The sequence below is a fragment of the Terrapene carolina genome, unplaced genomic scaffold (genome assembly GCF_002925995.2).
Source record: "Terrapene carolina triunguis isolate 2854851 unplaced genomic scaffold, T_m_triunguis-2.0 Scaffold62, whole genome shotgun sequence".
Lineage (NCBI taxonomy): Eukaryota > Metazoa > Chordata > Testudines > Emydidae > Terrapene > Terrapene triunguis.
In genome coordinates, this window is record NW_020664413.1 from 24,498,762 (window position 1) to 24,566,044 (window position 67,283).

The window sequence follows — 67,283 nt, forward strand, 5'->3', positions numbered from 1 at the left end:
TTTCTTGAATGGTAATGGGAATGTAAAGTTTTGATTTTTATAGCAGGTTAATCTGGACAGAAACCCGCAGTTCAGAGGAGGTCAGACTTGTACCGCTTCTTTGATTCATGCCTTTTATTACCTGAAGAAAATAAAGGAAAGCTCAGATTGGTATACCAGTGGTGCATTGGGGTGTTACATCTTCCTCCGTTTAAGATGATGCATCCAAACCTTGGGCTAGATTCTGCACACTGGGACCTTTCCTGCCCTTTTAATATTCTGTCTAATTTCTCACACATCTGTTTTTATCCTGAGCAACCATTTGTAATTCTTATTCTCTTTTACTTGTTTTCACTTCTTTGAAGCAAAAGACATTAATGAGAATGTCTGGTAAATGCCTATTCTAGATGAACCAGTTTAGGTGCATGTTTTTTCCATCCTCTTTCTTGTAAACAGTGCAATAGGAGGAAAAGCAGACATGTGATCGATCACTTAAACAGCTGCACTGAAACTTGCCCTCTAATTAATTCCTGATATTTTTAACACTGTTGCTTAACTTCGTGAGGAGTTCAAAGAGATAAGATTCCTCTCACTTTCAAGCATTGTAACTACATAGTTTAACCTACCACATCTTTGCAGCTATATTTTTCTTTAGGTTAAATTGAAGGGAACTCCAGATACAGACACGTTGTGTGCACTCTGTGGATGAAATTACCCCTGTGTAGAGGGACTGAACAAGGCCCTATGCACTTCTTAAGCTGCACTTAAAGTGTGGTTCTTCTCTGAAAAGTGACTGTGTAAAAAGGCCACCTTTTTACTCAATACATCTTCTCCCTTGGATAGTTTGATTTTTGATTGATTATACTGATTTTTAGTGATTTCCATCCCCCTTCCTGTTAGCACTGCACAGCCAACACAACTTGACAGAATGAGTTAATTCTGTTCAGGCTAATGCATCGTCAACAGAGCAGAATCCTAAAACTAACTTTATAAATGTGACAGTGGAACTCTGATTTTTGTGGGCCGGTCATGCTCCCATTGAAATCAATAGCAAATCTCTCATTGACTTAAGTGAAAAACAGTGCCAGACCCTAGAGGTCTTTTATGGTACTTTCATGCTCTGTTTATCTTTTCTTCTCAATATAAGGCTGGTTTTTTCAGTCATTATTGTTGTATTTTAATTGATTGTGTATCTAGCAAACGTGGGACCCAAACCTACAAAGCGTATTCATGTGACTTACACACAAATAGTTCACTAGTAACTGGGAATACTTGTGTGAGTACAGCTCACCAGCATGAGTCAAGCTTGGGCTCTAGAACATGTAATTATCTTGATGACTGAAGGACATTTTAACTTCTTATGGAAGCCCAATGGGGGTTTTGCTCTTCAGTGGGAGCAGGTTTAAAGGTGAAATCCTGGTTCTATTGAACAGTCATTGGAAAAACTCCCATAGACTTCAGTGGGCGCAGAATTTCACCGTAGGTCTTTATCTAGTATAAAGGCTTGAAACGAGAGCATTTTTGACCGGAGGGTAATAAGCTGAAATTTTGAAGTGACTAAGGGCAAGATAGGGTCATAAGAATCAATTCAGGAATTGCATGTAAATTTAGAGGAGTCTAAAGACAAGCTAAGCTCCATAAATATGAATTTACATAAATATTGGAGTAAGAATTCGGTGTGCAAATCTGTTGGACGCTAGGTATTCTGAAACTCCATCATCCCTTGTAAGGAGAATCACATTGTGGTGCACTTCATTACTCAATCTCTGTAGGAAGAAAAACTGCATGCTCTGCAGTGAAGGAACACAATTAGGGCCTTTCGTGTACTTTATATGTAGCCTGTAAAGCACCAGAATGTAAGGTAGAACAGGAGGAGTGGAATCTTCAAGCAGCATCTTCTCATGGGTCATTCGGGAAGTTTTTTTGTGCTTTAGAGATAAACAAGATATTATAAACAAGATATGGGACCAAACCCTGCAAAGACTGCCTTTGTGAAATCATCTGCAAATGTTTTTCCTGTTCCTATTAATGAGCATTGATTAATGTTTCATGGCTGCTGTATTTTCTTTAGATGGCATACTTAATTTTGTTAACGCTGTGCATCAAATGCATATTCAAGAAGGCAGTATGTCAATTACTATCCATATTCAAGGGTTCTCTAGTCACGTGACAATGTATTTTTTTGCAAAGTGGTTCATGGACTCATAGGTTTGTAAAGCTAGAAGAGACCATATGTTCAGGTAGTCTGACCTCTCTGCATAGCACCAGAGACTCCTGCATCAAACCCATAACTTCTGTCTGGGCAAAAGCATATCTTTTAGAAAGACAGCCAATCTTGATGTAAAGACTAGGAGAATGGGAGCATGTACAAAGGTAGGTGTACGCCTACACCTTTTAAGTACATCTTGTTGGCCCTGGGTAATAAGTAGCACTGATGCTAGCTTTATTTGTGATTCAGTATTGTAAATTGAACCAACCAATGGAGAAAGGTGGGAATGCAAAGAATCAGAATTGTAGGACTGGCAGGGATCTCGAGAGGTCACCTAGTCCAGTCCCCTGCATTCATGGCAGGACTAAGTATTATTTAGACCCGCCCTGACAGGTGTTTATCTAACCTGCTCTGAAAAATCTCCAATGATGGAGATTCCATAACCTCCCTAGGCAATTTATTCCAGTGCTTAACCACCCTGACAATTAGGAAGTTTTTCCTAATGTCCAACCTAAACGGCCTTGCTGCAATTTAAGTCTAATGCTTCTTGTCCTATCCTCAGAGGTTAAGGAGAACAGTTTTTCTCCCTTCTCCTTGTAACAACCTTTTATGTATTTGAATACTGTTATCATGTCCCCTCTCCATCTTCTTTTCTCCAGACTGAACAAACCTAATTTTTTCAATCTTCCCTCGATAGATCATGTTTTCTAGACCTTTAATCATTTTTGTTGTTATTCTCTGGACTTTCTCCAATTTGTCCACATCTTTCCTGAAATGTGGCGCCCAGACCTAGACACAATACTGTAGTTGAGGTCTAATCAGTGCGGAGTAGAGCAGAAGAATTATTTCTTGTGTCTTGCTCACAACACTCCTACTAATTCATCCCAGAATGATGTTTGCTTTTTTTGCAACCGTCTTACACTGTTGACTCATATTTAGCCAGTGATCCACTGATACCCAGATCCCTTTCCGTAGTACTCCTTCCTAAGCAGTCCTTTCCCATTTTGTATGTGTGCAGTGCAACTGATTGTTCCTTCCTAAGTGGAGTTCCTTTCTAAGTGGAGTACTTTGCATTTGTCCTTATTGAATTTCATCCTGTTTACTTCAGACCATTTATCCAGTTTGTCCAGATAATTTTGAATTTTAAACCTATCCTCCAAAGCACTTGCAACCCCTCCATGCTTGGTATTGTCCACAAACTTTATAAGTATACTCTCTATGCCGTTATCTAAATCATTGATGAAGATATTGCACATAATCAGACCCAGAACTGATCACTGCGGGACCCCACTCGATATGCCCTTCCCGCTTGCCTGTGAACCATTGATAACTACTGTCTGTGAATGTTTTTCCACCCATTTATGCACCCACCTTATAGTAGCTCCATCTAAGTTGTATTTCCCTATTTTGTTTATGACAAGGTCATGCGAGACAGTATCAGAAGCCTTACTAAAGTCAAGATATACCACATCTACTACTTCCCCCCTATCCACAAGGCTTGTTACCCTGTCAAAGAAAGCTATTATGTTGGTTTGACATGATTTGTTCATGACAAATCCATTCTGACTGTTACTTATCACGTTATCATCTTCTGGGTGTTTGCAAATTGATTGCTTAATTGTTTTTTCCATTATCTTTCCGGTTACTGAAGTTCACATTGATGAGGTAGGATCCCTAAATAAAAAAAAATAAAAGAAAAATTACAATATTAAATAAGATAATATAACATTAAAAAGAAAAACCTCACAGATCATGTGGAAAACCTAGATAATAAAGGGAGAGTTTCTGCCCTCACACTAATTTAAATTTGGAGTAACTCCAGAGAAGACAATGGAATTGGAATTAAAGCAGCATAAGCAAGGGCAGATTCTATTCTCATGGTAATAAAAGGACCCCGACAATATTCTCAGTTAAGTTATACAAGAAAATCTATTTGAAAAGCCTGTTGGAATGCTCTTAGGAGAGCAATACATGTTCAAGCCAACTGAAAAAAATGACAATAACAAAACTTTCACTGTACTTTAACCAAGGTTTGTACTTGGGATCAGTGCTGATGTCTGCACTGCAGAGCGTGAACATCACTGAACAAACACAGCACTGGGATTCAAATACAGGACATAATTCTTTTACACTGCGCGCTGGGAATGGCTTCAGTACTCAACAGACTGGGATGTGGCACTGAGCCACATAGAGTGGAGTCACTTTCAGCCTATTTCAGAACATTGTGTCTTTCTGTAAATGGTAAATAATGATATAAAATTTATTTATTGCATTACGTTTCCCATGCCAATATTGTCCCTAACTAGTCTCTTCCATTCTTCTCTGTCATTTGCTGCTGCTTTCATCTGCTTTATGGTGGGACTGTTTTGCCCTCCGTGCTAAGGGTTATTCTTAAGGTTTCTCTTGGACTCCCCCTTTCCTCACACCAGTTATATAAATGATATATAAATGTATAAAATATTACTGGTCAAATCCTAGGAGATACTGAGCACTCAGGATTCTGACTGACTAATGGTAGTTGCAAGTGCATCCGCTTCTTATTTCCCCAATTATAACATAGAGTTAAATGTTCAGCAGTGTTTTATATTTGAATGCTCTTTTCAATGCATGTGGGAAATGATGCCTACTTTGGATCCAATGGTTAGACAAGAAGTATGCAGATGATTTCTCAAGGATCAAGCACAGAGCTCATTGGACTGTTGGCAACAAATAGATTTAATGCAAGGTTACTGCCCATTTTTGAGGGCGAGACCTAGTGATTTGAAAAAGTCTTGTGGTCTTTGCTGCTTCTACTAGTATGTGACAGGATGTACACACCCCACACTGGACAAGGAAGGGTTAATCCCACATTGTGGGCTGAGGAAGCCATATCCCCTTGCCCCTTCTGGGCACGCTCCAACCAGAGCACCAGTATAAAAGGGAGCAGCTCAGCTCAGTCATGGCTGACTGCCGAGGAGGGAGGACACATGTTCTTGGCTCCTGCCCGGGAGCTGCTGAAGCCCCCAATTGCAGAAGCCAGACCCACCGAGATGCAGGCTTATATCTGGCTACCTGAGGATGCCTGAGGGAGAGGGGAGCTGCAGAGAACTGCACAGGCCGAGGAACCAGGAGACCACAGAGATGGCTGCGCCTTCTCATTGGGAGACAGAGTAGGAAGTAGCCCAGGGGGATTATGCATTGTTCCGGTTGTAGAACCGAGCGATATGTCAGCATGTTTCAGTAGGATCTCCGCTGACTCAGTGACGCATACACTCGCTGCTGACAGGGCCCTCGGCTGGGACCTGATGGAGTAGGGAGGGCTCGGGTCCTCCTACCCCAGCCACCATCCCCTCCTGGGTGGTGGCCTATCGCCCCTACAGCCATTAAATCGCACCTATTTTGACTCTGGCCAGTAGGCTGCATGGCCCTGCAAGAGAGGACATCTATGTTAAGCCGTGCAGCCTGCAAGAAAGGGCAACCATACTGATTCTGGCCACTAGGCCACATAACCCTGTGAGGGAGGGCAGCCATATTGACTCAGACCACTAGGCCAGACTGCCCTGAGGCCAAGGGCAGGTGGACTTAGCCACAGGGCTGTGATGCCCTTGTCCCGCGCCAGGATGGGGTTGGGGTGTACTCAGACCGTGACACAATACTTAATTCTTTTCTTCTTCAAAGCACTTTGTAGGCATTAAATAGGGAATCATTATGATCCTCATTTTGCAGATGGGGAGCTAATGACTTGCGCAAAGGCACTTACGAATTAGGACTAGAATTCAGGAGTTCCTGGCTCTTAGTCAGTGCCCAGACTGCACCTCTCTCTGCATAACAATTAGCTGTGCTGTGCACTTGGTCTCTAGCCTAGCTAATAGTTTTATGCATGTCAGGGTCAGAACGGAGAGCCTGACTTACACCAGTGTAAAACTGGAGTGTAACAGATAAATCAGACCCAAATTCTTCAGTTGGGCCTCAGCAGAGCACCCTGAACTCTTGATAAACATTTGGCAGAGATCCTAAACTACCTGCACAGGAAATGTCATTTCATTTTATTGGCTTACTTAATTCTACATAATAAAGTGCATTATATCAAGATTGAATTATCTCTGCCAGTCTTAGCACAGGGTTGCTGTACAGTTGCTGACTCAAAGCTGTATGGTTATTTCTCAGTTATGGAAATCCCTGAACTCTGATTGAATGAAGGTGCCTGATTTGCATAATGGCATTATGATTATTTATCTAACTACAAATCATTCTGCTCTGATTGACTCCTGCCCTTACAACTCCCAAACTCCAAGACCTTCTGCAAACAATGAGTAACTTTAAAAAAAAAGATTGAAGTATGCATATATTTGAAGTTCCCCATCCTTCTCCTCCTGAATTTAGATTGCATGGAGGATAGTTGAGTTACAGCAGAGTGAATTAAGGGGAGAAAAAAACCATTAAACTGACTCGCTTCAAACTTCAGGACTGATTTGGATTCAGATCAATTCTTCACTCCCCAGATGGCAATGAGATCCAGGATCTCAGTACGGCTCTAACTGGCTGCTCGAGGCATGCTGTAGGGCTTCTGGAGCAATATCGCGGCAACGTCAATATATTTGAATCCAGGAGCAGTTTTTAAATGGGGGAGGGAACATCAGGTCAACCTGACCCCAGAGCAGTGTAAGGTTCTCAGGTAAACAAACAGGTCAGTAACAGACAACCACAAAGGAAGCTTTCCATTTCCAAGAGCTTATTCTGTAGTATATATTAGTAATGAATATATCAGCTATGAACATCACAGCAAAATGATCAGGTGATGACTATTGCAGAGAGGTTTTGTACAATGAGGGTAGTCTGGTTTTAGTAGGAAGATATGCACGTGTTGCTGTTCCGCTTTACTAGATAGTATGTGCTCAGATAGGTGCCATGTAAAATACTCACAGCAGTGATCTAGCTTAAAGGAATGTCAGCTGAAGCACATTCTCTTATGCTTCCAGCATAAACACTCCAGAAGGAAGAACAACTCAGTCAAATCTTGTTAAAGATGGCTAGTTGTGAGGAGGTTGTTTCATAGTTTTCCATTACAATGATTATAATTTTTTCCCCATGGCCCCAGGGCTCTATTAGTGAAAATGAATATTCTTTGGGCATGTTTATACTGCATCTGGGAGCGAGCATCCTACAGGTTTGTGCTGGCAGGGCTCATGCTAGTGCTGTAAAAATAGCTGTGTAGAAGTTGTGGCTCAGGGTGGAGCTTGAGTTCACAAGCCCACTCCCCCCATCCCAGGCTTTACAGCCTGAGCTGCAACATCCCCACATGTGTTCTTAGTGTGCTAGCACAAGTCTGTGGACCTGGGCTGGGAGGCTGACTCCCCCATGCAGTATAGACATATCCTTGACTTGCTCTTTCAGGAAAGGAAGGTGCCAAGACATCAGATAGGAAATTGAGCTTCGTGAGGAAACTGATCAGCAAAAATTGAAATTCTGGATAAGACAGGATTTTTTTTTCCAGAAAAGTTGTTGCAGTTGTAAGTACGCTAACTGGTGAAGTTTACTTGTTCCATTAACTGGACACCTGAAACACTACTGACTAGTGAGTTATCATTTGGGCTGTCTTAGATAATTTAAATATTAAGAATATAGTTTTTTTAATGTTTTGATATTTTAATTTAATAAAAGACTTTAAAATCTGATGGTGAGACAGCATTAGGACAATACATTCTGTACAAAGCTCTATTAGAAATGTATTTGGATTTGAACTTTCAAGGACATATAACAATATACTATATTAAATTAGATGAAGCCTCCACCCTTTGGAAGATAATATGATTAATTATGGAAAATATTAAAAACAGGTTTCTTCCCAGGGTCTGTTAATGCTTTGAAATGCAAAGAAAAGAGTGTTAATGATTAAGCATTTTAAGGGAAAGGCCTAAATTTACTTTTAGCTGTAAAGAATGGAGTTCTTATCCCACCTCTGAGGCTGATAGGTGAGTACCCTAATCACAGGGCTCTGGGCTGTTCAGATTGGGTTTCTCTCAGTCTCTCCTGTTGGAGCTGTTCCACTATGGATGAATAAGTAAATGTGCATTGGGCCAAAGAAAAGTGAGAATGATGCTATAGTCCAGGTGGGCAGGTGAGTGCCCTATGTTCAAATTCCTTCTCTGCATCAGGCAGGGGGGACCTGGACCAGCATCTCCCACATCCTGCGTGAGTGCCTTAACCAATGGGCTAAAGGTTATAATGGAATTCCTCCCCCCCCCCACTCCATCCATTTTGTATGGAGTTAAATGTTTGTTGGTGCCATTCTTGAAAGAAATGACTTAGTTGCCTGATTCTAGGAGACGGTTCCTGGTTTAGGCACTTAACTCTGCTTGGGATCTAAACCTCACAAGAGGGGTGGGGCTTAGGACACGCCCATGTCTTTGGCATCTACTATTAGCTAGCTTAGGCTACTCCTTGCCTAGCATGCAGGCTTTTGAGAGTCCCATTCTTTGGTGACAATCTCGCTCTACACGCCTAACTCAGAGTTGGGGACTCAACAGGTGGGCTAAGTGCCTAAAAGTTATGCGTTGCAGTTGTGAGTCTTGCAACACCTAAGTCCATTTGTGGATTTGGGCCTGACTCCTTATGTGGACATGGACAAGTCATGTGATCTCTCTTTTCCGAATTGTTCCTATCTGCAGAATGGGGATAAGTTACCTACTCCACAAGGTTGTTGTGGGGCTCAATATGTTGTTTGTAAATATTTATGGAAGTGCTTACATTTTTTACTGAAGTTAATAAATTATATTTGCACTTGTATGAATACATAGCTGCCTGCATCAACGTGTGTCAACCTGAATAACACCAGTATTTCGGTGTCTTTTTGGAAACTACCACATGCAAGTACATTTGATGTTCTGTCCCTAATACCGAATGTCCCTTAATTTAGCGTCTTGACTGTATTTGTGAAGTGGTGCATAACAGGAAATTTATTCATGAGTTGAAAAATATAAATTCACGTGAACTTGGAATGAACTAAAGTGAAACTGAGAATTTCCGTAGACTGATTTGTATGTTGCTCAAGAGTCAGGACAACAACGCCTGGTGTTTCATTAACTACTACATACATATGTTAAACCAGGGGTCAGCAACCTTTAAGAAGTGGTGTGCCGAGTCTTCATTTATTCACTCTAATTTAAGGTTTCACATGCCAGTAATACATTTTAACGTTTTTAGAAGATCTCTTTCTATAAGTCTATGATATATAACTAAACTATTGTTGTATGTAAAGTAAATAAGGTTATTAAAATGTTTAAGAAGCTTCATTTAAAATTAAATTAAAATGCAGAGCCCCCCGGACTGGTGGCCAGGACCCAGGCAGTGTGAGTGCCACTGAAAATCAGCTTGCGTGCCGCCTTCGGCACGCGTGCCATAGGTTGCCTACCCCTGTGTTAAACTGTTGTGGAAAAACACATGACTGTGTTGCATGTATTGGAAAAGCATGTGAATTCATTGGTATCTTTACTGGCACAAACAAGTATTGTGGTAATAGAATTAGGCCATTAAAAGTCAATGGCAAAGCACAGATTGCTTTCAGTTGGAGTAGGATCAAGCCTAAACTGAATTTATGTAACCAGCACCAACTGGAATCACAAGCCCATATTTTCAGGGGATTATATCTTAGCTTTTTCAAAAAGTTACTTTGGGCTGAATAGTATCCTGAAAGGTACTTTAATTACTCTTTATCTAGCATTTCAGGTGTACATGGTGCTGTACCAGTGGCACCTGCAGCCGTATGCATTTTACGCACAATGTGTACCATTGGCAGTTGTAAGGAGGACCACTTCTGCCTACCCCACTGCCTACTCAGGTCTAGTCCTGCCAGTCTTCCATCATGACAAGACATGGGGGCCAAAACTGAGTGAGTGGCATTGCGCCCTGGTGCACAGGGGTCACAGAGCCGAACCTGATGGGCTTCTAGTCTAAAGGCACAAACAGAACTATATAGACAGTATGAAGACAGACCGATGTATGGTCAGGATAGCCAGAACACTTTTTATTAAATAGCTTTGTTACACTCCTGGGCAGACACCCTTGGTTATCTTGTACGTAACGGATAACTCCAGTTGAAACCGTGGTCCTATTGAGGTCACACAATGTTTTTCACAAGTCAGTTTCATTACTGTTTGTCAGATTTTTTTGCGATTTCTTTTGTACTCCTGTAACACAAAAAATAACTTGCTTGTTTTATGGATTAGTGTCATGCAACATTTTAGTTTTCTTTTCAGCTCAAGTAGATATTGCATGAGCTATACAAGAAACACTTTTTATAGAACCTAGGTGTTTCCTGTAGGTCTCTATCTAAGAGCTGAATAATCAGTCTGACTCTTTGTAGGCCTGATTTTTTACTCTGATTTGTGAGAGCAGACTCCTGCACCCATGGGGTGCTCCAGTGACTTTAATGAGTCTGTGTGTGGGTTTAAGGATCTGCCCACATTGATCAGATTACAAAATTGTGGTCTGTTGGTTTGTGACAGAAAACAGAACCATAGTAAAAAGTGTTATGACTGTAGTAGCAAGGATACTATTAAATGTTCACTGACATTGAGCAACTCTAGTTTGTCTATTCATAGACCAGCTTTTCAAAGTTTGTACCTAAGAAGACTTACCTGTAGATTTTAATCTGCTTTGATCATTTATCTACCACCTATTTTTAAAAAGACTCCAAGGGCCCTACACAACCCATGATCCACATAAAGAATCCCCCTTCCCACCAAGGAGAGTTCTGCATGTGAAAGAGGAGCAGTTAAAATGGCCCCAAACAGACATATGCATGTATATAGGGGAGAACCCTGCCCTCACCTCTGCAACTGTAGAGGGCCCTAAATGCAATGGAGCTGATGTGATTTTTGCTTCCTCCCGGTAGTAAAAATCACAGGATTTCCAGCACCCATGCAGGGTTTTCCTGTCCTCTGTATCATGTGGAGCCTGACTGTCTGAGAGCTGGGTGTAGATTGAGGTCATGTCAACTGCAGTGGCATTTGGGGAGGGGCCAAAGGCGGAGTGGAAGACTGGACTGGTATAACCACTGCTACAAATAACAACGTAGAGTAAGGAATCTGGCTCCAGTTCCCCCAAACTCATCAACTTCCAGGTTTAGGTTGAACGCTGAGCTTATTCACTCTGTTGAGGTGTATTGTCAGTGTACGATGTCAATAAGCACCTAAGTAAATTCACATTAACTTGAGACATTTTTCTGTACTCCATTTCAATCCTAATATAACTAATAGCTAGAATATAAAAATAATACAGTGATGCATAGCCCAGTGACAAAAGTATGTGTATTTAAGTTTTCTTCTTCCATGTTTTTCTTAAGCAATACTAGCATTCAAGGAATCAAAGTTTGATTTTTTTTTTAATGTTGACAAAACACCTAGGGCCTAGGATAGATGCTTTTTTACAAATCATAAAAAAATAAAATAAAATTAGAGATTGTTGAAATCATTCTGAAGATATAAGAAACTCATGTTTTAGGGCTTGGGTTAAAAATATCCCTTATAATGCATCCTATTAAAATAATGATTACATAGTGCGAGAGAAGAGTTTATTGTACATTTTTTCAAAGATGTAGGCTTTTAGCTCAATGAACGGCTTTGTAATTAGCAGCAAGGAGACTAGATGGTCCACATTTAGGAGAGTAATTTGTACGCTAATTGTGTTTGACTGTTTAATTACACTTGCTTACTGTAATTGAGGCCGGATGGTGACCCCTTTACAATAGTTGCTATAGGGCCTGTTGATGACTAAGTGTGATAGTGTCATAAAACTTCACACAACTCTCAAGAGGCTAGAATATTTTTAACTATTCCCAAAGCTAAGAGAGGAGAAGAAATCTACAAGGAGAAAGGAGAAAGAAGGCTTGATTTGAGGGGAAAAGAAACGGAACAAATACAGCCAACTATTAAAGCCTTTACTGGCCAGTGCTAGGTTGGAGAGAGAGAAAAAAAAAACGGAGGATCAGCAGAAAAGATGACAAAAACAAAGAAAGAAGTAAAGAAAATCCAGGAGGACAGAGGCAGAAGGAAAGGAACGAAAATGTAGGACTTTCAAATGATTCAAAGGAGAGAATCCTACAAAGTAACAGGATAGAAAAGATATCTGCTAGCAGGTGGGGGACGAGAGACCATCGTAGCAGAAACACGAAGAGATAAAAACGAAAGGGCGGGAGGATGAGAGTAATAGAGATGTGCCCCAGTTTTTTTTAACATATGGCCACAGCAATTTATCAGCCAGCTGCACACAATTCTGGTGGAGTACCATGAAGCTGCACAACACTGTGTGAGGTTGTAAGGTATGTCAGTATAGTATGCACCTCTATGCTGTCTGGAGACACAACATGCCTGTTTGTACTGTGCATCTTTTTACTCCATTCATAATTAAAAAAAAAAAAACCTTTCCAAATACAACAGTGACAAGAAAAACCCACAAGTCAGCCCCTTGTGACAGCTGTTATGAGGCTTTAATGAGTTCTCACATCAAGTGGATTATGGTACAGTTTGTAATGAGGAATGGTTTCTGAAGGGTGGAAATATGTGAAGTATTCTCAGGGGCAGGGAGGAATCCTCAACATTACCTCAGTGACATAGACTGTAGTGAACAGACATGATCTGACTGCACTATTAGTAATTTGTATTACAGCAGCCTCTAGAAGCCTCATCTAAGATCAGGGCATCACTGCGCTAGGTGCTGTACAAATACAGAGACAGTCCCCTGCCCCAAAGAGTTTTAAATCTAACTAGTCAAGACAGACAAAGGGTGGGAAGAAAAAGAGAAGCAGAGAGAGAGGAAGGTCACACAGCAGGTCAGTGAGAGAGAACAGATAGAATCCAGGTTACCTGAGTCCCAAGCCAGGCCCAACTAAATTAGTCCAAACAAAAAGACCTGCTAATATAACTCAAGGACTGCGTTAACGTCGTGCCTGGTGTGAGACTGAAAATCAATGAATCAACATTGGTGTGTTGAAAATTAGACCTAATTGGTGGACAAAATAACAGGGGAATGGGCCAAGCCACCCTCACTCTCTTTTGGAGTTCTTAAAAAAAAAAGAGAAACATTGGGGGCAAATATGGAAGGCAGTTACTGATACGCTGGCTGATTGAAAGAAGAGGAAGGAGCAAGCTTCACCATCCTGGCTGTCACACCAACTGTCTCCTGGGCACCTGGACCTTCTTTGTCCTGATCCTGAGAGAGGTCCTGACACCAGACTGGGCCAGAGAGAGGGACCCAGATGACATCACCACCGCCACCAGCTGCAGCTAAATCCCAAACACCACCTGGGATGTCACACCTCTCCCCAAGTGTGTCCTTTTCCTTCTCCACCTTATTTCTTTTCTTTCCTATCCCTCTCCTTTTGCCTTCTGTCTAATAAGAGTCAGGCTCAGATGGCCAAGACTGTATGTTTTGCAACACTGCTGTAAACCTGTGACTGGAAAAACTTCTAAATCCAGTGCTCTGAACTGTTAATGCTGGTACAAGTTTGCCAGATTTCAAAGTGGCTAATAAGACTATGTGCTTGGCCTGGGTTTTCAGCAGTAAGTTTGCAAGCAAAAGTCAACATCGGAGACAAAAGCTGCATTTTCTGTCTTTGTTGTTCTTTTCTCAACCCCTTGTGTGTTTGGCTTGATTTGTCTTCTGGGAAGTGGGAACAACTACAACAACAACAACAACAGCACTTACAACAGCTCCAGCCAATGTCAACTAACTGTCCCTCCTGCCAGGAGCGGCGCCAGGGTTTTTGGCGCCCTAGGCGGGGGTCATTCCACGCTCCCGGTCGTCGTCGTCAATTCTGCGGCGGGGGGGTCCTTCCGTGCTCCTGGTCTTCGGGGCACTTCGGCGGCAGGTCGCCTAAATGGAAGCGCCGGCCGTGCCTCCTGCCAAAGAAAATAGTTATTACCATCTAAGAGACTATCATACTGGGCGTTTCTTTCTAAAATCTCCCTGCATCCTGAGGGGAAGGAAACAAAGGATGTTGTTAAAATAAAACCCTTACTTAATACTTTACATTTCAAGGGCTTTAACTATTTTCCTTTTTTTCTGTGCCTTTAATAAAAGGTTAAGAAGATTTTTAATGATGTTTGCCATGGTATTAAGCAGGCTGAGATCTCTGTATACCAAACTCGAACTTTGTTTAACACTGTTTGTTGTTGGTCAGTAACAGGGTCTTGTTAATACCTTTGACACTTTGGGCCCATTTATTCCATCTAAATTAATACAACACTCCGCAAGGTCATTGTTACTAGTGTTTGCATATATCTTCTCTAAATTCACTAATGTTGATTAATAGGTTCTCTCTGTTGTCAGACTGTTACGCTGGATGGAAAATCTTCATTTTATTGTCTTGAGGTAGTGCTAACAAGAAATTTAGATTTATTTTTTTTAGACACTGGAAGGATAAAAATTTGTGAGCATTTTGGTAGTTTTAGCAATGGGAAATTCCTACTGAGAATTTCTGTTTGGATTAGAAGAGCGCCTGGAGGAAATTGAAAGAATATATGGCGTAGGAAAACACACACCTGTTTAATTCTAATTTGTTCAAGCTATTGGAAAAACAATTAAAACTGTGACATAATCCATTTTCTATCATCAGTAATTCATTCATAATATGTACCACTATTTGAACAGTTTAATAATTTCCAGCAAAGGCCCGCTAGTGTATGTATGACTGAGAATTAGAGTCAGGGACAGGACTGACTGAATGGGGAGAGCCACTGCAATAATCCCCTTCCCCAAGAGGCTTGCAGTTTCTGAAAATTACATGTTTAATTATTGGCACTGGCTGTACATGAAAACATCTATAACACTATTTCTTTTAAGTACATCTACATTCTATTGTCTCCAGAGCTGGTGACAGTGAGGACAACATGTCACCATCTTAATCAGATCTGACAGAGCAGTTGGATTGCTGCTTGGTGAATTTCAATAGCTCTGTGTCAGGGCAAAAGGGGGGTGGGGAGGGGGGAATAATCCTGCTGTGTAACCCTAGTGAAGATGTGTTTCTGTATGGAAGGTGCTGTGTAAGGCTGGAAGGATTATGAGTTAGCTGGGATTTCTGTGTCAGTGTCCTAAGCCATTTTATAAACAGAACAGGCCATATGATCTAAATACCATAGAACTGTTTCCCCTAACTACTGACCTGAAGAAGAGCTTGGTGTAAGCCCGAAAGCTTGTCTTTCTCACCAACGGAAGTTAGTCCAATAAAAGATATTACCTCACCCCCTTGTCTCTCCTCTAGCTACAATCAGATATCAAAATCATGCTCGTCAGTGCCATTTTCTGTTACATCAGTTTAGATGCACAAATTTGATTACCCACAAGAGCCTACTGAAACTTGTCAAGGAAGGGAGTTAATTTAAAAGTAAAACTATAGTACTGTATTTCCAAAGAGTAAGACTGTTTTGTTATTAATAACCAATAGTGGCCTCTATGTTAACAATAGGAGGCGTTTGGAAAATGTTTCTCTTTTGCACGAAATTATGATTGTTGTTGACAGACTGTAAACCTGAAAAGTTTTTGGCCTAAAAACTGAAAATTTTGCCTGAAACTTTTTTTTTTGCGGGGGGGGGGGGGTGCAGCAGTGAAAAGTCAGTTTTCCCTGGAAAGCAGCAAATACTTTTTTCCCCTCAAAAATTGTTTAGTCAAAAACCCAATTTTCCATGAAAATAATTGGAGATGTGTAGGGGATGGTGGAGTGAGTTCAAGGAACCTAAATAAATGGCTAGCTGCTGTACTGGGGTGTGTACGTAAGTGCACTTGTAAAAAAAACGAACAAAACATGCATATTCCTCCTATGTAATATAGCTATTCTGGAATGATGGCAATCACTCCGGTTGCAACTGAGTTTCCATTATAATTTTGTTTGTACTTGGTATTTGTATGGCTTGCCTGCCTGGGCGTTGGCTTTGGGCTGTGTCGGGGAGTACACTAGCACAGCTCTGCCTTAGGATACTTTCACTCTGTTTCCTTTCCTCTCCCCTGCCATACCTTGCATGGTCAGGCTATGTGTCTTTTCTCACTCAGCTTGTATTTTTATGCAATTACAAGTTCTCTTTTCTTTGATTTCCTTTGTCTCAGATCAATACACCAAAGCCAGCAGGTAGTCAGTTAGGCCCTGATTCAGCATGATACATAAGCATGTGAGTAACTTTAAGCACGTGGATAGTCCCAAAGTTATGCATGTACTTAAGTACCTTACTGAATCAGGGCTTTAGTTTGCAGGGCGAGGAGCTGTGCTATTTCAGACCACACCACGTGTAACTATTTCTCTTATCTTTCATATAATCTCTTTTGGGGGGAGGGATCGCTCAGTGGTTTGAGCATTGGCTGCTAAACCCAGGGTTGTGAGTTCAATATTTGAGGGGGCCACTTAGCGATCTGGGGCAAAATCAGTACTTGGTCCTGCTAGTGAAGGCAGAGGGCTGGACTCAATGACCTTTCAGGGTCCCTTCTAGTTCTATGAGATAGGCATATCTCCATATATATATATATGTATATATATATATATATATATATGTAACTGGAGGAGCTCATTTTATTTCCTTTCTGCTTCGAATTGTGACTTTTTTTCTGGATTATACACATTTGTGGACTAAAATAAATGGAAATTGGCATTTCCTTCTTCTCAGGGTTACATCAACAAAGCTTAATGTACCACATAGGCCTGTTATCTGCTTTCCTCACTGTTGTTATGGATTTCATGCCATTTTAATAAAAAGGCTGTTTCCAAATCTGAGCAAATCAGAACGTCAGACCCTCTGATATTCATCTAAATGCCGATCCTGTGCACACCCCCGGTGACTATCACAGTGAGTTTGAGAGAAACAGAGCTAGAAATGAAAGTTAGCTTACACAGTCATCTCTGGAACATCCTAACTGCAAACAAGGATGTTTGATTAATATAAAATCATAATCTTTATCAAAATGTGTAAATTGCTTGGGGGAAATAACTGTATTCAGTATGAAGTGTTTAAGTGTACCTTTTTGAGCAATACATATTTTTAAAGGGTTTTCATATAGCAATTTGGATCAATTTTTCTTTCTCCTTTTAGAGAAAGCAGTCTGTGTGAACCATCTGAACAGTTTATTTAAATGGTAAGTTGGGGGTGCTTCCTGTTAATTAGTTTATTACAGTATCTGGGTAACTTGGGGACTGATGGCTGAGGACTTGTTAGCACAGAATATGGTTATAGATAAGTTAAAAGTGGTTATATTGCAATGTGCTACTCTTGGCCCTCTCACCCTAATCTCTGATTTGCCATTCTAGGCCTTGGACTGGTCCATCTGTATGCCCACAGCAAACATGGCTGCCTCAGTTTCTGCCCCCTCCTCACCCAACCAGTCCTATCTTCTTAATATTTCCCCTCCTCTGCTTTGCTTTTTGAGGAAGGTTCTCTTTCCTTCACTAAGGCCTGGTCTACACTAGGCTTTTATGTCGAATTTGGCGCCGTTACATCGAATTAACCCTGCACCCGTCCACACCACGAAGCTATTTAGTTCGACATAGAGCTCTCTTAAATTCGACTTCTGTACTCCTCCCCAAGGAGAGGAGTAGCGCTAAATTCGAAATGGCCATATCGAATTAGGCTAGGTGTGGATGGAAATCGACGCTAATAGCTCCGGGAGCTATCCCACAGTGCACCACTCTGACGCTCTGGACAGCGGTCAGAGCTCGGATGCTCTGACCAGCCACACAGGAAAAGCCCCGGGAAAATTTGAATTCCCTTTCCTGTCTGGGCAGTTTGAATCTCATTTCCTGTTTGGACATCGTGGCGAGCTCAGCAGCACTGGCAACGATGCAGAGCTCTCCAGCAGAGATGGCCGTACAATCGCAGACTAGAAAGAGGGCCCCAGCATGGAGTGATCGGGAAGTCTTGGATCTCATCGCTGTGTGGGGCGATGAGTCCGTGCTTTCAGAGCTGCGCTCCAAAAGAAGGAATGCAAAGATGTACGAGAAGATCTCGAAAGCCATGGCAGAGAGAGGATACAGCCGGGATGCAACGCAGTGCCGCGTGAAAATCAAGGAGCTGAGACAAGGCTACCAAAAAACCAAAGAGGCAAACGGACGCTCCGGATCCCAGCCCCACACATCCCGTTTCTACCAGGCACTGCATTCCATCCTAGGTGCGGCCGCCACCACTACCCCACCCGTGACCGTGGACTCTGAGGATGGGATATTGTCCGCGGCCGGTTCCTCGTCGGACATGTTAGCGGACGGGGAAGATGAGGAAGGAGATGAGGAGGACGAGGCAGTCGACAGCGCTTGCACCGCTGATTTCCCCGACAGCCAAGAGCTCTTCATCACCCTTACCGAGATCCCCTACCAACCGTCCCCATCCGTTACCCCGGACACAGAATCAGGGGAAGGATCAAGCAGTAAGTGCTTTAAACATCTAAACTTTTATTTTTAACAGAACTGGAATATTTAAAATATTAACAATGGGTTTTTCTTGAAGTGATTTAAACATCTAAACTTTTATTTTTAACAGAACTGGAATATTTAAAATATTAACAATGAGTTTTTCATGATTTCTTTGCCTTAGGCGATAAAATTTTTAGTCCCAACTATTTAAAAAAAATCTAACAATGTCCGGTTTTTCATGATTCTGCTGCCCAAGACGCTCCACTCTTTAGTCCCTGCCAGTGCAGCTACACCAAAATCCGGTCTATATGTCCGGGGATAGAGACGAAATCCTCATGGGAGATCTCAACATAGGTCTCCTGAAGGTAATGTTCAATCCTGGTCATCAGGTTCCTGGGGAGAGCGATTTTATTGGGTCCTCCATGGTACGAGACGTTTCCTCGCCAGGAGACAATCAAATACTCAGGGATCATTGCACGGCAAAGCATGGCGGCATACGGCCCTGGTTTTTGCATGCTTTCCCTAAGCATGCGTTCCTTCTCGCTGTCCAAGATCCTCATCAGGGTGATGTTGCTCATGATGCCCTGCTTTGAATTAGGGAGGGGAATGTTAGTATTGGGACTGCTTTACAGCGACGCGGTGGAGGCGGGAGAGGGGCAGCATACAGGGATCTTTCCCTGGGACAGCCGCGAGGGGGTGGGACAGGGGCAGAGTTCATGCTTGCCGGATTGCTGGCAGCAGAGACTGGCTTTGCTTTCAATGTGAAAGGGGGCCAGTGCCACTATTAAAGTTTTAAGCAGCCACAAGTCTACGGCTTACCATGTTTGCCTGCTACACAAGTTGAGGTGTCCTGCCCCGTTTCTCAGATCGCCACTGCAAGACCCCAGGCACTGAAGGCGAGGTCCGAAAATTCGACCTTGTCCTGAGTGCGCATGTGAGAGGTGCAGTGCATGGTCTTGTTCACAGAGAAAGACTATGTTCTTTTTTCACATCTTCATTTATCTGTCTCAGGAATTCACTCCCTTTTTCCCATTCCCACAGACACATCTGCGACTGTCTCCCAACCCAGCCTGGCATCACACTCCCAGAGGCTAGCACAGATTAGGCGGAGGAAGAAGAAGACGCGTGAGGACATGTTCTCAGAACTAATGTCCTGCTCCCGAGCCCAGGCAGCCCAGCAGACACAGTGGAGGGAGAACTTGTCCGAAATGCACCGAGCAATCATGGAACGGGAGGAGAGGTGGCGTCAGGAAGACCAGCAGGCGACTCAAACGCTGCTTGGACTAATGAGGGAGCAAACGGACACGCTCCGGCGCCTTGTGGATGTTCTGCAAGACCGGAGGCAGGAGGAGAGAGCCCCGCTGCGGTCTATCTCTAACCACCCTCCCCCGCCACCAAGTCCCACACCCCCCTCACCCAAAGTCCAAAGAAGGAGGGGCGGCAAGGGCCGTTAAAACTTTCAGTCAACCACTGCAGACTGCTCTAGCACTCTTGGGCTCTCATTCCCCAAAATTTGAAAAGTCCTTTCCTACCCACCTCACACAAGCCCCCGTCCAAGTTTCACCCCCCCCTCCCGTTTCATGTGTGGTTCATAATAAAATATTCGTTTCTGTTAATTACTGTTTCCATGATTTTCTTTTGGAGGAGAGTCTGTCTGAAGCGGGGGAAGGGGCTTGGTAATTGGACAGGACAGTCACCTTTAGCAGGGTACAGAGGCGGGGGCAGGTCCAGCATCAGGACACATACACAGTGCAGTCACTAGTTGCCCTGGTCAGTCTGGGAGGTGGTTTTCATGTTCTGTGGGGGGGGGGGTAGCTCTGTGACTTTGTGGCGGGGGAGGGCAGTTACAGATCTTATGCAGCGGTCCTTATCCTGGATCACAGAGCCACGCAGCAGGGGATCTGTAACCCTCCTCCCCCTGCCAGAAAGTCACATATCCGACACATACATGCTGTCCCGCCCAGGAGTGCTGGCAGGCTCCGTTGAAACAACCAGTCCACCACTGCGGAGCCTGTCATTCCGGGAGTTTAGAAGCATCATTTGCATCAGAACACTAAACCCGCCCCCCGCCACAGTCTGCGTCCCAGGTTTAAAACATTCCCGTGAAAACAGTAATAAAGACAACGGTGTTCATTAACAAAACAGAACAGATTTTATTTTTTGGGAAGGGGGTGAAGGGGGTATGTAGCTGGAGAGGATAGTCAACATAAACTGGGTAAAGAAACGGGGGCAGGTTCAGCTTCTCTTTAAACAAAGTTAATAGTCACAGGTTACCCTGCTCACTGAGGAACCTAGCTTTCAAAGCCTCCCGGATGCACAGCGCGTCCCGCTGGGCTCTTCTAATCGCCCGGCTGTCTGGCTGGGCGTAATCAGAAGCCAGGCTATTTGCCTCAATCTCCCACCCCGCCATAAAGGTCTCCCCCTTGCTCTCACAGAGATTGTGGAGCACACAGCAAGCTGATATAACAATGGGGATATTGGTTTCGCTGAGATCACAGCAAGTCAGTAAGCTTCTCCATCTCCCCTTGAGACGGCCAAAAGCACACTCCACCACCATTCTGCACTTGCTCAGCCGGTAGTTGAAGAGTTTTTTTTCAGTGTCCAGGGCGCCAGTATAGGGCTTCATTAGCCAGGGCATTAGCGGGTAGGCTGGGTCCCCGAGGATCACTGTAGGCATCTCCACATCCCCAAGAGTTATTTTGTGGTCCGGGAAGTAAATACCTTCCTGCAGCCGTCTAAACAGACCAGAGTTCCTGAACACGCGAGCGTCACGAACCTTGCCCGGCCATCCGACGTTGATGTTGGTAAAACGTCTCCTATGGTCCACCAGTGCTTGCAGCACCATTGAAAAGTAGCCCTTTCGGTTGATGTACTGGCTGGCCTGGTGGTCCGGTACCAGGATAGGGATGTGAGTCCCATCTATAGCCCCACCACAGTTTGGGAATCCCATCGCGGCGAAGCCATCTATGATGACCTCCACGTTTCCCAGGGTCACTACCTTTGAGAGCAGTAGCTCAACGATTGCGTTGGCTACTTGCATCACAACAACCCCCACGGTAGATTTGCCCACACCAAAGTGGTTCGCGACTGACCGGTAGCTGTCTGGCGTTGCAAGCTTCCAGAGGGCTATGGCCACTCGCTTCTGGACAGTCAGGGCTGCTCGCATCCGGGTGTCATTGCGCTTCAGGGCAGGGGACAGCAACTCACAAAGTTCAAGGAAAGTCCCCTTCCGCATGCGAAAGTTTCGCAGCCACTGGGATTCATCCCAGACCTGCAGCACTATGCGGTCCCACCAGTCCGTGCTTGTTTCCCGGGCCCAGAATCGCCGTTCCACAACATCCACATGACCCATTGCCACCGTGATGTCCTGGGCGCTGGGTCTCGTGGTTTCTGACAGCTCTGTGCTACTCTCCGACTTCAGGCCCTCACGGCGGTGCCGTAGCCTCCTCGCCCGATTTATCTGCATCTGCCTCAGGGAAAGGTGTATGATAAGCTGCGAGGCGTTGAGAACGGCCACAACTGCAGCGATGGTCGCAGCGGGATCCATGCTCGCAGTGCTGTGGCGTCCGCGCTGTCACTGATCAGAAAAATGCGCGAACTGATTTCCCGCCGGCGCTTTCAGGGAGGGAGGGAGGGCGGTAGTGACGGACGGATGACGACAGTTACCCAAAAGCACCCTCGACACATTTTTTTACCCAGAAGGCATTGGCGGCTTGACCCAGAATTCCAATGGGCAGCGGGGACTGCGGGAACTGTGGGATAGCTGCCCACAGTGCACCGCTTCCAATGTCGACGCTTGCCCCGTTAGTGTGGACTCACACAGTCGAATTACTGTCCTTAGTGTGGACACACACGTTCGACTTTGTAATATCGATTCCACATATTCGATTTAAGTGAAATCGAACTACCCTCGTAGTGTAGACATACCCTAAGAGAAATTACCACACAGTTATTGTACAACCCAGATTCCCACCCTTCCTCTTCAAGCCAATCAGATTGCAGAGAATTGTGAAACTAACCGTAAGCTCATGACTTTATTTAAGAGAGTCTCCTCTTCCTCCTTCACATTTTATTTTGAGTCTCTATGTAAGGGAAACATATCAAGCAAAGTGAAACTAAAACAGAGGGTTCCTTTGTCCCTTTGAATGTTAAAGTACAAGTTTTCCCTCTTCACTAGCATTAGGTTTATAATGAATGGTAATAAACACTATATAGCTAGAGATCTTGAATTTTTCTGGAGTGTAGGGTACTGAGCAAGGAGACAACTTACAGCAAAATGTTTGGCATATTTAAATCCATGCTTCAAATGTAGAGTACTACTGCATTTGGACAACCTTCTAAATAGCAGAAACAAGTGCTCATGGGGCTGCAGAAATTACTTTCCTTCCTTTAGGGACCCCCAAAAAGGGGAGCTAATCTGTATTGTGTGCTTTTAAATGTAATGTGCAATACAGATATACTTATTACTATAGAACAGAAGTAAGGCCTCAGAATGCCCCAGAGAAGAATATTAAATCAACTTTATAATATCTGAGCATCAGTAAACCCGTGGTAACCAAGTTTAGGAGTTGGAAGAAACTTGCATCTAATACTGCTTCAGTTCAGTCTGCTCCATGCATTCTCTAGTATGTGCACTACAGGAAAAATGAGGCAGTGGAGAAGGAATCTCAGTACTGAAATGAGTCTTTAGGGACCTTAGTTTAGACCAGCCATTGATCCTTATCACCTAGCTCTTAACACATGCACTGCATTTACTGATAATATGCCATTAGATCAAAATACCAAATTATTTCATTATGCTGTGAAGTGCACAGCAGTCTGAATAAACAAACAGCTTCACCCATCCTGTTTCCTCCATAAAAAGGTAGCTAGGGAGATAGGGCAATGGAAAACTCAGTCGAGTTAAAAGGTGAGACAAATCTCTTCCACTGTCCATTTTATGCAGAATTTTTGACATGAAAATAAACCTGGTGAACCTCTCACTCACCCTAGCATAAATCTGGAGTAAAACGGGGGTGTGACGAGAACCAGGCCTTGTTTGTACAGTGTTCTATCAGAGATACTGCTTATCACATGGCATAATGGTCAAAGACACTATTCAACTAAAACTGTTTTGTCATTCAAATGAAATGAAAGGCATTTGGGTTGTGTTTAGTAGAATGCCATGACAATTCACTCTAAACGTGGTGCGTATAACTTAGACCTAAAACCAAAATCCTGACACTTGTGGATGCATGTGAATAGATGATCCAAGGCTCTTTTCACTAGGGTGGTAGTGATAAAATCTGAGGTCCTAAAACAAAAAACCCTCAGTTGGTTAATATTCTGTCCACCTAAATTCCCTCTGTGTTGTGCCAGTATGCTATAATTGAGTGACCACAAGCCAGAGACTCTGAGTTCTAGTATTGCCTTTACCACTGACTTGCTTTGTGACAGTAAATCCAAACCCTGTCTTGCATTTGGCTTCAAATCCAAAGCCTGACCCTTAGCCCAAACTCAATCCAGATTCTATTTTGAATGCTGCCCTCGGCCTCTCTGATTAGCATTGCTGTAGTTTATGTTAGATACAGGCTTTGTGTTATACTGTTATGTAGTTACTCCTATGGGTTCCATACTCCCCTTCCTTCTGCATCGTGGAGGGGAGCAAAAGAGAAAAGGTCTGCCCAGATGAGAACTAAAGAGTGGAAGGGTACTGAGTGGTGACCCCACCATCTGCTCCCCCTTAGAAGCTCACAGAATACTTCCACATGGGCACCGCTCAGCTGGGATCTGTGGTGAAGCATGTAGGAGTGAGGGGGGAGGGGTACAGTTGGGGAGCAGCCAGTCTACATAGCATGTTCCCCTGACTACCCAGCATATTTAGATCAACAGTTCCTCCATAACTTCTTCCCACTCTAGGGGCATGGCTGAGGAAAGTGCAGGTCTGGGAGAGGGATCTAATGGTATCCTAGATTTTAACATAGCTGTACTGCCAGAGAGATCCAGAGAGCAATGTGGAGCATCCTGCTCTCCTAGCAGATGCCGTAAGATCCATGGGTTTAAGCCCTGCATTTCCTACAGCGCCAGTATATCTGTGAGATTTCCAGGCCAGGCCTTCTGCACCTCCCTGAGGCCTCAAACATCCCTCTCTTGAGGGGAGCATTCCTCAGAAATGGTGTATTCTGTCTTGCAGAATTCTCTGAATCACTGAGAAGCCACTTTTGTGACAAAGATGCTTAGTTCTTAACAGGATCTTAATAGGGAGAGAAGAAGCAATGACTTGTGTCTGTGTTTTTAGTGAGAGGGTAGGATTTGGGGAAGAGCTGTGTTGTACATGATGGTATATTACTGGTGACTACAGCAACTTAATGTCAGTCTCTTTACACTGAGCCTTAAAGCCTTTCTGGTTCCCAATAACAGGTGTATGAAGAGAAGCTGCTCCAATGTGCCTTAGACCACACACTGCTAACAAGACTCTTGTATTGAATTTCCTCACTGGATTTCTTATTGTCTGAGTCTGGCACTTTTCCAGTGGTCTCTAAGATAGAACTAGTTAGATCTCATTATAACTCAGATGTGATAAATCACACTGGGATTTTTCAGGGGACTGCTTCTAATGGGATGATAGTACCCCTCTTTAAAAAAATAAAGGTCACATGGAATTTTACTAAGCAATCTAAACTCACCTTGTTGTTGCGTTACAGAAGCCAGAGACTTTGACAGCTGTCCTGCTGCTCACTCAGGGGCAAAACTCTCTCCCATCTCTGCTTTGGAGCTTGCTGACCCCACTAGAATCTATGCAGTTGAAATTCTCAGATCCTGGTTCAAAACTTGGTGCAGTGCAAAAACGTTGTGTAGTCCACTGCAGTCAGGACTCAACTCCACAGCTGCTTCTAGCAGAGCACAGCTCTGAGGAGGTCCCTGTGCCTCAGCTGAGAGAAGGGCTTAGTGGGCTGGAATGGATGGAAGGACGGGGCAGAGGTGGTAGATCCACAACTACAGGGGAGGAGAGGGCTACTGCAGCTCTAGCCTTAGGGCGTAAGTAGAATTCTTTCCTGACCCCTGCACGACTCCCTAGTGCCAAGCTTGGTTACTTGGGCTGTGTGCTTAGATGAGGATTGGCCCTTGGATGGGCTATTGAGACAGTAGCTGTAATAGTCTCACTTTTCTTTCTTTTTCTTCTTTGTATTATAGGTGCATTTTTCTTCCAATTATAAAGAGGACTTGCTCCCAAGAAACCCGTATGAGTGAGGCCCCACTCTGCAATGGAATCCTGGCCTACCCTGGCCTGGGTTCTGCTACTTAGCCTGATCGCTGACTGTCTGAAAGCAGTTCAACCTAGAGACTTTACAGTGAAAGATATTATCTACCTTCATCCTTCAAGTAAGATTCATTTCACATGCTTAAAATAGGATGTCACTGTGCCAAGGCTTAGAGAAAAAACCCTGAATTCAGACAGCAGAAACATTGGGTAGTTTAAGGGATATGTAGCTTTTTCTAAAGTTAGCCTCTGCACTACAGAAAGTAAGTTATTAAAATAGAAAGGAAGTATGTTTTATATGTGCGTACACACAATATACTTTGTGTCAGAAGGATATTTCTTCGTCAGTTTACATGACGACAAACAATTAAAAGCCAAACTACCTGTGCTATTGAAATGATGTAATAAAGCTGATCAGACAGGTATCTTCAGGGATCTTCTAGGTCACCTAGCTCAATGTATTTTTAGGGCTTGATCCATCTGGGGTTCAGATGAAAGCTCTGCGACAGCAGCACTGAACAACTGGCAGGATGGATGAACCTGGTATTTTGTTACTGACAGTCTAATAAAGTGAAGTAAACTACCAGGATTGGCACTACAGACTAATGGGATTGCAAAAACACTTTGGCTAGTACATGTCATGAGGCACTGAGCAGTTGGCCTTGAGATACTGTTCTCCAGTAAACTTAGGACACATTTTTCTAGCAGCATCTGATCATCCTGGCTGTCTCTGCTCTCAGTTTCTCTAAGTGCAGCTCTTTCGCACACTCAAATAACTCACTACTCTTGGTAGTGAAAACAGCTGCTACACACATCATTGGCATTCACTGCTAATGTTGTGTTCCCACTCTCGCTGGCCCTGACACACCCATTTTATCCCCTGCTCACCATGTCTCCATTCAGTATGGCAGTGGAGGTTTGCTTACATTGCTGAACATCTCTCTGTATTATAATGAGTACTATGCGGAAGCCTCCCTACCTAGGTGTGGAATAAATGCGAGTGCCAGGTGCTAGTTCTTGGTTCTCTAGATTTATTTCAGCAGTGCTCAACAGGCTGCAAGGTCTGGGCCATAAGTACCCAGGGTTTGGCAAAGGGGAAGCTTGCTTATAATGTGAAGCGGTCGTCAATGCTTACCAAGTATCTCATTCCCCACTCTAGCATTGCACCTATGTTTCAATTCTACAGATTGTTAGGACAATTATTTCCTTTTACTAATGTGTGTAAACGGCAGACAGCTGAGGTAAGCGCAATTCACTTTTATAGGCAACTTTTGTCCTTTGTGATAGACTCGCGGAAATAAAAACACAACTTACAGCGCTCAGGAAAGGTGCCACATTGACAGCCCTGGGGATTGAAGTCGACTGTTGATCACAGAACAGGTACAACCCAGGCAGCAGCAGTAGATGCCTGTTAATGTTGCCCTGCCTATAGACCTCAACCTTGTGAAGGCTCCGTCCTTCATCAAGGCCTGGGCTGAAACCTATTATGTCAATGGAAAGAGTCAGTGGCTTTGGATTAGGCCCCCAGTCCTTGAGTTCTCTACTAAGAGCTCTCTGCCAACAATAGTGCTGGCTGTGATGGATTTTATTCATTTTTGGTGGCATGGACACCTGTCCACTAGGAAATGGTTTTAGATCACTAATTTATTTCACAGAGGCCAGGGAACAGCTGTCAGGTGGCAGTGACTGTTACCAGTGCCCAAGCCCCACTGGAAGCACTCAGCTAGAGCTGAAAGGCTGTTATCCCTGCACTCTCCTCAGCCACTAAGTTGTTAAATTTCTGAGCCTCTGTTTTTTTTTGATTGATGAAATGGGGTGAAGCTCATAGAGCTTGAGATTTTGTGAACTTCTTTCCTGGGTTCTGGCACTAGTCTGGACTGCAGTCCTTCTGCCCACATCACTTAAATCCATTTTCCCCAAGGATGAGTCATTCAAAATAATAAGCCAGATCCTCGGGTGCTGTCAGTGGGCATAGACTCAGTGAAGTCAGTGGAGCTATGCAAATTTACACCAGCTAAAGGTCTGTTCCAATATCTGTCTAGCTAAAGGGAAGCCTATGTGTTAGGAGCTAGAGGTGACTGAAAATCCCAAACATTTTCAGGTTTCTTTTAATCAAAAGTTGAATTTTGAACAAAAACTATTATTGACAATTTAAAAAAAAATTTCAACCAGCTCTGTTTAGGGGGAGAAGGGAGCTAGACTGGCACTAGAGGCTACCCAATTTAAGACTCAGTTGTGCAGATCTTACTTATTGTGGTGAGCAATTATTTAATCATTGTGATTATTCATTTAAGTGCTAACCGACATGAGCAAAGGCTGCACAACCAAGTCCTTAAGGCATTTCATTTAGATACTAATATAAGATGCTGCGTGTATTTTTTTCATTAGCTTCTCAGTCTCATTGTATTTTTTTTCATTCTGCCTGCTCTGTGTTCCTTTTTCACCCGACTTTCTCCTTCTCTGCACCTTCTCCCCTCCCCCCCCTCTGCTAAATGGAATCTGATGATGTTCAACATTGTGAGTCAAACTTTTGAACCCACATATGTTCTAGTGGGTTTGAAATTAGGCAAAATGTGTTTGCACACCCCTAAAACCAACATCTTTGTTGGAGAAATGTAGCCTTTTTTTTTTTTTAGTGTATGCTGAACAAAGACTAAATCTCCGCAGTAGTCTTCCAAAGAAAGCTGGTACAAAGTGAACCATTGCTGACCAAGGGAGTTAATGGATGGATAATGTTACAGGCAGTTACGGGGCACTGTGAGGTTGGTTTTTTCTTTAGAATCACCCTTTCCTGAGGGACTGAGGCCTTATGTCCGAAACACAGTCTACTGAGCTTATTCACTTCTGTGATCAAGAGCCAAATGAGATTCACTCACAGCTGTGGCAACAACTGTTTGAAACTTTATTTTACTCCAGTAGTGCTTTGAAGATAAAGAAAATACCATGCATCTCAGGAACTTCCACAGCCTCTCCTTTTTGTTCACCTTTTTGTTCTGTTTTATCAGATATAGTATTAGTTAATGGTCTACTACAAGAAGCAATGTTCACACACATGCATCTAGCCACACATGCCTCTGTTGTCTAGAAGCTATTTCCAGAGACCCCTTCCTGCCTTTTGATATCCAGAGGAGCCGTTTCCTTTTTACTGTTTAAAATAAAACCTCCAATCCCTGGACACTTGTTATGAGATGAATATGTTTTGGGATGCTGGCCTGAAGACAGCCATAAAGAAGAGTTTGGAGTACTTCTGTGCTCTCCTTTGGGTTGTTTGCCAAAATTGAATTAATAATCATTTGATAGGCAGATTTGTATTTTGCCTATAGAGGAGAAAATCTATATTTTGTGACAGTCTCTGCTAATACAAATTGGCTTATCTTTTAATTTCAGAAGATTACATCTGGCCAGGTGCAATGTAATGCTTTGTGTCCAACAAAAACAAAGTTTAACACAGCACTTACCTAGACCTTTGCAAATCAGTGAGATACAGATTGTCTTAAACCTGCTTCTTAAACACTCTACTTTCAACATATGCATAGCTCAGCCTTACAGAACTATCATGAACATTTTTCAGTCCATGCACAAAATCTATTCAGCTGCTCTTCCTATGATTATGGAGTTAAAGAAGTGAATAATGTTTTATTCACCCACTAAAAAGAGCTACTTGCCCTCTGGAGCAGGCAAGTAGAATTTTGCAAGGTTGGCATAACTGGTGAAATTCACCCATGTTGCAAAGGGTCTAGTGCAAGGCTCTCTAAACCATATAAGCTCTTTGGGCTTTGGGACAGACCAACCATTCAGAGATGCATACCAACTCCATATAGGCTGGTATTCAAAGGACGTTTGAGATCCAGGGACTGGCCACAGGTTGTTGATTCAAGGGCCCCAAATACCTCTATATAGGGTGTGCAATGGTTACTACTCTAGTCTTTGGACTGGAACAGTGGCTGTAGAGGTGTTGTACTGAATCTTGCATTGGTTGCTTGAAATGAGATGGAGTGAAATTAATTTCTACTATCCACATTTTATTGCCCCCTACAATGCCTTGGCTTTGTGCCAATTGTAAATTTCACCTATTGTTCGCTGGTTAGTTTCTGGGTATTGTACTGAGAGATGGCAATATCTGGAAAAATCCATTTACTTGGATTAATTTAGGATGTATTGCAGAAATCTTGCCAAGAGAGCACTTTAAATCTTTGTTTCACATTTGGCTAAATAACTTGTACTCAAGCAGATTATTGATAGCTGGAGGTTCAGCAAATTGATGTTTTTTTTTCATTTGGGAGATCAGTCAGCATCCAAAAGTGTGAGTGTATTTCCTCTGTGAGGCAGATTTCAGAAGTATTTAGTCCAGCTGACATTTTGTTAACAACGGGGATGGAGTAACAGTATTGAATACTGCTGTGAAATAATAATATATGCTACAGAGAATGAGCAAGTGCGGTTATGGGACTCAATCCCATACCTCTTATTCAGATGAAACTCCCCTTGACGTCAGCTATGGGCAGTTTTCCTGAGTAATGTCTGTTTTACTGGGCCCTTGTACTTATATATAAATGCTCTTCCTGGATTAGAGAATTTTAAAATCCAGGACAATTTATGATGGGGTTCGGGTGCACATATCAAGCAGCAAATACATTTTTTAAAAAGAGTATTACCATGGTGCCTTTAAAAAGCATGGTACAGACTGGCTAAATGATCATCAATTTAAATGAATTTTGTTTACATTTTTCAGCCACACCATATCCTGGTGGATTTAAATGTTTCACCTGTGAAAAGGCAGCAGACAATTATGAATGCAACCGATGGGCTCCAGATATCTATTGTCCAAAAGGTAAATTAGCTCCATGCTATCTGTTTAGATTAAATCTATGTTAAGGAAATGCCTCAATGTTCCCATTTAAGTGATAACATGCACAGGTATCCAATACCCGCCATTATTGGAGGTTTTTAAGAACAGGTTGGACAAACACCTGTCAGGGATGATCTAGGTATACTTAATCCTGCCTCAGCACAGGGTGATGGACTAGCTGACCTCTTGAGGTCCCTTCCAGCCCTACATTTCAATGATCCTATGCTTTTCATTGTTCTCCAAGAGTATTTGAATTCAGATGATGGTTATTCACACCCGTAAGCCTCAATTACTGTGAGTAAGATTGGTGGATGATACAAATGATCCAGCCAACCCTCACACTTCCCTTTGCAGTAGATACGTTTAGAGCTTTAATCTATCCCCACATTCTCCCATAACTGAAACAGAAATTAAGTTTCAGTGGGACTTAGGCTCCCAAGTATGTAAGTCACTTTTAGAAATGGAACTGTGATGAGATGTTCACCCCACACCAGCCCTGAAGGGGTTATGGTGGTGCAGCTGGGGCCAATTAACCTTATAGGCCACACCTGGTGGAGAGTCTGGCATGACTGGAAATGAATAATGGCTGATAAAGCCCAGTTGGGAGAGAAGCTGGCTAAGGTATAAAACCAGGAAGTTCCTAGCAGAAAGGGGCTGCAGTGTGGAAGCTGTCAGTCACTCTTCGGGCTTGGGGGGAGGGGAAGAGGAAACCAAGGCTATGTCTACGCTACGGACCTTACAGCGGCACAGCTGTACCGCGGCAGCTGCGCCGCTGTAAGGTCTCCTGTAGCCGCTCTATGCTGGCAGAAGTGTTTTCTCCTGCCGGCATAATTAAACCACACCCAACAAGTGGTGGGAATCAAAGGTATATTCCGCCTTTTGGAAAACTATTTATTTTTTTAAAATCTTGCCTCATTTCTAATTGTTCCCATTGGCCTAGCATTGAGCACAGCGCAGAATCCCAGATCTGAATACCTCTGAAATTTTGAAGTGTTTGAAATCCTGACAGGGATCCAAATTCTGTGGATGCCCTTCTCTGCTTTTTACCTTCTCTTCATTCATTTTCTCTTCCATGCTCTGAATGTCTCTCCTAATTCTCTCAATTAATTGCTTCCTGCTTTCATCTTTCATTTCTTGCCCACACTGACATCCTTTATATAGTGTCGCCTTCACGCTCCATTTGTCTCTCATTGTTGCTCTTCCTCATTTTGTCTTGTGTTTCTGTGTGTTGGGAGAAATCCTCCAACCTTGGTGGGGCCATGTAGTCCCATAGTTAGCCTGCCTAGAATGGGGAGCAGAGAGTGGGCTGTGAAGAGATACAAGGGACTGTGTACTACCTGTGTACTACAAGCAGTGCTTCATGGTTAAGGCTACGTTTTAGTCACAGGTATTTTTAGTAAAAGTCATGGACAGGGCACAGGCAGTAAACAAAAATTCACGGCCTGTGACCTGTCCATGACTTGTACTGTATACCCCTGACTAAAACTTGGGGACAGGAGGGTTGGCTTGGAGGGGCAGCCCTGGGGGCGCCGCAGGTGCTGGGGGAGGAGGGGCTCCACAGCCCGGGGGGTGCGGTGGGTGCTCGGGTGGCAGGGCTGGGGCAGGTTCCCTGCCCAGCTCCTGGGAAGCGGCGACCTCCAGCTCCTAGCTCCACGTGCTGCCTCCGTTCCGCTCCGCCCCAAGCCCCGGTTCTGCAGCTCCCATTGGCTGGGAACTGTGGCCAACAGGAACTGCAGGGGCAGTGCCTGCAGGCGGAGGCAGCATGTGAAGCTAGAAGCGGAGGGAGGGGAGTTCCTGTAGCCCTTCTGGAGAGCCCGGTGCAAGTAAGCACCGCCCCACAGCCCAATCCCCAGCCCTGAGTGGCCCCCCCTCCCCACCGCAACTCCTGCTGCTGGTGGAGGGCCCAAGACTGCCCAAGCAGCAGCTGGTGCAACTGGCCCAGGGGCAGCCCGAGCTGCTCAGGTGGCTCCCGGGCCAGCTGCACAGGCCTCTGCAGAAGTCACTGAGGTCATGGAAAGTCACGGAATCTGTGACCTCCGTGACAAACACGGAGCCTTATTCATGGTGTCTCTCTCCCCAGTGCTATTGAGAGGCGGACAGGCATGGCCAGTTGATCAACACTACATAGATCCACTGGCCAAGCATATCCTTCCCATAGATAGGGGAAGCCCAAGGGTATAAACTATCATAGTCCAGCCACTGCAGAACAGGTGTGTGAGTATCCTCCACTTTGCTGCTGGATACACACACGGGTGTACGCCTTCGTCTAAAACCTGTACAAGTCCCCTTGACTAAGTCCATTTTCTTGAGCCATTCATAGGGGATCCAACTTTGGCCCTATCAGAGTTACTCATGAACTTGTTCAAAATAAAGGAGCAGCAAAGAGAAGTTTACAATGGTCGAGAAATATTGCTGATTGACCCTCTGCAACTGAATCTACAGAACTCAAGATGTAAGCAGCTGACGTTTTGGGAAAGCAGCCTTCATCTAGCCAGTTCTTTTCAATAGGAACTTAATATATATTGAATAATGTCCTTTAGCTTTCTCATCCAGCCATTCTCTGAATTGTACACCTAGATTTGGTGGTGACTGGCCCATTGCAAATGCCTTCCGTAGTCAGTGCTTTTCATGCATCTCAGAAACCAAAAGGCAATAGTCCCAGTAGCAAAGACCAGCCATCCTGTGTCTCTAGACTAAACTAACGAGCTGCAGGAAATCCTCTGGAATTTAATTGGTTTTCTTAAGAGTTTAAATTAATGTAACTTCAATAACAATGAAAGATCAGAACAGCTTGTGTCAAATCATGGCAATAGTAGCAGTTCCCCCCCTGTTTTGGCAAGCATACACATTATTTTAAATAATTGACGATGATGATAGTGACTGAAAACAGTCTGCAGACTAGTCTATAACACACAAAAGAATGACCGCAAGGCTTGCTTTTAATAAAAATGTTTCCCAGCTTCAAAGAATCACTGATTTAGACATTAAAGGGTAGCCAATAGCTAGGCAATGCCAATTGCTTTCTTTTTGTCTTTTTGGAAATCATGTTTCCAGTGACTCTCTTTATTTCGTTAATCAGGCTTATGCAGACCAGCTTTTGATGGTATGTCTGTGAACTACTGTTGCCACTCTGTCTTGTATTAAAGCTTGTTTGTTTTATCTGCTTGTAAAAATGCTTGGTTTCTCTTACATTTCACCACAGCAGGATCACGACATATTTACAAAATATGGGCTTTTGGAGCCCGGAATCGACCAGGTGGAAATTCGAATCCATCTTTTTATCTTTAGAACAAAGAACCCCAAATCTCCTTAGAATGGAGTTATCAGATAGCATTTTGCTCACATAGCATGGAGCATTTAGTCCTAAAACTATCAAGGTACATTGGGAACAGTGTACTTTGTAGCTGGACTTTAGCCTGAACCAAGCTCAGATTCACTGTATGCCCTACTTTATTTATCTTCAGAGGCTGAGACAAAGTCCTTGTGTGCCACCTCCCTATAGTGGCATTCTGTAGAATGAATGGAAAATAATAACCTAGACAGCACAGTGTTACTTTGGTGTTGGGCAGCAATGCATGCAACACACTCCGTCTTACAGCTGTGGCTCTTTAAAATGTTCCTGTCCTGCAGGTGATTTCCACGCATTCTTGTAAAAAACAGCTCTCCTTTTCTGCAGAACAAGTAGAATTTTAAAGGGCCAGGGCCAGAGTTGCTCTTTCTTTGGAAGAAGGAAAGAGTAGGATTCATGAGCTGTTGCTTGCAGAAATGACAAGTATAACTTGCACTGGCACTTTTTATCTATGACCATGGATTTTGGAACAGATGCAAAGGAAAGTCTAAGAGATGGAACAAAGCAGAACAATTCACAGCTGACAAATAAAAAACAAGTGTAGCTTGTCTTGTTTTGTTTTTTGTTTTTTTGGTTTTTTTGAGAGAGAAGCATTAATTCTGCTATCACTTAATACTGATTTTAAACTGGTGAAAATCTGTTGGTCCTGATTCTCTTCTCACACTATTGTAATTCAGGAATGATTCCACTGGAGTCAATCGAGTTACACTGGTGTAACTGAAGGAATCAGCGCTATTGGCTTACATGAGTCAGAATCAGGCTGAAAACTTTCAGTTCAGATTGTAAGGAAAGTCAGATGTGATCTGTATTTGTTCCTTCTGGATTGCAAAATCAATGTCTGTGTTTGTTTGTTTTTTATCTCCAACTTTCCAAGCAAATACATTTCAAAATAAACTAATTTATCAGGTTTTTTTTAAACAAACTGAAAGAAGAAAAAATAATTTCATGTCACAGTTCTAGTAAACGGGCCTCAAAATTTACCTTATAACTGAAAATTGACCCCCAGGGTAATTGTGAAGACCTGACGTTATTTACTCATTCCATAGGTTGGTGATTTTATCTCGGGGGGGGTGGGGGGGCTAGAGGAGTAAAGTTGTATCACCTCCTGCGCTGCAGTTATCTGAACCTTTTCTGGACTGCTTGTGTTAAGTGATATTGAAAGATAAGAAAATTCTCGGTATTGCATTTTTTTTTTAAATAGCAGAAAATTTGTTTTAGTTAAATAGATATTTTAAAAAATTAAAACAACAAGGAGTCCGGTGGGTAAAAATGCCACTTCTTCAGATGCCCAAATAAATTTGTTAGTCTTTAAGGTGCCACTGGACTCCTTGTTGTTTTTGTGGATACAGACTAACACGGCTACTCCTCTGATACTTAAAAAATTAAGTCACTTTCACAGGAGCATAAATGCAAGAGTTACCATGGAAAGCACACTTCTGCATAACTAAAATTTAGTGCAGTGTATTATTAAAACATGAATGAACCCCTGGAGTGAACATGAATGACTGACAGCATTTGCTAGAATGCAGAAGAGTGCAGGCTCATGCCTTGTCATTGTACATTAACCTGCCCTCTCTTCTGGGTAGGCCCATCTCAAGCACAGTGTGTTATCCAGGTCTGTTATGACCCTGCACTTGGAGTATTCCTGATATTCAGTTCCTGAATGGCTACTGAGCAGAGTCTGACAACTGAGGCAAACTGTTAAGTGGATAGGTGCCATCTGAAGCAGCATCAAAGTTATGACTGTCAGATTCTGTATACATATTACATCTAAAAAGCCTATGTTAAAAGCATGGTAACATTGAAAGTCAAGCCCTCTCTGCTCCTATCCAACCTCCTAAGGCTCCTGCTTCCCTTCCCTTCTGCTACTATCTAACAGACCCAAGCCCCAGCTCCTGCTCCCTCTTCTGCTCCCATCCAACACCACCCCTCCAGTGCCCCACCTCCTGCCCCCTTCACTTCTATGCTTGTTCAACTCCCATGCACTCTGGCTCTTGTCCCCCTCCCCCACCACATTCCAGCCTCTGCCCCCTCTTCTCCTAGCCCATCCCCACTTAGGTCCTGTCCCTCTCTCCCAAGCCAGCTTCCCTGTGTCCAACACCACAGCTGCTCTCAGCAGCTGGGAGGAGCAATTGGAAGGAAATGCTTGCTCAGCACTTGAGGCTCCAGGATGCTCAGTCACTCTGTGGGGATAGACACGTGCAGTCCAGTTGCTCCTAGGAGCTGTGAAGGGTTGGAGCATGCTCAGTGGAGATGGAGTCTTTGGAGAACTTGCTACCAAATTCTAACAAGTGTCTACTGAGCATGAGCAAACTGAGATTTTGCAGAGGCTATAACTTGATCAAATTTAGGTGAATTTTCATGGTGATGGCAAACGGCACAGCATGGAGGTGCCAGAGCTTGTCGACAGAATGGTTGAAAGAATTTCTCTTAACATGGACAAAACAACAGATTTTTCCCTAATCTTAATGATCTGAAATGTCTGAACCATTTTTGCTGAAACTTAAAAAAAAATAAAAAATTCTTTCTGAGGCAGACATCCAGCCTGGGAAATTTTAGCCTGAACTGTTTAAGTAGCCAAAATTATAAGTAACTGAAAACGGGGTCTTATAATGGAAAGTGTTGGGCAACCTTAACTATAAGTGGCACTACGAGCTCCACCTTTAATAACTGAAGCTGCATTTAAAAAGACATTTTCAAATGATAAATCATATATCATTTTTTTATTAATTCATTTTTTTGCACAACTTAAAATTTGGGTTACATTTAACCTGATACGAGATGATCTTATAATTAAGACAAGTATCTGGGAAACAGGAGAACTGTGTTCTGTCCTTGATTGTGTCACAGTTCCTGCATGGCCTTGGACACCTTAGTGCCCAAGAGATGATGCACTGATAAAGGACATTGATTCCATTACGTATTCTTCAATTCTTTGGTTTAACTTTATGTAGTGGGCAGGCCCATCAGCCCATTTGCTTACTTGTGACCCCATCAGCTTCAGCATACCAAAGCTCTCACCTCCCCAAGGTATTAACTGTAATGTAGATTTATCTATTTCACTTTTACATTCATCTTTGCTCTGGGCTGCCTCTTGTCCTCTATATAAACCCAAGATATGCCTTCATCTTATCAGCTGTGATCACTGCACTTACCCTGCACTGGGAAAACAGGCAATATATAACAAAAGCCTAGAATGCTCAAAGAACATTACTTTACTTCAGTCCCTTGAGAGTGTTTTTATATGCATGTATTTTGAATCCAGGGAAAAAAGACTTTTATTTGGGATGTTAAGAGCATCTTCACTGATGCATGTAGATGGCAGCTGGTAAATGCAAGCATTGCAATGATTCTCTGTAAGAGCTCAATCTTGCAAGGTACCGAGCATGTCTTGTGAAGTGCCAAGTGTTCTCAGTTGTCACCCAGGCACTCTGGTCCAGATCCTCAAAGGTATGTAGGTACCTAACTGCCATTGATTTTAGTAGGTGTTAGGTGCCTATATATCTCAGAGGATCTGGCCCTCAGTAATACTTAAACACAGTTTGTTGCTCCCTAAGGAGTCGATTCTGCAGGCTGCAGAGCCCCTGAATTCCAATGGACTTCAACAGGATTTCAGGGTGATCCTCACCTTGCAGGAGATGCTCATGACCTAAGAAGTATTTATGAAAGAGAGGAAGGGTAGGTCTCACATGACACAAAAATGCACATATCTCACTGGTTATTGCCTAGAATATTTTCCAACAAAAGATGTAAAATATTGTCCCTTATTGAACTTTTTCAGCCCAAAGTAAGTCTGTTAATAACACCGAAACCCCCATTAAAGAGAGCTGTTGGGTGCATTATACTGTGGTGTCTTCTAGAAACATGGAATTGTAAATGGGTTTCAGCTGATATGTATAAAGGCTGAACTTCACCCCTGTGCAGAGGGGCAGCACAGGCTCTATGCCACAGATAAGGTTTATGTGAGACTTAAGTGGTACATGCATAGGCCTTGTTCTGTTGCTTTACTGGGAATGGATTTTACTCTAGAGGCCCAATCCTGTGAGGTGCTGAGTCCCAGATCCTTAAAGGTATTAAATGGCACCTAACTCCCATTGATTTCAATAAGATTTAGGTGCCTAAATATCTTTGAGGATCTGGGCCTGAGTGTTTTCAAGTCCCATCACCTTCAGTGGGAGTAGAGAGCACTCAGCATCTGATAAAATTAGGCTCTGACCTCTTAGTAGAATATATATTAAAATATATTAAAAGTCTTGTGTTTGTAGTGACTGTAGATTTAAGCAAAGGCAGTCTGTTAGATCATCCTCAGAGATCTGAAATGCTCAAGTCTGTTTGTCATGGGTATCACCACTGAAGTTCAGAGCTGGCCAAACTTATGACAAACATCTGGTATTTTTATTGCCCATGCTAACTAATAACACATTAGTTCAATAATCCTTCTCTTTGTAGTTGATGAATGCCTAAAAAGTGAAGAGTTTGTGAGACTCTCTTCCAGTTAAAGATAACAGCTGCACAAGAACATCCACTTTAATTTAATTACACATTTTTTTCCCATGAAAGCAGGCAGGATGTTCATCACTACCTACCAAGCAGGACATAAAAATGAGAAAAAATGTTTCCTATGTTTATATCATCTTACAGAAATAGGAAATCAGAGTCCAGTGCCTTTCTGTTCCCTTTGTAGATGAAGACAATTATGATTTTTGTTTTAATCACTCACACAATGGTTTACATTTTCAGCGCATTCCCGGTGGGAATAGTGGAGGGTGTCATTGGCTTCATTACAGTTTGGGAAACATAGAGCTAGTTAATCCTCATAAGTGCCCTGCATGGTAGGGAAGTGCATTAATCACCATTTTATAGGTGCAGAAACTGAAGTATAGAGATGCTAAGTGACTTGCCCTAGAGTACACAGCTAGCCAGTGGCAGAGCCAGGATTAGAAGACTGGTATTCCTGACCACCTATTCAGTCCTCTGTCTAGACTATGGACTATGGGAAGGATGACTCACATTTGCAGTGATCTCAATCATGAGGAAGAAAAGCATGTACATGAAGTTAGTGGAAGAGAATCTTTAAACCCACATAAATTGATGTTAAGGGACATGAAAGGTCAGCTTTAGGGACAAAATGTGTATGGCGAATTCCTGCAATTGGTGTGAATTTAACACTTTTTTTTTTTTAAGCTAGCAGTGCTATAAACTAGGAATGGTCCTGAGGTATTGATTTTTAGACCTGGATCCATATTGGGATGTTCAGAGTTTGGAGGTCACTTTAGTTCACCCATGATATTTGGATCCATATCTAGATATGACTAGATGACCTCCTGAGGTCTCTTCCAATGCTAATCTTCAGAGATGTTTGAGATCTGAGGCGCTGTATAAGAGCTTACAGCACTAGTGTGTACATATTTACAGTTTGATCTAGGATAGGAATTCGGTATATTTCTTCCATTTTTTTGTGTTTGACATGACTTTCTTTACTTAGTGATTGCATCCATATTTCCAGAATGTGAGCACAGCAGCTCTGTGAAGTATGAATTATAAATAGAATTTGTCCAGAACCAAAAATGCTTTTCTTTCTCTTTCTAGGGACAAGATACTGTTACACTCAACACACATTGGAAGCCAGTGGAGAAAGTATATCTGTCACTAAGCGCTGTGTGCCACTGGAGGACTGTTTGTCTACTGGATGCATAGATTCAAAACATGAAGGCCACAAGGTTAGGGGCAAAAACTATCTGCTTTGGTACAAACTGCAGAAATCTTCTGCTCTTAGCCAGAAGTCTGACACATACAACAGGTGGAACAATATCACCAAAATTGTAATGTCTCTATTTTTGATCAGTGCTTTGCTACATTCATGTTGCTTTGTTTCATAGAAAAAAGGGAAGCGAGCCTTTTAAGCATGAGGTAAAGAAGATTATGGGCTAACTCCTGCTCCCACTGGTGTTAGTGATTTAAGTGAATTTGGTCAGTGTTAAATAATGGGAGCATATAATTTGCATGAACTCTGCACATCTTTAAGTAAAATCTATAAACATTGCTCTTACAAATACAGGAGCAAATCCTGAAGTCCTTACTCAAGTTTTCCCAGTGACAAAGCTCCCTTTTCTCAGGCAAAGGAAACTTTGCCTGAATAAAAATTGGTAATAACTGAGGAAGGATTTGGGCCAGTATGTATATACACAGATTGAAAGGTGCAAAAACATAAACACAGGAAAGAGTAACATCATCCCACCCTCCTTGAGGAATTAAAATAATGGGTCTACAAGACGAAAGACAGGGACATGGCTAGACATTTTTGATAGTATGTTAAAGATCCACTGGTACCGTAGGAAAGAGAACCATTCTAATGAAATTGAAAACAATTTTGCTTATACTATTATACTTCCTGCTTTTCTCAGCCCAGTTCTTTTTAATGAGTGGGAACATTGTCCTGCAAAGTGTTTTTGTAGCCCCACCAATGTAGGGCATAGTAAGTAAGGGCACCCGCCAGTCAATAGTCATGCGGTGACTTATTTATCCTACGCTGGATAAAATACTCGAAGTAGACATTCCATACCTGCGCTGGATCTTCTAATTTTATCAGGAATGGGTTATTTTAAAAAAGCTGTTTTATTGAAAAATAAGTCAAGATTTCAAACTCCGGACACATTTCAAAAGTAGGGTCCAGTAGGATATTCCTATGAGTAACCAACCAGGCTCTGTTCCCTGTGGTATTCTAGCAATTTAGGGCCATAGCATTCCCTCCTTCCTGGCCACATGAAACTCTGTGAAGTTCTCCTACACATTATCACTTGATGGTGAGGGACAAAAGAAGCAGGGGAAAACCAGTGGCTCCCCCACTGTTCGCAGAGGCCTGTGTCATCTGTGTGGAGGCCATGTTCCTCCTGACCTGGCCTCCCACCTCTCTTTTAGCCCATGTCACTACAATTTCTGCAGGGACCATGCTGACATGGGCTGGTGACCAAGAAACCACCCCTCCAGCCCCCAAAGAGGGGGGGAAATGTTAATGTTGACTGGAAAAGTTTTCCCAAATGACATTAAATATTGATACATCATGCAGTAGCCCCAGGAAGGAATTCTCTGCTCCCTCTGCGAGGAGAAGTAACTTACTGTAGCCTTGAAAAGGGTGCAACTTACTTTTACCTGGTGCCTGGCCAGCTCAGTGGTTAATGCCTGAAAGTGAGGTGAAGCCACTCCGTCCGCCTCCCCCAAACCCGACTCACTTGCTCTTGGTGGCATGCAACTCCTCTGTCCCCTGAGCCAAGACCCAAGTTCCTGACAAGTCCTACATGTCCCTGCATAGTCATATGGGACCACAGCACAATCTTGCCTGAAATGTTCATTTGCAGTGATGTCTGCTATATTTGGCTATGTGTCAGTCACTGGCACCAACTTTATGCTCCATTTTTTTAACAAGGGATACTGGACAGGAATCAACACCCCTTGAAATGTTGTGGTGTTTCCACTAGGACACACTCATCATGTGGGTCTTGCAGGATAGTTAAAAATCCCATATACTCATTTCTATCTATTATCCTATGCTAGCATTCAGTAATTCTAGGACATGACTGAGTGATATGCCTTAAAATGTATCCTTTCCCATCTACACTTCCAGCATTCAGGCCAGTTAAGATGCGTGGTGTCCAACGTGCTTCGTAAATATTTCTGAATGTTGTTCTTAAATGTGACCGGTTGGTAACATTTAAAATCTTTTATCACTAACTGTTGTGGAACTGAACTTAATTCTCTCGGCCATTGAACTCTTAATAACTGAAGTAAATTGCCTGGGTAATTAAACTCCAAGACAGACTATGGCTCTGATCCTCCAAGACAAAAGCACAAGATAAACTTTATAAATGGGATTGGGAGCAGTCCCATTGAAGCTGAATTTACTTTACACACCTTATAAGTCTTCTTTACGCTGCCAGAATGGTGTAAAGGGGTCTTAATGTAACTGAGAATTCAGGCCTTTGAATAGTATTTATTCACAATAGACTGTATACATAGAACATGTATCTTGGTGTATTTAATTCTCCAGTATTATATTAGCCTAGATATCAGGTGATGGGCACCTAGAAAGGCCTAGATAAATACGTGATTAATTTCTGAAAGTTATGCTACATATCGCATGGACTCTGCTGTAAGCATACAGCCAAAACGGGAATTATTTTTTAAATGGCTTGCTCTGAAAAAAAGTATATTTGTTTTAAACTGAATGCTACAGCCCTCCCTATGGCAGACCTCACTTGTCCAGGCCACGCATCTGTCCTAGACAATTCTCATGACCACCTGACCCTGTGCCAGAGCCCCAAATTGCTATTCTGAACACCTTAATACTATCCAAGACAAATTCAGTGTCTCCAGGCCTCTCTAGAATAAGGAGGGGTGACTGTAACCATACTGTTGTTATTTGTATTGCAGTAGTCCCTAGGAAACCCCACAGAGATTGGGACACCATTGTGCCAGGCAGTGTACAATTATAGAATAAGAGACAGTCCCCACACCTAAGAGCTTACAATGGAAATAGACAGACAGACAAAGAGTTGGGGGCAGGGATATAACATATAAGCAGAATGACCAATGTGATAGTTTGCAAACATCATGATAAATCCACTCATTAGTCTGAGGTACTGAGGTATCTTCAAAAGTGGAATAACTCTGGTTACTGAACAGTTTTATTTCTTTCAGATCTGCACTTCCTGCTGTGAAGGAAATATCTGCAACTTGCCATTACCCAGAAATGCAACTGATGCAATATTTGCAACGACATCCCCTATAAATCAGACAAAAAGACTTTCCCAACATATATCAATAATAACGTCATGTCTCCTGTTGGTATTTACTTCATAGCGATGTCATAAGGTGCCATTTGTATAGTTGGAAAAGCTTAACTGGATGAAAACCTTAGTATCAATGTATGACCTTATCTTAATATATGTTCACAATCTTAGTATTTCAACAACATTCCCAAAATTTTTGATTTCTTCTTGATTTTTGTTTGTTTGTTAATTTTGGTTAGTATTGCACCTAAATGTTCCTGAAGTGTATTCTCCTGAAGGGGAGAATAATCCAATTGTTTTCACTTAATATTTTGAGTAGAAACACATTTGAAATATTTTCAAAGCTAGTGGGTCACCCATATACACGGGTACATAGAATATTCTTGAAATTTGTCTTCTCTCTGTGAAGTGGTAATATTTGTTAAAAATATATTATGCAGCTATAGAATCATATAATTTGATTATTTGAAGCTCTCTCATGAAGGGGTATTTATTTACTGATTCCAACAGAATAATTTGATTATCATATCAATCTTTGGCACCTTCCTGATTTGTTTGGAAACCTCACAGTAGCTAACCTCAACTCTATACGCCTGCCCTGTCATTTTTTTTGCACACTACAAAGTTCAATAGATCTGCTGCTTCTCTCTCAGTGATGTAAATCAGGAGTAACTCCATTGAGGTCAATGGAGTTACACCAGTATAAAAGTAACATTAGAGGAGAACTGGGTCCAATGGGAGATTGTGAACAAGCTTCAGCTGTTCACAGATGCCTTCTCTAAAGTAATCCATCAACAGTGAAGATGTTTTTTTTCTTCATGAGAACCCAGAGAGGAAAAAGAAACCTTCACATCTGACTTTTAAATTGTTTGGATGTGGTGCTGAGCATGGTGGTGTTACCTGTTGTAAATACTCATCCATTCTGTAAAGAATGACATCACACCTCCATTTTGTAAGTCAAGCCTGAGATATTTTAAAGACCTTAGTTTTTTAAGCTCTATTGATCGAAGCATGGGCTAAAATACAACCAGCCAGTTTTAGTCTAAGAGAGGAAAATGTATATTAAAAGCTATTTGAAAGCCTCCTGTGGAATATGATGGTGCATGACAAGGCAGCACAGCAAATAGTGCTTCACAATTTTATTTCTTTTTACAGCTAGGTGCCCAGTCCTTCAAGGTGCTTAACACTGGCTCTAATTTAACAAAGCACTTAAGCACATGCTTACCTTTAAGCACATAAGAAGTCCTATTGAACTCACTGTGTTTTGGAACAACCACATAGACATATTCTGGCTTGAGTCCATGCATGCAAGTCCCAGTGATGTCACTGGGGTATGGACATTAAGAGTGAGAGTAAGATATAGCTTGCCTAAAATCAACTTTTATGACAATATTTTTAACTACCATTGTAGACCGTTTTTTCTTTTATAACTTGGAACTAAATTACTACTAAATTAAGAACTGATCCAGCAATGTTCCCACTCTCCAAATTCCTGTTGACTTCAGTGAGAATTATACGTACCAAACAACCGCAGGACTATGCCTGAGGTTTTGCATTTAAAAGTATATATCAAAATGTATAAAACTGCTATTTGAATAGCCACATGGCAAGAAACACACTGTAGTGCATGATTATACTCTGACAAAGAAAGACTAAGAAAACGTCATTTATTTCTAATGTTCACTCCCGGCATATAGGGTGAAACTTTTACTAGTCTTGGCTATATTTTTGGCACCAACTGTTGTGTATGTCACTTGTAAATCATTTATACAATATTTATTTTTGTATGGTATGATTAGAATCTAATGTATTGTTGTTGTTTTTTTAAAAAAACATTCTTAAGAACAATTTACCCTAATAGGATAGTTGGTTTAAGATTGGGTAAAACTGTAATATATACTATGATAATTTATAATATTTTGCACCAGTGTTGAAAAAAGATTAACTTGCTTTACAAGGTCAGTAGTAAATTAAAGTTTCCCTCACTGGTTTAACTTAAAACTAAACAAAAAAGTAGGTGGAACTTTGATAGACTGTACAATGTGTAACTATACATTTAAGTGTTCTTGAGCTATTTTTGGTTAGCAAGAATCAACTGATAACTTGCACTTTATCAAATTACAATACAGGTTTATGCTCTGAGGCTTATGTGATGAAATGTATTATAAAGAGGGAGGAAATATTGCTGGAATCCAAGTGCTCTGTAAAAAATCTTCGATAAGAAATTGCCTTCTGAAGGGCATAAAAATTATCCACAAACACTAATCCGGTAGAGTTTCTTCAAAATATCAATAATCTCTAGACACTGTTGATGCCGGTAAGCAATGCTCTTGTCTTAGTTGTAATGGCCAATGGCTTCTTTTGGGCTACACATCTGTACTATTTAGGATTGTGTTAAAGATTTTGTTATGGGAAAATTGCAAAACCACACAATTCATCTGAACCCTCCCACCCATGCCCCACCCATTTTTGAGGGATTGGAGAACTTTCACTTGTGTGAAAATTCAGATATTTTTACACATTTCAGTGTGAAAATTGAGATTTACCCTTTTTTTTTAAAGTTGAATTTTACTTCCAAATAAAACTGAATGAAAGCTGGCCCATTTTCATTCACAAATGGTCATGTTCTTGGTCAAAAGCCATTGAATTTCGGTGTTTTCATCCAGTTGCACCATGTTTATGGCATTGCAGTAAAATATGTGGATCTCTAATTTGAGTGACCAGCTCAACCATCCCTGTTATTAATTACAAGGGTGGTTGCAATCTGCTAGTTTTATGCAAGGGAGGCCTGCCCTTTGGGCTCCTGGCGAGTTAATGGTGTGGCCCTCAATTGCACAAAGTTTGGTCCCCTCTTGAGTAGACTTTCTTAGGTTATTAAAGCCCAATCCTGTGAGCTGCTCTGCACCCTCAACTCCCATTGGCACTAGAGCTGCATAGGTCAGCCACTGAGATTGCAAGAGTAGTCTCTCTATATGTAAGCCGTATCTCTATACACCTCTACCCCGATATAACGCTGTCCTCGGGAGCCAAAAAATCTTACCGCGTTATAGGTGAAACCACGCTATATCGAACTTGCTTTGATCCGCCGGAGTGCGCAGCCCCGCCCCCCTGCCCCCCGTAGTGCTGCTTTACTACGTTATATCCGAATTCGTGTTATATCAGGTCGCGTTATATCGGGGTAGAGGTGTATTTAATACTTTTCCTGTAGAATTTACATTTTCGATTCTTGGTTAACTGGGTGATATTTTTAGGTTACTGCTGAAGCCTCACCAAACGTAACCAACATTTTGATGAGCTAGATGAGTAGAACCATCTTGACTATGCTGCAGTAGTGGCTATCCTTTTTACTAGGAAGGGATTATATTTTATTAGTAGTAATAGCATTGAAAAAAAGGTTTTGTACCTACCGTTTGTACAGTTAAATGACATATGGCTAAATTCTGGGTGTGTCTGTGCAGATGCACTCATAGTCAAGAAAGCCCTGGGAGCCACTATGCAGACCTCATATCAAGGGAGTGCTAGACTGAGACATGGCTTGTGAACTCAGTAATGCTCTCCAGCCATAGCAAGTACAAAGCTGTGTCAAGGCACATACTCACCTTTCCAAAGCAACATGTACAGCCACTGCTAATCATGTTCTCCAGCAGCAACCCAAGCTATTCTGATGGTTTCATCATTGCATAGATAGAATGATTCAGGCTTCTTCTACTTTGCAGCTCCATCTCCTCTAACCTCATCCCCATCAGTGCATTGCTGGTGTGCAAGGACCCAGTCTTGTCCGTAAAAGGAGAAGTTGGAACGAAGTTGCTACCAGTTCTGTTATATACAGATACATGGGGTTTGGTCAACAAATAAGTCAAAGTTACTGGGAATGTACAGTGTGGGAGATAGTTGTATTTATAATAGTTTTTTAAAAAAAAATAAATTCTCTGAAAACAATGTTTACGGAGAATCTGTGCATAATTCTCCTCTTTGCCCCAAACTCTTAGTGCACCAGCCAGTCTGTGGATGTAGTATGATATTTTAATAGCATATAAATGTTGAGATGCTACATATTTATTTTTAGGTTCTGAACAATATATCTTCTTTTTAAATATCTGATTTTTAAATGTTGTAAATATTGTACATTGTGTAAATAAATGAGGTTTTAAATATAAAAGTTGACCTATTTGTCTGATAATCTGTATGTATTTTAAATTGTTTTGATAATTCTAGCTCTTCCACTAGGTTTTCTACCCCTCCTCCTCCTCTTAGAAAATAATTGCAAACTTTCTTTTGTCTTTCGTTAGCTTCTTTTAGGTCACATTAGCAAAAGAAGAACCTTTGAAGACAAGAACTACATTCATTGCTCCCACAGAAAGAAGTGCCCATGGGTCTGATCCATTTCCCACTAAACCTAATGTGAATCTTTTCATTGATTTCAGTGGGAGCTCTGGATTGGATCCTATATATTTATCCTCTGGCACTCGCTAAGAGAAGTCCATGGTAGTTCCATGCACAGAGTACCAGCAGGATTGGGACATAAGTGTTCCAGGATATGCTAATATTCCGTTAAATTCAGTAATCTTCCTTCTCATGAAAATAGTAGAAGGATGTAGACTGTCAGTTATTCCTCCCAGGTGATTTTGTTACTTGTAGGTTTAGGAGGAACTGCAATCATGCCAGGTTTCCAACAATCCCATATTAAGCAGTGAGTAGCTTGTGTTCTTACTGCTGTTGACGTTCATTAAAATTCAGCATATAATAAAAAGTGAATATGAGGTGGTTTAAAATAGGCTTGGAAGGATTAGATTTTTAATAGTAAATGTCAGTAAACATCAATTTCTCTGCACACACACAAACCAATGAAAAAAATATTTCCATCGATAACAGAAATTTACAGATACCACAGTAAGAAAAATGCTGCTTGAGAACTTATTAGAGGTTTTTTTAAGGATATTTACTTGGTATATTTTGACATGCAATGGTGACAAGTTGTGTTTTAGTATTTATAAAGTTTTAACTTTTTGAATCTCAACATCTACTGTCATCAAATAATTGTTGTCAGATCCTTCAATACCTGAACCCGCTTCAATTTCCTACAACTGTGAAAATTTAAATTGGTAAAAATGGGGAAAAATGCTTTAAAATAAACATTGATCTTATCCATTGAAATTATAAAGAAAATTGAATTCTGCCAAGCCTAAAATTAGTCTAATTTGTAATTGTTATGTAGCTATTTCCTGCTTTCTTGATAAATTGTAATTTTCTAAACAAAGGGCCTAATTCTTCTCTCTCACCAGTTTAACCCCAGTATACCTTTCTGTTGCTTTCATGTAGTTACTCCCGATTTATATCATTATGAGCTCTGATTCAATTGCAAAAACTTCAGACAACTAAAGAACTAATTCAGACTTAAACTTCATGTGAAGCTGATGCACACAGTTTACATCGCTTTGCTCAGAAGACATTGTATGTTCTGTGCTTTCTCAGAAAGGTTTCAATTTACAGAAGTAATTTTAGCTGGTTTTCCTAGATTCATTTTTGTACTATAAAAGAAACATTTTGTTGTAAACTGGAAATACAAGATTTTTCAATAGACTTTTGTTAAGGCTGTGCTGTGACCAGGGAGCCAGTAACTCTGTATATTATCTTGATAGCATCCTGAAATTGCTTTGAGAAAGGACGACTCTCATATGGACATGAAATATAAACACCCCCCCCCGACATTTATGAGGGTTCTTATCAGCAATGGTATTCCTTAGATGTCCCATGGAGATGTATAGGCTTCTTAAAAAAATAAACTACTTAGTCTATGTAGCTGAAAGCAATCCAAGATAGAAAAAAAATAAAGATTGTTAATGAAACAGTTTTTTATAGGTCTCTTTTACCCATTTAAACATGTTGTCTCCAGTCTGTAATAACTATTTAGGGCCTGGAGAGAGAAATGCTAAGACTACCCAAAGCTCACTATCAACCCCAAACAAATAAACGTCCTGTTTGCAATACAGTGAGTCTGCTTAAACATGAAATCCCTGAAGAAAGAGAGTGGTGAGAGTCAACAGGGAATCACTGTTATATAATGGAGAGTTTCCAGAAATCCCCTCCAGAGAGTGATCTTATGAAAAATACCAAGCTTTTTATATATGTTTCCTATAAATGGGTTTTAATGGGGGGTAGGAGGAGGTTCCCCTTCTTTTCTGGTATATTTTACAACAATAATAGGACTCTAGCAGTTCAAGGTTGCTGTTGGCATGGTTTCCAAATGCTATGTGTGTCTCTGTGCTTCTCCGTGCATTCATTATCCCTACTGGACTGAAGGGCAGTTAGTGAACTTGTCAGAAATGGGAAAGAAGCTTGCATAAGTCTGTTGTAGAAAGTTATAATAAAGGTCATTACAGATCACTGACCACTTTAGCAATGGGAAAGGCTGATCTGAGGGTCTTCTGGCAGCAGAAGGTGATGCTGGGGCAAAAGAAAAAAAGACTAAACAAACTTTACAGAGGAAGGATATAACAAATGCTCAGAGCAAAAATGAAAATAGATCTCATTGTAAAGTGTAATTAATGCTAAACGCTTAAAGCATCAGGAAGAGTGTTCGCATTGATAGTATTCTCTCTGTGGAGTAGAAATGTGATAATAGCTTGACTTTGGAGTTCATTAACAATTTATAAAGCAATTTTACAGAACCATTCATTAGGTTGCTGTTTGCTTGGGAGAAAGAATAATGGCATTGGTCAAGGATTTAGCAGCAATTTACAATGAGGACACAAAACAGTTCTTTGGCTGTTTGCAAAGTCATGGGGCATATCAAGAAAGAATAAGATTCACTATCAACAGTGAAATATTTACCTACAAGGAATACGGTGCTCAGCAGTTACATACGGGCTTATCCCCTGCAGAGTTTCAAAATGTACCAGTTAGAAGATCAGCAGAGATGATGCAATTTATACCAATGCTCAGCTCTTTAATTATTATGTATTTGTATGCTAGTAGTGTCTACAATGTGCTAGGCACTGTCCCAACACAAGGGAAAACACATTCCAGCCCCTGAAGCTAACCCCCACCAGTCTCTCTCCAATTATTGCCCCAAGCATCCCACACATTCCTACTCTGTATATCAGTCCCTGCCTTCTAGCACATTAACCTGCATTTCCTCACTCCCACCTTAATCATAAAATATGTGCTGCTCTGAGCCCTCAGAGCTTCTGTACGCATTCCTGTTTATAATCATGCCTCATGGTCAAAGACTCATTCATAGTTCAACAGGTGCATCCAGCAACACTCAAGGACAGATTAATTACAGCCCATCCCAGGCTTACAGAATTTATTTTAGCCCACCTCTTAAAGCAGTGATACCCTACTACAGGAGAGTGTCTGTGAGCAGATGTTAACATTCACAAATGTTTTACTTCTGAATCTGCAAGATGTTTAAATTCACTGACAGCCAGACCAGTCAAGCTATATAATTTATGATCTAGCTCATGTTTTTTGTCTTTAAAATCGCCACCACCACCTTTAACCTTAATCTAAAGGCCAAGGGTTTCTTTCTTAAGGATATCAAGTGGCCCATGAGACCTTATTTAAATGAGGGCTCGCCTAACACCATGCACCCTATTAACTACAGTACCAGGACTACCAAATCCACAATGGATTGTCTCAGTAGCTCCCCTCCTAGCATAGTAGGATGTGGATCACATGCTTAGGCACCTATCTCTCCCCATTCATCGTACAGGGAGCCTAACTCAGGTTTTGTAGATTGCAATGCTGTTCCTATGATTTTCAAAGTGCCTAAGTCCCTTTGTGGCTCTGGGTCTGAGTCCTTTTGCAACCTTTTCCAGATTTTTCTGGGCCTCGGTTTTATCTTCTAACCTTAGAAAACTCCTTGTCCCAAATAAGAAAATTCACAGAACTCTAATCAGCCGGCTGCAAAGTCTCTGCTCCAGGGAGAAGGGGGGAAAATAGTGAAAGCTCCTAGCAGTGTCGTGAATCCCACCTACCGGACAATAATGTGTTGCCTACAAACCTCTCACGTGGATGTCGACCTGGGAATTATGTTATACTCATCTGAAACATTGGTGGGGGCATAGTCTGCGGGTGCCAGAAATTCAGGTGCAGCGATAGAAGAGACCAAACAGCCTGCAAACTTTTGCCTCAGCATGTTTTTGTTATTGCCCTACACGTTTCCCTGCATACTTGCTGTTGGCGGGCCGGGGGAGAGAAATCTGATCAGTAAATGGAGTCAATGGTAATTTTCATTGGAAATTTCTTGGGATGAGGAGGGCTTGGTTTGATTCAGGCTATTTGGCCTTGACAGGTGAGATCACCAGCAGAGAAAGTTGAAGAACTTCTATTTTGTACAAGCTGACTACATGATCTATTGCATTTAAACATGTGACACAGTGGATTGCTTTCCTGTCACATGGTCTAATGGTGTAACTCTGGGCAAAGACTTCATAATCTACAGCTAACTTTGGGGCCAGATGCTCCATTGATCCCTGCCTGTGTAAAGGTTCACTAGAGATATGTCTGTGCAGCTGCAAGGTAAGAGTTCCCCTCGTGCTAGCTCTGCTCAAGGTAGTGCACTAAAAGTAGCAGTGTAGCTGGGTGGCTCAGGCTAGCTGCCTGAGCTTGCTTCCTAAAAGGCGAGCTGGGGGAGCGGGTTGGGCAGGCTTGGACTTGGGGAGTCCCAGCTGCTGCCCATTTTAGGGTTTCTCCCCTGTCTAGTACTCAGACAAAAGCAGACGTGGTTTTGTACGGTATTGGACGGGAGAGCCCTTTTGAAGAGTGCACCAGGCGGCCCCCCCCCCATCCCCTACCAGCGTGACCGCACACACAAAAATCATGCCGGGGAGGGGAGTGAGGGGGAGGCTCAGTGCTGTCTTAAAGATGGTGCCCACTGTCATAGGGGCTGGAACTAGGCGTGCTGGAGGTGCTGCCGCACCCCCTGGCTTGAAGTGGTTTCCACTATATACATGGTTTACAGTTTGGTTCAATGACTCTCAGCACCCCCACTATAAAAATTGTTCCAGCATCCCCAGGGGCGGCTCCAGGCACCAGTGCACCAAGCGCGTGCCTGGGGTGGCAAGCTGCGGGGGGCGGCCTGCCAGGCGCTATAGGGGCGGCAGTCAGGGAGCCATCGGCAACATGCCTACGGGAGGTCCACTGGTCCTGTGGCTTCGGCAGCAATTCGGCGGCAGGTACGCCAAAGATGCGGGACCGGCGGACCTGCCGCAGGCGCGCCGCCGAAAGCCGCCTGACTGCCATGCTTGGGGCGGCAAAATACATAGAGCTGCCCCTGAGCATCCCTGTCCACTGCATGCATCTGCGGTCATACCAGCATGGGTGGGGATCATACTAGCAGGGGCAGGCCCACGCCATTCCTGGATGTGCTAGAATGTCTGGTATTCCAGGAAGGCATGAGTGGCCACCCTATGTTATGTCCACAGTGCTATTTTTAGTGCGCCAGCTCTTTAAACCACTTTTGACCCTCCCCACGCTCAGGCTTTGTGCCAAGCCCAAGTCGGCTGGAAATGAGCCTGTGGGGCAATATGAGCTCGGTTAGCAACTACAGGATGAAACAAACCAACCTTAAATTAAAGCTCAGAATCAATGAACCTAAATACATAAGGCCTGCTTTTGATCTTACGCTGTAGTGTGATGGATCTGCAAAATAGGGACTGTAATGGTGCCTTCAGCCCCCTCCTGACTGTACCTTCCCTTCCTGCTGGTTAAGCAGTGACTGTGTTTGCCATCAGTCCCCTCCCCATTGCACTCCCCTTCCTCTGGCCAGGTAAGAGGAGAGACTAGCGAGAGGTCCTGAACCAGGAAGTAGCTGGCTCTGTGAGGGAATGGGAGCCTCATGGCAGCAGGGAGCTGGAGAGAAGAAGCCCCAGGAACTGAGGGTCTAGCTACACTTAAAATGCTACAGTTGCAGCAGTTTGTGTGTGTTAGACACTTACTACAGCAACGGGGGTGGGTGGGGGGGTTGGAGGGGTGGATATGTCTTGTTGCTGTAGTTAATTGCTATGCGGTAGCTAGGTGGATGGAAGAATTTGTCCATCGCACTAGCTATACCAGGCGGTAGGTTGACATAGCCACATAACTTTACACACCGCTGAGAAACATAGCTATGTTGATGTAAAGTTCAGTGTCGCCCAGCCCTTAGTCTGTGGCCAAAGCTGCAGGTGGAACAGGCTCTGACTGACAGATATCACAGATAGGTGCAGGTCTGTGAGTTCAGTGTTGTGCCTCAGAGCCACAGCACAGAAACTCACCCGGCGTCATATTACTCTGAGCACATCACTCCTGCCCATGTTGAATACCTCCAGTAAGCTGCCTCCCTGTCTTCTACTACATGACTTTCAACTTTTTACCCTCAGAGCCAGGACTCTTCACCAGTTTGCTCCGCCTCACTGATCTACTCTTGTCTTTTATCATGTCACCCCCGCCTCTTTCACACCAGCAATGATGCCAGCCTTGATGGTTCATTTGATTTCCCACAAATTGCTCTCTGCTGTCCTCCATACATAATATATTCTCTTTGAATTAATCTGTAAACCCACTTACTCTCCTCCTTCAGAGCCAAAGTTTACCCCGGTTGATTTTGTTAACAGAAATTCACAGCATTCACACTAGCAATGCTAATAACAGTGGTTTTCAACCTTTTTCATTTGTGGACCCCTAAAAAATTTCCAATGGAGGTGTGGACCCCTTTGGAAATCTTAGACGTAGTCTGTGAACCCCCAGGGTCTGTAGATCATAAATTGAAACCCACTGGTCTATGGTAACAACAACCTTTCGCGGACCCCTTAGACATAGTCTGCAGACCCCCAGGGGGGCACAGACCACAGGTTGAAAACCACTGGCTAATAAGATACATTAAAGTGTCCATATATCACTAAGGGTATGTCTACACTACGAGAGTAGTTCGATTTTACTTAAATCGAATTAGTGGAACCGATATTACAAAGTCGAATGTGTGTATCCACAATAAGAACAGTAATTCGACTTTGTGAGTCCACACTAACGGGGCAAGCGTCGATATTGGAAGCGGTGCACTGTGGGCAGCTATCCCACAGTTCCTGCAGTCCCCACTGCCCATTGGAATTCTGGGTCGAGCCCCCAATACCTGCTGGGAAAAAAAATGTGTCGAGGGTGGTTTTGGGTAACTGTCGTCATTCAACCGTCACTCCCGCCCTCCCTCCCTGAAAGCGCCGGCGGGCAATCAGTTCGCGCACTTTTCTGGTGAGTGACAGCGCGGACGCCACAGCACTGCGAGCATGGAGCCCGCTGCGACCATCGCTGCAGTTATGGCCATTGTCAACACCTCGTGCCTTATCATCCACCTTTTTCAGAGGCAGATGCTGATTCTTTGTTTGACTGGGCCCAGTATACCAAGCAATTCAGATTGTTTTGTATGCCTTCCCTGTCATCATCATTTACCACTCTGCCGGCCATCTTTGTATCAGCCACAAATTTTATCAGCAGTGATTTTACATTTACTTCCAGATTCCTGATGAAAATGTTAAATAGCATCTGGCCTTGTACCAATCGCTGCAGAGACCCACTAGGAACTTTTCAATGACAATTCTCCATTGACAACTACTTTCTGAGATCAGTTCTTAATCCAGTTGAGATCAGGTCTGAATCCATTTAACATGTGCTTTATTGGTATTGTATAGTGCTAATGTTTTAATCAGAATATCTTGGGGTATTAAGTAACATGCCTTACAGGGTATGTCTACATTACGAAATTAGGTCGATATTATAGAAATCAATTTTTAGAAATCAATTTTATACAGTCGATTGCGTATGGCCACACTAAGCGCATTAAGTCGGCGGAGTGTGTCCTCACTACTGTGGCTACCATCGACTTACGGAGCGGTGCATTGTGGGTAGCTATCCCACAGTTCCCGCAGTCTCCGCTGCCCATTGGAATTCTGGGTTAAGCTCCCAGTGCCTGATGGGGCAAAAACATTGTCGTGGGTGGTTTTGGGTACATGTCGTCAGTCGCCCCTCCCTCCATGAAAGCAACATCAGACATTCGTTTTGTGCCTTTTTGCCGTGCAGACACCATACCATGGCAAGTATGCAGCCTGCTCAGCTCAGCTCACCGTCACCGCTGCTGTTGTGTCCTGGATGCTGCTGTCAGCAGACGGTGCAGTAGGACTGCTAACCATCGTCATCCACCACTTCCGTTGCAACTCTGCTCTCCTGCAGATGCCAGACCACGGCAAGCATGGAGCCCTCTCAGCTCACTGTCACCGCTGCTGTTGTGAGCATTGTAAACACCTCATGCATTATCCTTGAATATATGCAGAACTGGGCTAAGAGATGCCAGCATGAGGAGGATTTTGATGAGGACGTGGACACAGACATTCCTGAAAGCACGGGCTATGGCAATTGGGACATCATGGCAGCACTGGGGCTGGTTGATACAGTGGAATGCCGATTCTGGGCCAGGCAAACAAGCACAGACTGGTGGGACCGCACAGTGTTGCAGGTATGGGATAATTCACAGTGGCTGCGAAACTTTCGCATGTGTAAGGCCACTTTCCTGGAACTCTGTGAGTTGCTTTCCTCCACCCTGAAGCGCAGGAATACCAAGATGAGAACTGCCCTGACAGTTGAGAAGCGAGTGGCGATAGCCCTGTGGAAGCTTGCAATGCCTGACTGCTACCGGTCAGTCAGGAATCAATTTGGAGTGGGCAAGTCTACTATGGGGGCTGCTGTGATCCAAGTAGCCAATGCAATCATTGACATTTTGTTATCAAGGGTAGTGACTCTGGGAAATGTGCAGGTCATAGTGGATGGCTTTGCTGCAATGGGGTTCCCTAACTGTGGTGGGGTGATAGACGGAACGCATATCCCCATCTTGGCACCGGACCACCTTGCCAACCAGTACATAAACCACAAGGGATATTTCTCAATGGTGCTGCAAGCTCTGGTGGATCACAAGGGACATTTCACCGACATCAACGTGGGATGGCCGGGAAAGGTTCATGACGCTCGCATATTTAGGAACTGTGGGCTGTTTGAGCAGCTGCAAGAAGGGACTTACTTCCCAGACCAGAAAATTACCATTGGGGATGTTGAAATGCCAATAGTTATCCTTGGGGACCCCGCCTACCCCTTGCTCCCATGGCTCATGAAGCCTTACACAGGCAGCCTGGACAGTAGTAAGGAGCAGTTCAACTATAGGCTGAGCAAGTGCAGAATGATGGTAGAATGTGCCTTTGAATGTTTAAAAGCTCGCTTGCGCTGTTTGCTGACTAGGTCAGACCTCAGCGCAACCAACATTCCCATTGTTATTGCTGCTTGCTGTGTGCGCCATAATATCTGTGAGAGTAAGGGGGAGGTGTTTATGGCAGGGTGGGAGGTTGAGACAAATCGCCTGGCATCCAATTATGAGCAGCCAGACACCAGGGCGATTAGAAGAGCACATCTAGGCGCGCTGTGCATCAGAGAGGCTTTGAAAACCAGTTTCATGACTGGCCAGGCTTCGGTGTGACAGTTGTGTGTGTTTCTCCTTGATGCAAACCTGCCCCCTTTGTTGATTTTAATTCCCTGTAAGCCAACCACCCTCCCCCCTTCAAAATAAAGTAGCTATTGTTTTGAAACCATGCATTCTTTCTTTAATAATTTTTTTAAAAAATTAGATAACGGATAAGGTAGCCCAGGTCGGGTGGAGGAGGAGGGAAGGACAAGGCCACATTGTTTATTGTAGCCACACTACAAATCAAACTGTTTGAATGACAGCCTTCTGTTGCTTGGGCCATCCTCTGGAGTGGAGTGGCTGGGTGCCCGGAGCCTCTGGGCGTCTGGGTGAGGAGGCTATGGAACTTGGGGAGGAGGGTTGGCAGTTATACAGGGGATGCAGCAGGGGTCTGTGCTCTTGTTAGCTTTCCTGCAGCTCCAACTCACGCTTCATCATGTCCATTTGCTCCCCCAACAGACACTTCAGCATGTCTGTTTGCTCCCCCATTAGCCTCAACATCATGTCCTGCCTCCACTCTTCATGCTCACTCAATTCTTTCCTGACCTCTGGCACTGAATGCCTCCATGCATTGAGCTATGCCCTATCAGTGCGGGAGGACTGCATCAGCTCAGAAAACATGTCATCGCGAGTGCGTTTTTTTCGCCTTCTAATCTGCGATAACTGCAGAGACGGGGATGATGAGGGACCGTAGAAACATTTGCACATGGGGGGAGATAAAAAGGGAGAGTAAAACTGGATTGGCTTCTTACGCCTTCATAATATGTGGGAATGTTTTCAAACTGCAGCCCCCCCCCCTTTCCCAGAGCAAGCAATGGGTTGGGTTTCACATTTAAAAGGAGGGGCTGCAGTATTCGGGTAGACATGCAGCACACACCTACCCCCACCCCACCAAGTGGCTATTATCTGGGATGATCCCTTCTCCCCGCTGCGTGGCTATTCTCTGGGATGATCCGTTTTAGCCAAGCGCAAACAGCCCAGCATGAACAGGGTCCTTTTACTGTTCCCTTATAAAAATTCCCCTATTTCAACCAGGTGACCATGAACACTATTGCTTTTAAACCCTGTACTGTAGTTACAAATGTGCACTCACCAGAGGTGCCTTCTCTGGCTTCAGGGTCGGGGAATCCCGCCTTGGGAGGGTATTGGCTCCAGGATGATGAAAAGTTCCTGGCTGCTGGGGAGAACGGATTCACCGTTTGGCTGCTGCGCATTCTCCTCCTCCTCCTCTTCCTCATCCACAAAATCCTCCTCCGTGTTCCATGAGACTCCTCCCTTGCAGGTGTCCTGGGATAGTGGTAGGGTCCCCACCTAGAATGCCATGCAGCTGTTCATAGAAGCGGCATGTGTGGGGCAATGACCCAGAGCAACCGTTTGCCTCCTTTGTCTTTTGGTAGGCTTGCCTGAGCTCCTTAACTTTCACATGGCACTGCTGTGTGTCCCTGGTATAGCCTCTGTCCAACATGCCCTGTGAGATTTTGGCAAATATATTTGCATTTCTTCTTTTGGATCGGCGTTCTGCCTGCACAGTTTCTTCTCCCCATACAGCAATCAGCTCCAGTGTCTCCCTTTCGGTCCATGCTGGAGCTCGTTTGTGATTCTGGGACTGCATGGTCACCTGTACTGCTGAGCTTGCCATGTTGACCAAACAGGAAATGAAATTCAAAAGTTCCCAGGGCTTTTCCTGTATACCTGGCTAGTGCATCTGAGTTCAAAGTGCTGTCCAGAGCAGTCACAATGGAGCAGTCTGGGATAGCTCCTGGAGGCCAATACCGTAGATTTGTGTCCGCACTACCCCAAATTTGACCCAGCACGGTCGATTTTAGCGCTACTCCCCTCGCCGGGGAGGAGTACAGAAGTCGATTTTAAGAGCCCTTTAGGTCGACGGAACGGGTTGGCTGTGTGGACACGGTCATTTTTAAATCGACCTAACTCAGCTAAATTCAACCTAACCCCGTAGTGTAGACCAGGTATTATATCTACACAGGTACCCTTAGCAACCAAACTTGTAATTTCATCAAAGAATGAAATCCAGTTGGTTTGACAAGATCTATTGTCCACAAAATCACGTTGACTGGTATTAGTTATATCACTAGCCTTTAATTATTTAGTAACTTAATCCCATATCAGTTTTTCCATTATTTTGTTGGGATTGATGTCAGCCTGTAGTTCCCTCAATCATCCTTTTTGAATACTGGTATGACAACAGCACTCCTTCAGCTGGTGTAGATCTCTAGGGGTACATCAAATTTACCATGCCCCAAATCTTAACCCCACTCCATAGAAATACAACAGTCAGCCTAAATAAAACTGGTGAAGGTAGCTTGAATAAAGTGGCTTATTTAACTCTGCTCTTTTGCAAGCTTTGCATAACTCACAGAAAGTAGAAATGAATCAGATTTTAATTAGGACAAAGCGATTTGCATTATAAGATGGATAGTGCAGAATGTAAATGAAGCTCTATTTAAATAGAGCTAAAATTCAAACTGTGAAAACTTATTAGAAATTATTTTGTTGCTATATGTAAATAACAGAGTATTAAAAACAAAAACTTATCCCAGGGGACTATGATTTGGACAACTCATAACGATGTTGAGCCAAGTCATTTTTCTTGTGTGATTTTTTTTGTATTCAGAGCTGCTTGGTGCCCTTCCACACAAAACAGTGCAGTAGGTGGCTAGAGATGCCAAAATGTACAAAGGACGATCACGTTGCTGCACGTCCACAGCTGAGCAGAAAGTGGGGTTACAAGAAGACATGTAAACTAGAAGAACCAGTGAATATTCCACAAAAAAATGCCTACCTTTAGTGCAGCCCCTGAGAGTACAAGCGTGGACGCGATAGATGTGGATCATCATTGCATGTCCCCCTCTGCGCCTTTGCCATGTCTGTTCTGCGTGTGGTTCCCTGATGTTTCTTTCCTCTCTCTAGAGAATGCTCAGTAGTCCAGTCACATTGCCTGACAAGCTATGGCTGCCATAACTTTAGATGCCCCTTTCCTGTGTTCTGCAACATCACAGTTCTTTGTGGATGACACCTCTCACCTTGTTTCTGACCCATGCATAGGATGTAGCACACCTTGTATATGTTGTGAGCCTGCTGCTTCTGGGGGATTTGAGGCTTATAGCATCCTACCACCAGACATTTCCCTCTCCCCCTCACACCCAGCACAGGGGACTGACTTAGTTTGTAACACATTTCTTCATACAGCACAACAGAGGGAAGCCTGTCATCCCACAATTCACTGGTGCTATTAGCATTACAAAAATCATTAATTGGAACAGTGAGATACAATAATTCCACCATCAATGTCTTGACTGAGTCCTTTCCCACATTGTATTAATCGTTTCTTAAACCCCTAAGTGGTAGTACAGAATTCACTGGTGAATGAGTTAGATTAAGACTATGAATTTTAAAAAGAGATTTGTGTATTACAACATCATCCAAAAGCTTCTGTTCAGTCTCAGCTAGGGCTGCAAAGTTTTTAGCATGCACACTTGGAGCTATACTGATTTACATCAGCAGAGAAGTTGGCCCTCTGGGTTTTGTTCAGGTCCTCTGGACTGGGTTGAATTTCCCATTCTGAGTGGGCAATTTTATCTCTAAATCATGTATTTCTAGGGGTTTGCCTTTAAAAATATCCTTGCACTTGTGAGGGTGGGTGTCGTCTGTCGTTGAATCCTTGTAGCTGCTTAAAATGGATGCTGCTATAAACCACATAACGTGCCCCATATTATTCAAGCAGACAGAAAAGCAGAAAATAGTGCAGTGCACTCCTCTCTACCAAAAATCTCAGCTTTCATAACTGTTAAAGCTCTATTTGTTGTGTCTAGAAAAGAAATCCTACGCACAGACCACGTGAGGTTGGTATTTGCTACTTTATCTAATTCATTAAAGTCAATTATAGCAATCGGTCGGAGATCAGGGATGGTGCAAAATATTCCATCAATTTTTTCTAACAGAAAATTGGAGTTTTGACTAACTGAATATTTTTGCAAAAAGTGTCTGTTGTGAGATTTAACTGACTGTTTGCAAAGTGATTTGAGAAGGGTGGAACGGACTACAGAGGTGTAACATGTTGTTAATAGAATCAGGCCAAATTCCTGAGCAACAGGTCACTTTCCTAAGTTCTAGCGTGATGTTTACACCTGCATCAAACAGTGTTATAGCCTGGTAAAGTTAAAACTAAGGGAGGTAGCCCCATGATGAGTCTTTTATTATTCCCACCCCAAATGGCTAAGAAATTCTAGGTCAACTAATACAATGATAAAGTATTATCTCCTTTCAGTGGCATTTCCTGTTTCCTATGAAGATTCTGCTTTGCATCATGTTCCACAGAAACTCCAGTTTCCACATACTGTTCATTATTAATCCATTGTTATAGCATGGGCACCTACCAGCCTTTAGTGTTCACACACACTGTTATTCACATCCTAAATATAGACTTTCATTTCAAGCATTACTACACTTAGAACAAACAGAATGTCACTGAGTGACATTAAAAAGAACTGGATAATAAAATATACAATACTTGGAGAACGTTCACGTGAACAATAGAATAGCAAAGGGCCTTGCTCCTGCCTTAGGCTCCAATTCAGCACATGACTAACTTTAAACTCATTGGCTTCAACGTGACTAGTCACACATACTAAAGTTAGGGAGTGCATATGGACCTCATTGAGCTGGGGCCTTATTAAAGTTCATGTCTTTCTGAAAGCATGCCCCAAATCAGTCCTGTTCTCTAAAAGGTAATGTTGCCCTTCTTGCATAGGCATACATAATAAATTGTCTCTCCGTAGCTTTGTACAAATTTCCTTATTATAAAATGAAACAATAGAGCATTATTTTTTTAAAATACTTTCGCCAAAGTTAAACTCAGTAGCACATATTACTTTTCCTAAAGCTTTTCCTGCCTGTTGGGCTCTGCAGGTTTAGAATTAGAGATTACCTTCTCGATGAAGCGTGACATCCGGTTGCATGAAATTTCAGTCTCATAATCCTGTTCGTTTTTCATAGTAAGAATCCACAGTGATTCCACAGTCATGCACCTCCTGAAATGATATTTTAAGTCTTACAGAAAAGAACAAAGAATTGCAATTGATGCAGTGAAGCACCTTTGTTTTAAGGGAATCTCAGTAGTTTGTTGAAGCTAATGGACATCACCAACTTGCAACTGTTCTTGTACATGGCCTTATGTTCCATGCAGTTTGCAGTAACTATGAGCATGTCAGAGATGTGTGGGTCCGACCCTTACTTTCTTCTATGGGAGGCCAAACCTTCTCCTTCAATGGAAGGTTACAGAACAAACTGTGCAAGAAAAACCTTGTAGAGTGAATGGCACCATCAGGACAGTCCCTGCCCCCTCGGTGGTTATGAAGATGTAGGGGAAGGACCTGACCCATTAATAACAGAACTTTGGTAACACTAGTGCTAGCTGAGAATTTTTCTGTGACACTTTTTTCTTGGAAAATGCTCATTTGTTAAAATTTAAACTGTTTGTGGGAAAGGGGCATTTCAATGATTTTCACATTTCCAATATTTTTGAAAGTGGGTTGGAAGTGTGTAAATGTCCCACTTCAACATTTTCTAAATAAAACTTCCATTTTTTTTGGTTCAAAATGACTTTTTGTTTAGAACTTTAAGTTAATGTATAAAAAAGTAAATAAAAATAAAAGATCAAAATCAATACAAAATATTTTGAAAGTCTCAAAAATCAAAGTTTTGATTGACCCACTCTTAATATTTTCAGATTTTTTTTCGGTTCATGCAAATTTTTGAGATTTTTGCCTTTTTGTCCTGATTTGGGATGGAAAATATTTTTGAAATCTCAAAGATTCTCACAGGATGGGAAAACAGTTTCCTGCCTAGCTTTAGTCAACCCATATTTTGCACCTTTTAATATACAGAAGTAGATTTGCTTCTTTCAACTTAGCTATTGACTTTCCAGTAAGCGATTTGTTTGTTATTCCTGCCTCATGGAGTTTTCCAGCCCTTGGCCTCAAAGCTGGTATTTGCTGGTAACAGAGTGGAAGGAGAAAGGCCATCCAGCCTCAAAGGTCCTGAATGTCCACACAGAAGAGAACTCACAGTAGTGTGAAGTCAAACACCTTTACATAAATAGTCTTGCGTCTCCTCACGGCTGCTCTGAGCCCCACCCTTTCCACTGGCAGCACTGCTTCCTCTGAACATTCTGCCATTTGATGATTCCTGGTGGGGAGCAAGCCACGCTACATAATGTGTGTGCACATGGAGAACTGCAAAGGCTTTGTATGGGAAGGCAGGTAGATGTATCTCTGGGGCCCAGAGAAGCAGCTGGACTTCAAATTCATCAAGGGGGGGGGGGGGGGGAAAGCGACATGGAAAGGGACAGCAGGAGTCAATGGTAAACAGAAGGGAGACAAATTGGTTACTAGCTACTGGGGAAGGGTGTGAGGAAGTCTCTAGATGCAGGGATGGGGAAGGATAAGGCGACAGCAGACCGGTTCAGCTGTGGGCTTTTTCTGGTGGAAAAGTGACATAGTTTTCTGAAAAGCTGGGAATCATCACTTAGAAGATGCCTAACAAATAGTTTCCTGTGCTGAGTAGCCACCTAGGAGGTTGTTTAGTGCTAGCTGCTGGTTACTATTAAACCCTAAGCTGAACATGTAAAAAGAACCTAATAATATGGATAAAAAAAAAGGGCAGAAAATCTGATTAGATAGGCAAGCAAGCCTAATCTGAAAATGACTATTTCTGCTGAACACAGACAGTGCTATTCACAGCCCTGTTGTGTCTGGCAGCCAGTCTACATGAGCTTTCAACTTATCGTTTTTATTGAGCAGTCTTGAATTTCTGTCAAAATCAGCCTGTGATAATTGTGGTTTTGTTACAAAATGGCAAAGGCAATATGAGCTTTGTGGCTGAAGAACATAAAAAAGTTTGGCTTCCTAATCTTATCCCGCCACAGGCATAGTACATACTTTAACAAGATCATCTGGAACAGCAGTGGCCTTAGAGGACTGCAGCCAACTAATATGCTTAATCAGGTTCCCATGAAATAAGAGTTGGGGGCCACTAGATGAGCATTTCAAAAAAGAGGGTGCTTGCTTTGTGTGAAGGGGTAAATAAAACTGGAAATGAATCAAGCCCATTTAATCAGCATTTTTCTTCATTAAGCTATAGGTATTTTGGTCCATCTTAAAAATCTATCATTAATAGAAAATAGCTATTAATCATCCAGCTGCTGCAGCACATACTATAGGAGGTGTGGCTAGCAAATGCACACCTCCTCTGCTGCCAGACACAACAGGTAGATCCTGAAATTCCTTCTGTTTCAAAAGAATATCTATTTCAAGTAACCACAGAATCATTGCCGAGAGGGTATGAGTGGGAGCAATGATCAAATGAAAAGTGAATATAATGAGTATCAATTTTAAACTAGACTCACCACATAGCTACAGTACAGTAGGTTTCAATTTAAATACTATGGTGATAAGCATCTCAAAACCACAAATAGATTAATTTTTCAGCTTACCTTATTATTCATAATCATATGCAATACACAATAACTATTTTGGTAACGCAGCAGGTGTGTATTTGCTAGCCACACCCGCTGTAGAATGTTCTGCAGGAGTCAGCAGGCTAATCCCTGAACTAACCTGAGAAATCACTGTCGTTTTTCCTACTTGATTCTTTTAAATATTATTCACAATTTCAGATGGTCTTGGAGAGTTGAGGAGTAAAAACTCTGTGACATTGGTGTAACACTACTCAAAAGTCATTAAAATGCATTAAAAATCTCAAAAATTAGCTCATTTCCACACAATTGTTAGCATAACCTGGCACATTTTCTTATGAAAATGGGTCCATTATTGAGTGCTGGTAGCTTCTGGCTAACGAAAATGCAAAAATTCCATGTTCATATGTTTCTGATGAGAAAATAGTAAATTTGTTGCAACTGGAAATAATGTGAAATGTTTTTCCTTTTAGGGGTCGGGTGAGGTGAGGGAAAGTGATATTGGGTATGCTTGTGAAAGCTTTGTATAAAATTCCCTGAAACAAAAGTTGTGAATTTCTCAGGGCTGCTCCGAGGAACCATTATGGATATAAATAACAAGGTTGAGTTAATGACTCAGGATTCGAGGTTGGTCTCATGTTTGAATTATAATGATCCCTGGCTGTAAATGTTCTGTTGCAATTCTCTATTACACCTTCTGTAAGATTGGCAGAGAGGCTGAAACCATCTTACAAGAGACCCTGCTAGCTTGTCAGTGAGGATGGAAGCATTTTGGGGCAGGGACTGTCTTTTTGCTCTGTGTTTGTCTAGCACCTAGCACAATGAGGCCCTGTTCCATGAGCAGGGCTCATAAACTCTGCCACACTACTGATAAATAATAATAAAGGAGACTTCCTTTTGAGTAGCCTGGCAGAAGAACTGCCATTAAGGGTATGTCTACACAAAGAGCAATAACCTACGGTTGGCTTGGGTCAGCTGACTCAGTCTCGCAGTGCTCAGGCTCTGGGGCTGAAAAATAGCTGTGTAGATGTTCAGGCTTGGGCTGGAGCTTGAGCTCTGGAACCCTGTGAGGGTGGAGGATACCACAGCTTGGGGTCCAGCCCGAGCACAAACATCTACACAGTGATTTTTAGCCCCACAAACCCCAGTCAGCTGATCCAGGCCAGCTGCATCCATGCCACAAGTCTTTCATCCCTGTGTAGACATACCCTAACTCATAATAGATGCTAGTTTCAGTCTTGGCTGATTTCATTTGTGGGATGCAGACACAGGGCCCAATTCTGCAAAGTGCCACGTTCAGAAAAAAAATCTCTTGAGAAAACTTGTTCTAGTAAATTGCAAGCACCAAGCGTGGAGATTACTGGCAGCCATGCTGGCTCTGCTGTGATGGCCAAATCAGGGTGGGCAAAGGGAGAACTAAAACTCCGCTTTCCACACTGACCTGTGCTGGAGGGAGAAAAGTGGCTCCATAAAGGCTGCTTGCCCCCTCACATTGTAACCCGCAATATGGGTAGTCTGCAGAGAGGAGTAAGGAACACCTTATACCACCTTATGCTTCTGTACATGCATGTCAACTGAGGCACGAGCTAGCCTAAGGGAGCATAAAGGGTCTGTCTAGTTTACCCAGCCTTACACATCACCTCTGAATTTTGCCCTTTATATTAATTCTTACGGCAAGGATTCTTCTCTAAATTGACAATCAAAGGACCATCCTTATTTGGAAGCCTGGCACTCTTGGCTACAGCTAGCTGAGTCACAGAACGCTAATTCCTTTTCTCACTTGCACTCACATAGAATGAAAATGTTTCCAAAGATGGTGAATGTCTTCATCTGTTGCACAGTACGGAGAAATGTGTCAGGAAGTTTCACTTTGACCACACCCTATAGACAAGTGGAGACCAAACCTGTCTTTCCTCACAAACCTAATTTTACAATTTGAAAAAGAGCCACAAAACCCTAACTACAGTGGGTGTGGGTGAGTCTATGTAATATCTACATTAATTGGAGCTCGTCACAAAACATATTAAAAACAATTTAAATATTCCCAATATTCTTTTCTGTCAACATTTTGAAATGTTCTAATACTCTCTCTCTCTTACTCACTCACACACACTTTCTTCTTCTATGGCTTTCCCCAGTTCAGCTTCCTCTTAGTTCTCTGCAGTGGTGCCAATGAGGGTGTGCCCCCACCCCCGCCAAGGTTTTTATACTTGCTCAAAGTTCCATAGGCTGTTGTCAAGGCTGGATCCCCACTTTGAACTTTAGGGTTCAAATGTAGGGGCCTGCATGAAAACTTCTAAGCTTATCTACCAGCTTAGCTTTGGTCCGCTGCCACCATCACAAGAATTCCCTCCCTGGGAAGCCTTGAGAAACCTTTCACCAATTCCCTGGTGAACACAGATCCAAACCCCCTTGGATCTTAAAACAAGGAGAAATTGACCATCCCCCTTCCTTGCTCCCACCCTCCTTTCACCAACTCCTGGTGAATGCAGATCCAAACCCCCTTGGATCTTAAAACAAGGAGAAATCAATCTGGTTCTTAAAAAAGAAGGCTTTTAATTAAAGAAAAAGGTAAAAATCATCTCTGTAAAATCAGTATGGAGAATAACTTTACAGGGTAATTAAACTTAAAGAGCTCAGAGGACCCCCCTCTGTCTTAGGTTCAAAGTACAGCAAACAAAGATACACACTCTGGTAAAAAGGTACATTTACAAGTTGAGAAAACAAAGTAAATCTAAGACGCCTTGCCTGTCTTTACTTACTAGTTTGAAATAGGAGAGACTTGTTTAGAAAGATGGGGAGAACCTGGATTGATGTCTGGTCCCTCTCAGTCCCAAGAGCGAACCACCCGTTAAAACAAAGAGCACACACAAAAGCCTTTCCCCCCCCAAGATTTGAAAGTATCTTGTCTCCTTATTGGTCCTTGGGTCAGGTGTCAGCCAGGTTACCCGAGCTTCTTAACCCTTTACAGGTAAAAGGATTTGGAGTCTCTGTACACAGAGAGCTGTTACCCTTCCCTTTATAGTTATGACAGCTGTGGAGCCAGGGGGGTCACGGGCTGACACTTGTAAACAAAGGCCCCCTACTAATCAGTACAGCTGCTGCTAGAGTGGTCCATAGCATTGCACTGGGCGTTTGGTCACAATGCCATTGAACTGTGACCTGGCCGCTCCTCCGTACAGCTGGGTGGCTGGGCCAGATGGTGTTGTGAGTCTGTTCCCATACGGTGGAGTTCAGGGAGTTCGCTAAGAACTTGACTCCTGGTGGCACTAGCTCATGGGCTGTGTGAGCAGGAGAGAGGTAGACCCAGGGTTCTTGCAGGAGGAGGAAGCAGAGTGGGGGACAAGTGGGCACTTAAATAGAGTCCCTGCTGGCAGGGCGGGGACTGGAATTTGCCCCTCCTCTAAAGAACTATCTGAAAGGGCACCATTGCTCTCTGCTTGTCTCATTTTTCTAGCCAGTGCTCTTTTTGTTCAGTTCAAGTTGCACATTTTCTTCCTCTCTTTATATGCAGAGTTGCTGTAGCCATGTTGGTCCCC

At 42.8% G+C, this 67,283-nt stretch overlaps 1 protein-coding gene across 1 annotated transcript; it reads left to right on the forward strand.

Moving 5' to 3' along the window:
* The first annotated feature begins 25,792 nt into the window (after nt 1-25,792).
* LYPD6 (LY6/PLAUR domain containing 6) lies at nt 25,793-42,842 on the forward strand. The gene is made up of 4 exons (XM_024202821.1): nt 25,793-25,910; nt 30,521-30,619; nt 39,576-39,706; nt 42,681-42,842. The coding sequence occupies exons 1-4, from the start codon at nt 25,793-25,795 to the stop codon at nt 42,840-42,842; spliced, it is 510 nt and encodes a 169-aa protein (XP_024058589.1).
* Nucleotides 42,843-67,283: the final 24,441 nt, after the last annotated feature.

Coding starts and splice junctions, on each gene's coding strand:
- LYPD6 (XM_024202821.1), top strand. CDS start 25,793: ATGGAATCCTGGCCTACCCTGGCCTGGGTTCTGCTACTTAGCCTGATC. Junction 25,911..30,520: donor TATCTACCTTCATCCTTCAA/GTAAGATTCATT, acceptor TACATTTTTCAG/CCACACCATATCCTGGTGGA. Junction 39,707..42,680: donor CAAAACATGAAGGCCACAAG/GTTAGGGGCAAA, acceptor TATTTCTTTCAG/ATCTGCACTTCCTGCTGTGA.